Here is a 72,089-nt window from a genome sequence, read left to right on the forward strand (position 1 = left end):
AGAGATTTACAGATACCTCGATTGTTTTCAGGGATACCAAGGGATCTTGGGAATTGCCAGTATCTCGGGAGGAGGCAGAGAGGAATGTGGTGTGGTCCTGTAAACTCCAGAAGTTTCCAAACTCCCTGAGTCAGCAGTAACTCTTTCTGGACCAAGAAACAAAAGGGCCACTGAGAAACTGCTACATCAGAAGACCTCAAAAGCAGAAATGAGGCCATTCAGCTCATTGAGTCTGCTCCACCATTCAATCATTCTTACCTATCAAGGGTTACGGGGAGAATTGGGTTGAGAAACATATCAGCCATGATTGAATAGTGGAGCAGACTCAATGGGCTGAATGGCCTAATTTCTGGTAGTTAGTCATCCCTGGGTAGAAGGACGCAAAACAACAAGTTGTTTCCTGGGACCGATGAGCTAAGTGTTTAATAACCTCATGACAAAAGGACAATTAAGTTTGTCTGTGGAAGGAAGGCCCTGACGTAAAGGGGTTTTTTGCAGGAAAGGCTGTATCAAACAAACCACTAACCCTCGAGGATAAGAAGGTAAGCTACAGACCGGAGATCTCCAGAAGTGTGGGGAGATGGTGTTAGAATCTAAAGAAGCATCACACCACAGATTTGAAAGCGAGGAATCTCCACCAGAATGCAACTCCAGAAAGATGCAGCAGCAGTACTTGGAAGAAGAATGCTGCACTGAATCCCTGGATACTTCCAGAGACAAACTGTTGGTGGAAACTCAGTTAAATTCTGCCATCAATTGGGTGATAGCCAAGTTGTGAGTGAGGTTGAACTTGGTTACTTGAGTTTTATTTTTGGTTGCTGCATACAATCAAGTGTAAATCATTGTTTCAGCAGTTAATTGTGTGCAGTTTCTGAGTTAAGAACCAAATTAAGGCGATTCACCCACAACCACAGTGAGAGGCTGGGATTCATGTTGACTCCATTGCATTCAGCAGTACATCACGTCAATACTCTTATAAAGCGAAGGCTGACAGCACCACCTTTCTCAAACAGAGAGTGTTGCCATAATCTATAAAATTAGCATGGAAAGTGGTGTAACCTGCTCTAGTGAGAAGAATAAATCCCCAACACTTTAAAATCAACAATCAGCAATTTATTTATCCAACTCTCATGGTGAACAAATGAACAAAACTATTAACAAACTGGATACAGGCCAGGAGCAGATGGGTGGCACTAGTTTAGTTAGGGATCATGGACTGGTTGGTCTGAAGTGTCTGTTTCCAGGCAGCATGACTCCATCGCACGGAATGAATGGGGATCCATCCCAAAGATGATAAAGGTTTCAAGCACCACCTTAGGCAAATGTGTGGACACCCCTCCAGATAACTGAGGGCAGTGGGACACTGAGGGTCAGTAGATCAGTCAGCCAGCCAGTTCTCTCCAGGAGACTTCTCTCTTAAGAAAGGAAGTGGTTTCCTGCCCCATCAGCCAGATTATCCAGTTTGGATTAGGTCCTATATTTCCAACAAAATAGGTAGACAGGGCAGTGTCTATAACAAATATGTTATTAAACTTGGAAGCGTGCTGAAGACATATACAAGGATGTTGCCAGGACTCAAGGGTCTGTGTAAAAGGGAGAGGTTGGACAAGCTAAGATATTTTTATTTAGAGCATTAGAGACTGACAGGGGCCCTTAGAGAAGTGAAGTGATCGTGAGAGGCATGGAGAGGGTGAATGCACTCAGACGTTTACCCCGGGGTTGGGGAAGTGAGAGCTAGAGGGCATCAGTTTAAGGTTAGAGGAAAAAGAATAAAAGGGAATGTGAGGGGCAACTTTTTTTTTTATGCAGACGGTGGTACACATATGGAATGAAATGCCAGCAGAAGTGGTTGAGGTGGGTACATTAACAATATTTATAAGGCATTTGGACAAATAAGTGGATAGGAAAGGTATGGAAGGAAATGGGCCAAGTGCAAGGAAATGGGCTTAGTGTTGATGGACAGTTTGGTTGGCATGGACCATGTTGGGCCGAAGGGCCTGTCTCCTGCTGTGGGACTCTATGATTCATGTCTCTTTGTCGGTCCGACAGTTTTGAGTTTCCAAATGAACATCTTACTAAATCAGGCCGAATAAACTCCAATCTCATTCATCAACTCTGATGCGGAGGTGCTGGTATTGAATTGGGGTGGACAAGGTCAGAAGTCACATGGCACCAGATGAAGTGATGAAGGAGCAGCACTCATAAAAGAGCAATGCTCTTAAAGTTTGTGATTTCAAATAAACTTATTGCACTGTAACATGGTGTTGTGTGACTTCCGACTTCTTCAACTCTGGGTTTGTCTCAAACTTGACGGGATACTTTGTCCAACTCGGCATGTTTTATCAGTATCGCTTGGAGGAATTCTCTTTTTTAAAGATTAGATTCCCAACAGTATGGAAACAGGTCCTTTAGCCCAACAAGTCCACACTGGCCCTCCGCAGAGTAACCCAGCCAGACCCTTTCCCCTATTCCTATTCCTCTACATTTACCCCTGACTAATGCACCACACCTACACATCCCAGAACACTATGGGACAATTTAGATGGGCCAATCCATCCTAACCTGTACACCTTTAGACCAGGGGAAGGAAACCGGAGCACTCAGAAGTAACCCATAGAGATGTGGGGGGGACATCGTGAAAGATACACACAGACTGTCATCCCGAGGGTGGAATTGAACCCAGGTCAGCATCGTGAGGCAGTGGTACTAACCACTGAGTCACCATACCACCCCTGAGCCACGTAGGTGGGCTTGGGGGGGTGGGGGCGGGGAGGGGATGGTGAGTCCAGCACAAAACAAAAAAAGCCCACTGCACCCACTGTCAGAATGGGCAAGAGGTTCAGCCTTGGGGGTGACCCACTGCAGCGTCACTGGTGGAATCTGATTGTTGGGTGCACTGGTGCCCCCGCTGGTGCCTCCGCAAGTTGCAGGACAATGTGAACCTCTGCCCGCAGTCGGGGCAGGCAAACGGTCTCTCCCCGGTGTGGACCCATTGATGGGCCAGCAGTTTGGAGGAGCGGGTGAACCCCTTTCCACACTCGGGGCAGCTGAATGGCCTTTCCCTGGTGTGGACCCGCCGGTGGGACAACAGGTCAGAGGAATTGCTGAAGGCCTTACCACACTCAGAGCAGGCGAAAGGCCTCTCCCCCGTGTGGATTCTCCGGTGTCTCAGTAGGTCGGAGGAATTGCTGAAGGCCTTCCCGCACTCTGGGCAGCTGAAGGGCCTCTCCCCCGTGTGGACCCGCTGATGGGCCAGCAGGTTGGAGGATTTACTGAAGGCCTTCCCGCACTCTGGGCAGCTGAAGGGCCTCTCCCCCGTGTGGACCTGCTGATGGGCCAGCAGGTTGGAGGAATTGCTGAAGGCCTTCCTGCACTCTGGGCAGCTGAAGGGCCTCTCCCCTGTGTGGACCCGCCGGTGCCTCAGCAGGTTGGAGGAGTCGCTGAAGGCCTTCCCGCACTCTGGGCAGCTGAATGGCCTCTCCCCCGTGTGGACTCGCCGGTGCTTCAGCAGGTCGGAGGAATTGCCAAAGGCTTTCCCGCACTCGTGGCAACTGAAAAGCCTCTCTCCTGCATGGATTCGCTGGTGGGTCTGGAGGTTGTCCACACAAGTGAACCCTTTCCCGCACACGGAGCAGTAAAACGTCCTCTCACCAGTCTGTATATGCTGGTGGGCCAGCAGGACACAGGAGCAAGTAAAGCCCTTCACCCGCTTGGGGCAGGAGAACGGCCTCTTCCCAGTGTGATTGCACTGATGAGCCGCCAGGACAGATGGGACATGGAAGCCCTTCCCGCAGTTGCCACACTTCCATGGTTTCTCAACGGGGAGTGTTGCCTCAGGTTTCTCCATGGCCGAAGCTTCAGCTGCACACACACACACACACACGTGTACAACCCCGCCGTGAATTCTTCTTTCCAGGCAGTAGAGTTATTTCAGGCTCCACACTCAGTGCGCTGCAACAGTAGCGTCTTTCAACCAGTCCCCCCGTACTCAAACAGGAAGCAAAAAGAAAGCTTTGCTCCTTCTCACAGAATCATAGTTGAAAATTGTTGCGGTCCTGGTGGATTGAGTGACTGTCAGACATTGACGTGAAAGTGAGGAATGGAGACGCTGGAGAGTCAGATTCAAAAAATGCGTTGCTGGAAAAGCGCAGCATGGCAAGCAGCATCAGATAAGCAGGAAAATCAACATTTTGGACTTGAGCCCTTTATCTGTTGACTTTGAAACTTCTGTCTTCAGATAGTCTGTAAGAAAAGATTACAAAAATCATCACTGCCAGTCCGGTTAAGAATGAGACATCAAGGCATTGACACTGACACCAGAGAGAAACTGTACATATAGATGTGGCAAATGTTAGTGGCAAGCCAGAGTGATAAAGATATGTTGCACAGAAACAGACCCTTTGGTCTAATTCATCCGTGCCAACTAGATAACCTAACCTAATCTCGGCTGATTTGCCAGCATCTGGCCCATATCATCTAAACCCTTCCTAATCGTATACCCATCCAGATGCCTTTTCATGTCATAATTGTGCCAGCACCCACCACTTCTTCTGACAGCTCTTTCCTTAAACACGCCACTTTCTGCATGAAAGACTTATCCCTTAGGTTCCTTTGTTAAGTTCTTTTGCTTGAGCTTCTTACACTGCAATACGCCAACTTCTGTGAACAACCAAACTTTTTCAGTACAGTACAAGCTGTGGAGAAACTCTTAACACTCTTCGCAATGCTGGTACACAACAGTACCAAAAAAACAAACCCCTTAAACAAAGTAAAACTGAAACAGAGGCTTACAGTTGAAGTTAGAAGGGCAGAAGGAGACAGTATTAGCAGCCTTTCTCCACACAGCCCACTGCTTAACTCACCCAAACAAGACTTCAGCTTTCAGGACTGACCACTCCCCTTTCATTGTACAGGTCACTTCTAAAACATAAAAGCTTTGGCCTCAAGTCTCATCTGTTCACACATTACCAAAAATGCCTCCCAATACCGTTTTTCATCTCTGTACTAAACCAGTTGCTTCGGAGCTTGGGTCTTTTTACCACCCCTCTGAAAAAAAACCAAGGACACAGCATCCTTGAGAAGAAGGACCAGCTTTTAGAAAAAAGGACCAGCTTTGTGACAGAGGGATATAGGCCAAACACTGGCAGATGGGATTAGATTAGTTTCAGAACATAGCATGGAGTAGTTGGACTGAAGGGACTGTTTCTGTGCTGTTTGACTCGGTAACTGTTCTGCAATGGTGTGAAAACCATTTTCTTGCCTTCCCCCATAAACGTCCACTTCTTTGTTGTTCCAAAATCAGATGAACTCAGCCTTGAATATATTCAATGATCCCATAACTGCAGGAAGACATCCCCACTTCTGAACTCAATTCCTCTTGCTAATATAACACCTGCTTTGCTCATTGCTTGCTGCATCTATCTGACAACTGGCATTAACTGGTATGGAAGGACGCTGAGGCCCCTTTATACACATTCCTGATGAAGGGCTCGTGCCTGTAACGCTGACTCTCCTGCTCCTCGGATGCTGCCTCATCTGCTGTGCTTTTCGAGCACCACACTTTTTGACTCTGATCTCCAACATTTGCAGTCCTCACTTTCTCCACATCCCAATATATCACCATTTAAACAATGCATCTCCTTTCTGCCCCCCCCCCCCGGGAATGCTATCACTTCACATCGTGGTACTGCATTTTCCATGAGCTTGCCAACTGAGACACAGACCTGGCCCAACTTTTCCAGAATCTGTCCCCTCCATAAATTGAGATTGAGAGAGAGACACACACAATAAAGGTGTCTCTGATTAGTAGGAGGACCACGCTCCTTCCGGTCCTCCAGGGCTTCCTATTGGCCCAACAAAAGAAGATCACACGCAGTTTCCGCGGACAGCCAGGAGCACGCACAGGTTTTGCTGACACCGGCGAACATGCGCAGTGTGTGTTGTCACCGAGGAGCATGCGCAAGATGCTCTGTGACGTTGCTGGTGTTACCGACAGGTTTTGTGCCCAAATGACACTCGGAGACAAGAAAGGCTGGAGCGACATTTTATATTTATCCTGCGGCTCCACATTTTATTCCTTTTGCATTTTATTTGACGACTCATCTTTTCCTCAGGGTAGGGGATTCCCAAACTGGAGGGCATAGGTTGAAGGTGAGAGGGGAAAGATTTAAAAGGGACCGAAGGAGTAGAAAAAAAGTGTGAAAGTTAATTCCCCACAAGTGCCCTCTCCAAACCTGCACATCTTTGGATTGTGGGGAGAAACCGGAGCACCAAAGGAATCCCACGCAGACATGGGGAGAAGGTGCAAACTCCACTCAGACAGTTGCCCGAGACTGGGATCAAACCCGGGTGCCTAGCGCTATAAGGCAGCAGTGCTAACTACTGAGCCTGTTCAGAAAAAGCAGCAATTGATTTATATTAGGGTGGGAGGGGAAAGGATAAAAAGGGACCTAAAGGGCAACTATTTTACGCAGCGGGTGGTGCGTGGATTGAATGAGCTCCCAGAGGAAGTGGTGGAGGCTGGTACAATTACAATATTCAAAAGGCATCTGGATGGGTATATGAACAGGAAGGTTTGGAGGGATATGGGCCAAGAGCTGGCAAATGGGCCAAGGTTAATTTAGGATATCCGACTGGCACGGAACAAACAGTTTGTTTCCATGTTCCACTACTCTATTTCTATATAGTCAGAACTGTTATGACACGGACTGCACCCCCCACTAATTTAAACCCAAAAAAGATTTACCCCATGTGATAATGTGAAAATTCAAGAGGTAAGGAACTGTTTCTAAAAGTCACTATTTAAAGTTTTATTTAATGATCTAGGACACTAACTTGCAAGTGTTTAAATCTGCTGGGATTTTTCGTACCGCCAAATCTATTCAAATCTGTCTAAACTAGTTCAAATCTCGGACGAAAGCCCCCAAATTTTACAACACTGGGTGCAACCTCCCCCACCTAATTTAAACCAGCAACAGAGAGAAGGTTGAACCCATGCAGTAATCTGTGAAAATTCAAGAACCAAGAAACTATTCCCAAAGGTCAGTATTTAAAGTTAAAATTAACAACTTTATTTATTAACGTCTAATGGAGAATAATTAATTAACAACAATTTACAACTCCTTTCTCTAACCTATCTTCTACCTTCCCCTGTATGATACCAGTCCAATAAAAACCCCTGATTAAGATTTACCGAAAGATTCAAACTTCAAGACCAGCCAGCTGTTAAATCTTCTCTTTGTACCTTCCTCTGTAGATTTGCTCTCCAGGTCGGTGTCGATGTTTTTTCTCTGTGCAGACTCCTTCTCTGGACAGGTCCCTCTCAGAGTTCTCACTAGCAGCCTTTTGGTCTTTTGACAGTTCTCCTGTAACTGTTCAACGTTTTTTTTTTGATTTTGGACTCCAAAGCATCAAATCGTTTCATTGGTGTTAATATTAGATTAGATTAAATTCCCTACAGTGCGGAACCAGGCCCTTCGGCCCAACCAGTCCACACCGAGCCTCCGAAGAGTAACTCACCCAGACCCATTTCCCTCTGACGAATGCACCTAACACTACGGGCAATATAGCATAGCCACTTCACCTGACCTGCACATCTTTGGACTGTGGGAGGAAACTGGAGCACCCAGAGCAAACCCACGCAGACACGGGGAGAATGTGCAAACTCCACACAGTCACCCAAGGCTGGAATCGGCCCTGGTGGTGTGAGGCAGCAGTGCTAACAATATTATCAAAATACTAAATTCAAATTTGATTGGAATTCAGTATTTTGGGGCAAGATTTAAATCGATTGGCCAAAATTGAGTATGTTTTTGTCTCCAGGCAACCCAGCTACTGAGCTGTTTGACCAAATGTTAAATTGTTACCTTGTTCACAACGTTTGGTGCTATGTCAGGTGGTTCTGCTCGCTTTTCAATTCTCTTGAAGGTAGAATACACGTCTACACCTTCTAACAGAAGCAATTTTTCAAGACGAGGAATCGGCCATTCACCCCTAACAGGAGAAAGTGAGTACTGCAGATGCTGGAGATTAGAGTCAAGAATGTGGTGCTGGAAAAGCACAGCAGGTCAGGCAACATCCGAGGAGCAGGAAAATTGACATTTTAGGCAAAAGCCTCATTCACCCCGAACAGCCTATCCTCAACTGCACATAGTTCAAATCAAGTTTGAGAAAGATGGCTGCAGCTTTGTCTTAATATAAAATTGAACATGCGTTCAAACTTTAATGCTATTTCTGAATATATTATTTTAGCTATTCTCTTTGAAAGATCAGCCATTTCTCGTGCACCCCCATCTCCCAGGCAGTGTCATCACCAACCATTTTCTCTCTCTCTTCTGAGAAGAGCTTGATACAGCGATCAAAGAGAGCTCGAGGCATGAGAAAGTTTAGTGGGAGTTGGAAGAGATACAGAATGGACAGGGTGACAGAGTGTGGGGCCATTGAGAGACTGGGGGGAACAGAGGGTGGTGGGGGCGGAAAGGAAAGACTTGGGGGTCAAAGGGTGGAGGAATAGAATGAGGGGGAGAGAGAGAAAATGGGGGCAGAGAGTTGCGGGATGAGAGAGAATGGTTGGGGGCAGTGGGTGGGGAGAGAGACAGCACAATTCCCACCTTCCCCAGGACTGGGGCAGTGTCCCATCAACTGGAACCTACTCCTCCCACAGCAGTCATTTCTCAATCCACATATGGCTAAAGCAGGCCATTTCACCTATCAAATTCACACCGACCTTCCACACAGCATCCCACCCAGACTCATCCACTTACCCTACAGCCCTGCAGTTCCCCATGGCTAACCCACTCTAACCTGCACATTCCTGGACACTTTAGCACAGCCGATCCATCCGAAACTGCAGATCCTTGGACTGTGGGAGGAAACCGGAGCACCCAGAGGTAACCCGCGCAGACAGAAGAGGGAGAACATACCAAAGTTCACACAGACAGTCATGAGAAGGTAGAATCAAATCGCTTCTAACAATTCTCCCACACCTGCAAAACCCTGAGCACTATGGGTAATTTAGCAGGGCCAACCCACCCTAACCTGGGCAAAGATAAAAATCACATGACGCCAGTCCAACAGGTTTATTTGGAAGCACGAGCTTTCGGAGCACTGCTCCTTCATTCGGTGGTTGTGGAGTATAAGATCATAAGACACTGAGTTTACAGCAAAACATTACAAAGTCATGCCACTGAAATGATACATTGAAGAAACCTGGATTGTAAAGTCTTTCATCTTTTAGAATGAGTTGCTGGTGTCATTAATATGTAAATCCAGAACTTCTTCTAAGGCTCAAGATAACTTAAGGTTTTATAAGAAAAGATGACAACTCAGCTCAGACAATGCATTAAAGGTGTGAGGCCAGAGTCTGTCTGTATCCCAGTTTTTGAGTCAGACTGGTTCTATTTCCAAAGTGGAATTTATAAAATATTCCATGTATTGTCTGCCTGCAGATTGTGCATTTTTTGAGCAAAATAGATGGTATCTGCAAATACAAATTCACCCCATAGACCTCGGTGTGTGTGTGTGCGCACACACATGAGAGAGAGAAAAAGTCTAGTTCCATACTGTATATCTCTATGTCTATTGCATAACAGATGCTTTATTTCTGTTGATGTAAATATTGTTATAAATCATAGCAGGGTACTAATACTTAGATGTAAGGGAGAGAGAATTCTTCAATCAGGGCACTATAAGAATCCTGGCAGACCCCTATTTCTAGTTTACTTGCCAATGAACAGACACAAGCACCTATTTAATTCTAACTTTTCACTTATTTTGTTCTATTTTCTGGTATGATACTCTGTGTCTGGATGGTTCACAGGCTGGGAGATTGTAGATTGGACTTTGATTGACTGAATGATTTATTGTTCCAGAAGGTGTCAAAGGAGGTTAAAGCTTCAGCAGAAATGAAGCAGAGCTGAGAACAGACAACAACTGTGGGAACAGGGAGATCAATAGAGGACAAAGAAACCAGGACCTGAAATCCGAGCTGACACTAGACTACCCTGTGATCAGTGCTTTGATTAGCAGTGTCAACCCTCTACCTTTACCTCGCTTCCCATTCGACTTGAATGCCACATCTCCCCTCAATATTTAGGATCCAATCCTTGTCATCCTGAAGCCATGTCTCTGTAAGGAATCCCAGATCAAAACCTGGAGTGCAGGTTCATAGTTCCTTAAAGGTAGAGTCCCAGGTAGATATGATAGTGAAGGCAGCATTTGGTTTGCTTTCCTTTATCGGTTACAGTAAAGGAGTTGGGAGGTAGGTGATGTTGCAGCTCTACAGGACATTGGTGAGGCCACATTTGGAATATTGTGTGCAACTCTGGTCTCCTGCCCATCAGAAGGACGGTGTGAAACTTGAAAGGGCTCAGAAAAGATTTACCAGCATGTTGCCAGGTTTGAAAAAAATTAGCTCTCGGGAGAGGCTGAATAGGCTGGGGCTGTTTTCACTGGAGCATCGGAGGCTGAGGGATGACCTTAGAGGTTTATAAAATCATGAGAGGCAAGGATAGGGTAAATAAACAAAGTCTTCTCCCTGGGGTGGGGGAGTGCAGAACTTAAGGTTTTGGGTGAACGGGGAAAGACATAAAAGAGCTCTAAGGGGAGCCTTTTCACACAGAGTAGTGCATATATGAAATGACCAGCCAGAGGAAGTGGCGGAGACTGGTATAATTACAGAATTTAAAAGGCATTTGGATTGGTCTATAATAGAAGGGGTTCGAGGGATTATGGCCCCAGGGCTGGCAAGCAGACGAGATTAGGATAACTGATAGGCATGGACAAATTGGACCGAAGGGTCTGTTTCTGTGCTGTACATCTCTATGACTCCAATATAAAAGGTTCAGAGGGATATAAGTTAAACACAGGCAGGTGGGTCCAGTTTAGTTTGAGAACATAGTCAGCATGGACTAGTTGGACTGAAGGGTCTGTTTCTGTAACTGATCTGTACTGGTCTTGCCTCCCCCATAACCATCACATCTTTGTTGTTCAAAAATCAGATGAACTCAGCCTTGGATATATTCAATTACGCCCAAACTGCAGGAAGGGGTCCCCACTTCTGAACTCAATTCCTCTTGCTAATATACCACTTGCCTTGCTCACTACTTGCTGCACCTGTCTGACAACTTGCATTGACTGGATTAGAAGGACGCAGAGGCCCCTTTGTTCATCCACACATCATTTCTGATGAAAGGCTCGAGCCTGAAATGTCAATTCTCCTGTATTTGCCATTGAAAAAAGACCTGGACTAACTTTCCCAGAGTCTGTCCCCTCCCTGGATTCACTTCGTTTCCCTTCAGTTCCTGCAAGTCAACAGCTCAACCCCGGAATGGAAAAGGGGTGAGAAAAGAGTGTGCTGTACTCACAGATGTTGGAAAGAGGAAGGAAGTTGCAGTCTGGAGTGAAGCTCAATCTTCGTTCATAGAGAGAGGAGCAGCAGCAACAACTTCAAAAGTTCATTGTCTTACTTCCGCATCCAGACGATGGGTTTGCTGTGATTGGCAGGAGGACCAGTCTCCATCCGGCCCTCCAGAACTTCTCATTGGTCCATCAAAACAAGGTCACGGAGTGTTTCCGCTTGTTGTGTGAGCATGCGTAATATCTTGCTGACACTGTGGAACATGCGTAGTGCGTTGCTGACACCGAGTAGCATGCGCAGTATGGAGATGTTGGTATTACTGCAGATTTTCAAAGTTAAAAATCACACAATGCTAGGTTATAGCCCAACAGGTTTATTTAGAAGCACTAGTTTTCGAAGCGCTGCTCCTTCATCGTTGGTTGTGGAGCAGAATCATAACACAGACTTTATAGCAACAGGATTGCAGTGTCATGGGATGTAACATTAATCAACTTTAGCTTACCTCTACCATTTTTTAGAATGACCATGTTAGTTTTGATTCCTTCACATGTAAATCCCAGAACTTTTCAAAACTTACGTTCTCAAGATAGCTTTTAACAATAGGTGTCATCTGAATCAGATCATGCATTGAAGGTGTTAAGTTAAAGTCTGTCTGTGTCCCAATGTTAGGTCAGACGGATTCTATTTCTATCGTGGTATTACAGAATCTTACGTGTATGGGTTTTTGAACAAAATAAAATGCGATTCTGCAAGTACAAATTCAACCCACAAACTTTTATGTGTGTGTGTGTGTGTGTGTGCAGGAGAAACCGAGTGATCATGTGTGTGTGTGAGAGAGTGTAATGGGGTATAAGTCTGTGACAGGGTGTGTATGTGTGTGTGAGTGAGAGAGAGAGAGTGTAATGGGGTATAAGTCTGTGAGAGGGTGTGTGTGAAAGAGAGAGAGCATTTGAGAGAGCGTATGTGTATGAGAGAGAGTCTGTGTGAGTGTTGGTTTGGAGGAGCATGTATTTGTGTGAATGCATGCTTGTGTGTGTGTGTGTGTGAGAGAGAGAGAGAATGCAGAGTACAGTGGGGTCACCTGTAGTGTGACATGAACCCAAGGTCCTGGTTGAGGCCATTTCCATGGGTACCGAACTTGGCTATCAGCCCCTGCTTGGCCAATTTGCATTTTTGCCTGTCCTGAAGTCTACCTTGGAGGATGGTCACCCGAAGGTCCAAGGCTGAATGTCCCAGACCGCTGTAGTGTTCCCCGACTGGGAGGGAACACTCCTGGCTGCTGATTGTTGTGCAGTGTCCATTCATCTGTTGCTGTAGCCTCTGCTCGGTCTCACCAATATACCAAGACTCAGAGCATCGTTGCCTGCAGCGTATGAGATAAACAATGTTGGCTGAGTCACATGAGTACCTGCTGCACTCATGGTGGGTGGTGTCCTCACGTGTAATGGTCATAATCGTGTCAACATTCTGATACGTTTTTCATCATCTGCCGTGACAGAGTTGTATCATGTTGTCCTGAAGGCCAGGCAGTTTTCTGAGAACAATTATCTGTTTAAAGTTTGGCGGTTGTTTGAAGGCGAGAAGTGGAGGCGTGGGGAAGGTCTTGGCGAGGTGCTCATCCTCATCAATAATGTGTTGCAGGCTGTGAAGAACATGGCGTAGTGTTTCGGCTCCTGAGAAGTACTGGACAACAAAGGGTACCATTTTGGTTGCAGCTCGTGTCTGTCTCCTAAAGGAAGTCATTACAGTTTCTTGCTGTGACACATTGGAACTGGCAGTTGATGAGTTGAACATTGTACCCCGTTCTTATGAGAGCATGCTTGTGTACTTCCAAGTGTCTGCCATGTTCCTCCTCACCTGAACAGATCCGATGTATGCAAAGGGCTTGTCCAGAGGGGATGGCTGTTTTAATATGTTTCATGAGAGAAGTGTAGCACTGTCAGGTTATCCGTGGGTTTGCGGTCCAGGGAAGTGCTGATATACGCATCCTTGATAGAGCTGCATGTGTTCAAAAATGAGACAGATACTAAAGAGTATTGTTGTTTCAGTGACTCCTCACCATGGGTCCAGAGGAAGAAATGTCATCAATATATCTGGTGTATAGTGTTGGTTGGAGGTCCTGTGCAGAAAAGAAGCCTTGTTCGAACCTGTGCATGAAAATGTCGGCATACTGGGGTGGAAGTTTGGTCCCCATGGCTGTTCCATGTGTCTGGATGAAGAACTGGTTGCCAAAGGTGAAAATGTTGTGGTTGAGAATGAAGCGGATGAGTTGTAGGACAGTGCTCAGAGATTGGCAGTTGTTGGTATTGAGGACTGAGGCTGTTACCGTGATGCCATCATCGTGAGGAATGCTGGTGTAGAGTACTGACATGTCCACGGATTCAACTAATCCGTGGATGCTGAACTTCTGGAAGGATTGGATCAGAAGTCTTGATGAATGCTGTCAGTTCACGGTTGTGCTCTTTGGTCAGATCAGCTGGTAGTTGCCTGTTGTGTTCCTGGTCAGTTGTTTGTACACTTCCTTGCAGAAGTCCATTCTATTCCGAATTACTCAAAAACTGCATAAATCCATGCAAGATTCTGTAGCTCCCACTTTAGAAGTAGAATCAGTCTGACCTAACATTGGGACACAGACAGACTTTAATGTCTCACCTTCAATGCATTATCTGAGCTGAGGTGACACCTATTGTTAAAAGCTATCTTGAGAATGTAAGTTTAAAAAAGTTCTGGGATTTACAAATGAAGAAATCGAAACTAACATGGTCATCCTAAAAGATGCAAGCTCACCTGCACACTTTAGCACAGCTGATCCACCCTAAAGTGCAGATCTTTGGACTGTGGGAGGAAGCCAGAACACCCAGAGGTAACCAACACAGACACAAGGGGGAGAACATGCCAAGCTTCACACAGACAGTCACCCAAGGATGGAATCAAACCCAGGCTCCTGGCGTTATTAAGCAGCATTGCGAACCACTGAGCCACCATCCCACCCAGTGCTTTGAGGTTCTGCTTTGTCTTTGCAGCTTTAAACTTCTCATGCGCCCTCAGCAGAGGCTGTGTCCTGCTGACATCGTTGGACCACACCCATTGCACCTCCCTTTCCCACTTCTCCAGCCCTGAACGCATCGGTTCCTGAATCCTGGCACCAGATTCCGATACCATCTGTGCTCCTGCTGCCAACTGCAGAGAACGGAGGCAATCCCCGTCACTATTCTGTCCCTTACCTCCCCCTCACCAACGTTGTTCTTACTCCCACCACACCACAGTTAGCTCCTCCCCCCTGCAGCCCTCTCTCAGATCCCCTTTACCTGCCTGACCGGGCTCACACCCTCCTGACCCTGTCCACTGACCCCATCAGAAGGCTCTCTACAGAGGGAAAGACCATCTCCCGGAATAAAAAAAACATCTGATTAACTTTCCGCCTTGCCCTCCCAGCATGTCAGCAACCTGGCTTCCAGTTCCACCTCTCTGATCCGAAGGCCCTCCAAGTTATGTTTGCCCTAGATCACATCATCCAGAGCCTTCCACCTTTTGCAAATTAAAAGACAAGTCTCACCCTGCCCTCTCCAGTGTCTATTGTGTAACTGCTTAATCATTTCTTGTGGCCTAGCAGAGACTGATAGCCAAGTTTGGAACCCATGAAGATGGCCTCCACTAGGATCTTGGTTTCATGTTACATTACAGGTGACCCCACTACACTGTACACATTCTGTCTCTCTGTCTCTCACACACAGCCATACATTCTCACATACTAAGGCAGGCACTCTCTCAGATATACGCGCTCTCTCAGATGCACACACATGTACCCACCCACACTCTCACCCACACACACATCCTCCTGCACACTCTCACTTTACCAAGCATGCACACACGCAAACACACACTCTCTCAGCCAGACTCACGTGTATGCACACACTCACTCACTCTCATGCATTCACACATAGATAAGACCATGGGATGAATTTGCATTTGCAGAATTATGTTTGTAGATTCATTCTATTTTGCTCAAAAAGTGCACAATCTGCAGACAGTCAATCCATGTAATATTTTATAAATTCCTACTTTGGAAACAGAACCAGTATGACTCAAGACAGACTCGAACTTCACATCTTTCATGCATTGTCTGAGCTGAGATGGCACCTCTTTGTAAAACCTGAAGTTATCTCGAGACTGTGACTTAAAAGAAGTTTTGGGATTTACATACTAATGAACTGAAACCTGCAACCCATTCTAAAGATGAAACACTTAAAAGCAGTCGAGGTTTGTTCAATATATCATTTTGCTACAAATTCTGTGTCTTATGATCCTGCTGCATGAAGGAGCAACACTCCGAAAGCGAGTGCTTCCAAATAAACCTGTTGGACTATAACTGGATTTTAACTTTGTTTCCAGTGAAAACAGCCCACCCCTCCCACTGCTGCCAGTAAACTTTACAAAGCTGAGGAAACAATGAACCGTCAGTCCTGAAAAATGTACAAATCTAATAATACAAGCTACACATTGACTGGTCCTTCTGATATAAGACATTGGAAACCTCGCGCCGGAGATTGAAAGAAATTAGCAGCTTTAAAAGAAAAACCTGCTGGATCTCATAGCCTTCAATGTCTGAGTCCGATAGTAAGTTCAGGTAACTTTTGTTGGGACCCAACTTTGTTGCAGCTTCAGATCGTCCCAGCAAAAAGGTGCACAAAAAGTAGATTTTTTTTAAACACACACATACACACATACACACACTTCCCTGCATCCCACTTTCTTCACTATTGGTCAGCTGAGTTGTCCCTTTGTAATTCGATCCTTGGTGCAGCCTCAGCCTGGAGGAAGTATTGCTTCACTCAGCAATCGCAACCCATAGCCTGTATGCAAGTAAGATTCCCCCCGCGCATTTGCAGAGGGGCTGTCAAGAGTCAACCACACTGCTGTGGTCTGGAGTCACATATAGGCCAGACCAGGGAAAGGATGCAGTTGGGACGACTGAGTGAATCCTTTCCCACAACGGCAGGTTCCTTCCCTAAAGCATGAGTGAATCAGATTGGGGTGTTTGTTCCCCGAAAATGGTTTCATAATGAGATTCTGAACTCCAGATTTCTGACTGAACTCCAAATCTGCCATCTGCTATGGTGAGATTCAAACCCGGGAGTCCCCAGAACTGGGCTATTAATGCAGTCGATAATGGCACTCGGCCGAAGCTCCTTCAATCCCCCTGGGATGGAGGTGAACTCACTGATGTCTCTGCAGGTGGGAGGAGCAGGTGAAGCCCTTCCCGCACAGAGAGCAAGTGAACGGCCTCTTTGATCCTCCAAGCTGAGTAAATAGTGTGAAGTACTATACTTTTCACAGTCACCGCAATGAATCTCCCTCATTCGGGTGTATCAGTATTCTTCCTGCCACACCAGTGTCCAAGCAGACAGAAGCAAACATTTCTTCTCGACTGGAATGGCTGCTGATATTCAAGTCCCAATGAATCAAGTGGCTCTGTCAGAAGCTGATGTATCTTTTGGTTTCAGATTTCTTTCCCCATGTCTTCCTGCAAAAGAAACCATGAAATAAGTCACGGTCAGTACAGTCAAATGAACATAACATCGGTGACAATTCCTTAGATTGCCAGATACCTGCTGATCATATATTATTCATGACACAGAAACCTGAAAACCCTCATTCAGTCAGATAGCATTAAGTATATAAAGAGGAAAACTTCATTTAGGTGACAATGACCTGGAACAACCTTCCTACAAAGGTGCTGGAAATGGAGCTGAATGAAGGATATGAAAATGAAATGTCAAGGCTGCTTCAGGAAAGAAAGCCAGTAAAGTTGCCGAAAGACTTCCTGCTGACCTGTTAAAATAAAAATGAATACAAGAAATACAGGATGTAATTCCATTACTATATTAGAAGGTGAAAAATCATAGCCATGCAGCTTGTACAACAGCGAATATCAGATATACACCATATGAAGCAATCATAAAATCCCTGCAGTGCAGAAAGAGGCCATTTAGCCCATCGAGCCTACTCCGCCATTCTTTAAGATCATGGCTGATCTATCCATCATCTCAGCTCCACTTACCTGCATTATCCTGACTACCCTAAATTCACCTACCATCCAAAATCCCATCGAACTGTGTCTTGAATATGCCTGCTTCTATTGCTTCCTTGGGCAAAGAATTCCATAGATTCACCACTCTCCAGGAAACGTAGTCCCTCCTCCTCTGCCTTAAACCTAGCCATATAATCTTGTTACCTAGTCTAACCCACAAGCAGAAACGACGAGATAGGGTGGGTCTGGGTGGCATGCTGTTCGACGGGTCAGTGTGGACTTGATGGGTTGAATGGCCTCCTTCCACACTGTAGGGCTTATATGATTTACTGCAGTTGTGTTTGCCCAGAACCACGACTCCCAGACCTCCCAACTTCTGCAAATTGAAAGACAAGTCCCACCCTGCCCTCTCATATGTGTGTTATCTAATTGCTTCATCGCTTCCAGTGAATACAGCCCACACCTCCCATTACTGCCGATAACCTTTACAATGCTGATGCAACAATGCAATACCTGCAATACTGAAAACCGTAAGGCTTCTGATGATACCAGTTACTGATTCACCGCTCCTTCTGATGCACAGCATTGGAAGTACATTGTTGGGGGCTGAAAGAAATGAGCAGTTTAAAACAAAAACCCACCGAAACCCTTCTCTAGGCTTCCCACTCAGGACACTTTACTTAAAACACTTCAACCCCACATTGCAACAAATTCCCACGTTCCATCAAAATCCTGGAAGTCCTCACTTACTCAGTTGCTGTCTCTCAAATGAAAGATTTCATTGTAGCTTCTGCTCCCAGTAAGGACAAAATATCTTTGAAAGCTGCTCTGAAATTCCAGTCTTCACAACAATACTTCTGCTTTCCTTCAGTCCAAATTGTCTGTGCTGACCAGATATCCCAAATTAACATAGTCCCATTTGTCAGCACTTAGCCTATATCCCTCTCAATTCACCCTGTTACCAGATGCCATTTAAAATGCTGTAATTATACCAGCCTCCACCACTTCCTCTGGCAGCTCATTCCATGCTTGCATCACTCTCTGTGTGAGAAAGTTGTCCATAAGGTTCCTTTTAAATCTTTCCCCTCTCACCTCCAATCTATGCCCTCTAGTTTTGGACTCCCCTACTATGTGGAAATGTTTTTGGATATTCACCCTATCCATGCTCCATATGAACTTCTATAAAGTCATCCCTCAGCCTCCAATGCTCCAGGGAAAACAGCCCCGGCCTATTCAGCCTCTCCCTTTAGCTCAAACCCTCCAACTCTGGCAATAGCCTTGTAAATCTTTGCCAAACCCTTTCAAACTTTCACAACACTTTTCCTGTAGCAGGATAACCAGAACTAAACACAGTATTCCAAAAGTAGCCTAATCAATGTCCAGTACAGGGGCAACATGACCTCCCAACATCTGTACTGAAATGCACTGACCTATAAAGGAAAGCATACCAAACACCTCCTTCACTGTCCTGTCTACCTGCGACTCCACTTTCAAGAAACTATGAACCGGCACTCCAAGGTATCTTTGGTCAACAACACTCCCCATTAACTTTGCAGATCCTGCCCTGATCTGCCTTTCCAAAATCAAAATTTCAAAATGGGGTTGAGAAACGTATCAGTTGTGATTGAATGGTGGAGTAGATCTGATGGGCTGAATGGCCTAATTTCTGCACCTATGTCAAATGGTCTCTTGCTGTCCTGGACACAGAGTGAGAGAATTGGGAGCAGGAATAGGTCATTTGGTCTTTCCAGTCGGCACCAGCATTGAACAGTTCATAACTGGATATAAGTATACCGGCATCTCGGTGAACAGGGTGGGATTTTTTTCACTGCAGCATCGGAGGTTGAGAGATGACCTTAGAGAGGATTATAAAATCTTCAGGGGTATCGATGAGGTGAACAGCAGGTATTCTTTCCCTGGGATGGGTGTTTCAAGGTTAGGGAGCAAACTTTGAAGATGAGAGGAGAAATATTTTAAAAAGACATGAGGGGCACCTTTTTATTTTAAGACAGAGAATGGTTCTCATGTGGTATCAATGTCCAGAGGAGGTGGTGGATGCAGGTACAGTTACAGTTTTTAAAAGACATTTGGATAAGTACATAGAGTCATAGAGATGTACAGCATGGAATCAGACCCTTCGTTCCAACGCATCCATGCCGACCAGATATCCCAACCCAATCTAATCCCACCTGCCAGCACCCGGCCCATATCCCTCCAAACCCTTCCTATTCATATACCCATCCAAATGCCTGTTAAATGTTGCAATTGAAAGAGGAAAGGTTCAGAGAGTCTGGACCAAATACTGGCAGGTGGGACTAGTTTAGTTTCAGAACACAGTCAGCATGGACTAGTTGGATTTAATGGTCTGTTTCTGTGCTGTATGACTGTAACTGTTCTATACTGGTCTTAAAACCATTTTCTTACCCGCCCCCCCCCCCCCCCTCCCCACAATACCCATCACTTCTTTGTTCTTCAAAGTCAAATGAACTCAGCTTTGAATACATTCAATGACTGACCTAACTGCAGGAAGACATCCCCACTTCTGACCTCAACTTCTCTTGCTAATATACCACTTGGCTTGCTGCTCCTGTCTGACAACTGGCAGTGACTGGTGTAGAAGGACGCTGAGGCCCTTTTGTACATTCACACATCATTCCTGATGAAGGGTTCGTGCCTAAAACATTAACTCTCCTCCTCCGTTGCTGCCTAACCTGCTATGCTTTTCCAGCGCCACACTTTTCAACTCTGATCTCCATCATCTCACTTTCACCACATCTCAACAGATCACCATTTAAACAATGCGCCTCCTCTCTGCGCTTTTTTTAACATCAAAGGCTATACATTGTGTCACTGCATTTGCCATGTGTTTGTAAATTGAGACAGACCTGGATCAACTTTTCCGGAGTCTGACCCCTCCCTCGATTCACTCTTTCCTTTCAGTTGCTGCAAGTTAACAATTGAACCCCAGAATGAAACAAAAAATGGAAAAAGTGGTGAGAAACAGACTGTTGTACTCACAAAAGTTAGACAGAGGAAGGAAGTTAAAGTCTGGGGTGAAGTTCACAGAGAAAGGAGCAGCAGCAGCTTCAGAGCTCACGGTCCAACAATGGCCGGCTCTGGTTGGCAGGAGGACCAGTCTCCTTCCGGTCCTCCAAGGTTCTCCATTGGTCCATGGAAAGGAGCTAACGCGAAGTTTCTGCGGACACCAAGGAATATGCGCAGTGCTTTGCTGACACTGGCGGTCGTGCGCAGTGCTTGCTGACACCGCGGAGCATGCTCAGTGTGCAGGAATTTGTTACAAATTTTAAAGTTAAAAATCACAATACACCTGGTTATAGTCCAACAGACTTATTTAGAAGCACTAGCTTTCACAGCGCTGCTCCTCCATCAGGTGGTTGTGGAGTATAAGATCGTAAGACACAGAATTTATGATCGTATACTCCACAGCCGCCTGATGAAGGAGCAGCGCTCCGAAAGCTAGTGCTTCCAAACAAGCCGATTGGACTGTAACCTGGTGTTGTGTGATTTTTAACTTCGTACACCCCAGTCCAACACGGGCACCTCCACATCATGACAAATTTTAAGTGTCCAAATGCGAAGACGAGAGAAAAATGCCGAAGCAAATTTTGTCGAAATGTTTTCCCCTGTGCCTAGACATGTTATTCCTTTTGCATTTTGTCTGGCTGCTCAACGTTTCTGTCGTTTCCCCAGGGTAGAGGTATTGCAAAACTACAGGGTATAGGTTTAGGGTGAGGGGAAAAGATTTTAAACTATTTAAAAGACTCGGAATATAACATTCACCCCTTACAGGGCGAAAGTGAGGACTGCAGATGCTGGAAATTAGGGTCGAGAGTGTGTGCTGGAAAAGCACAGCAGGTCAGGCAGCATCTGAGGAGCAGGAGAATCGACGTTTTGGGCAAAACCCTTCATCAGAAAATAGCCATGGGGAACTGCAGGGCTGTAGCGTAATCGAGTGGGTCTGGGTGGGATGCTGTTGGGAAGGTCAGTGTGAATGGTCTGCAGGAATGATATGCCTTAGCCATGCTAAGATTGAGAAATGGTTACCCCAAATCTGCTGTGGGACGAGTGGGTTCCAGTTCGTGGGACACTGACACCAGTCCTGGGGAAGGTAGGATTTGTGCTGTCTTTCGCTTCCCATTCTGCCCCTAGTCCATTTTCCCCCCACCCACTGCCCCGCCCTTTCTCCCTTCTTCACACTGCACCCCGATTCTATCCCCAACCCTCTGAACCCCAGTCATTCTCTACTCCCCAACCTCTGTCCCCTCTCCATTTCTCTCCCTTCTTCACCACCACCAGTGCCCCCGCCCGTCCTTTCTCGTGCCTCAGCCCTCTTTGATCTGGTGGCCGAGCAGAGGCTGATAGCCAAGTTTAGAACACATGATAATGACCTCAGCCGAGACCCTGGGTTCACATCACACTACAGGAGACCCAGCTACACAATACACTCTCACACACACAAGCACACTCTCTTACATACTCACACGCTCGTGCAGACCCTCTCTGATAGACATGCTCTCTCTCAGACACACAGTAATACAACCCCACACTCAACCCGACGCATACACCATCTCACATACTAATACTCCATCACACACACACACACACACACACACACTGTACCCAGCATGCACACGCACACACACGCTCTCTCTCATGCATGCACTCACATATAGAAGTCTTTGGGGTGAATCTGCGTTTGCAGAATTATATACTTGGAAATAGAACCAGTCTCACTCAAGATTAGGATACAGATAGACCCTACCCTCACAGCTTTCATGCATTGTCTGACCTGAGGTGTCACCTCCTTTTATAGAACCTTAAGTTACCTGGAGAATGTGATTTTTAAAAAGTTCTGGGATTTACAGATTAATGAACCGAAATCTACAACCCGTTTTAAAAGATGAAAGACTCAACAGCAATCTAGGTTTCTTCAATATATCATTTATGTTGCATGACACTATAATCTTTTATTCTATATTCTGTGTCTTATGATCCTCCTCCACAGCAACTACAGGTCCAAGGAGAACTGTCCCAACTTTCCAATCTACCTTCAGAACTGACACTCCTCAGGCACGGCACCATTCACGTCAACCTGTTCCTACCCTGAGACCAACGAGCCACATTCCGTGGGCGTAGCCAGCTCCAGAAGCAGCTGAGACTTGCTCAGTACGAAATACATTGTACATTGCTCCCAGAATTTCAAGCCGCAACGAGTTTCAAGAACATCTGCTTCTCAGTCTGTCTCCTGCTCCCAGAACACTGCTGTTTGTCCTGTCCCCAGGGACCGGGCTCTCTGCACGAGCGGATAATTGAACCATTTTGTTTCTGCTTGCAAGCTGTGCTGGTGGAAGGCAGAGCCCATTCGCTCTTCTGCTCTCTCTCACTATCACTTGGGGTAGGAGCCGTCATTGACACGAATGCATCAAATGGCAACTTTGAACTTGTTCCAAAGGTCTGTTATCGGAGAAATGGCAAGGTGATGTGCTATCGGGACAGACAGAAATGGACACCGGAGACTCTTCCCTCAGGTAAATTGATATGAGTGCCTTCTTGTGCAGCCTGTTTGGTGTTCAGAATTTGCCTTGACACAGCAATCCTGCAGAAAGTCTTTTGTTTCACGGGCGTCTGATTCTTTACCGCAGGAAATGGACAAAGAAAAGCAAGTCATGTGTTTCAACTTCACCAGTTCATTACCATCTGAGGGAAGAGGTTTCACACTTGAGATCAGAACACACCGACAGAACAGGACGAGACAACTCAGAGCTCCACAAGGGTGCCAGCGCAACTGTGTAAATCTGACCCTAACCACTCTCTGCACGAAAACGTTCTTCATAATGTTATTTTTACTTCCTCTCCTCGAGACACTGCCTAATTGTTAGCGATCATTTCAGGCGTGGTACCATTTTCACTATATTATTTTCTCTGTCTAAACCCCTCATGTCTTGGAAAATGTCAACTGGGCCAGATTTCAAACTTCTGTCTCCAAGGAGAGCTGTCCCAACTTTCCAATCTGCCTTCATTATTGACATTCCTCATACACGGCACAATTCACGACAACCTGTTCAGCGCTGTCTCCAATCACCTGCTCTTCTGCTGTCTCCCTCTCTCTGAATCATTTCGTTGAGAGGTGTCAGTTTCACTAAAAAGGCCCTGACCTTGCGGTTGCCTGACACTTTAACACATCACCCTGTTCCCTGGCCAACATCTCTGTCTCAGGCTTGGAGCAATGTTCTAGCTCCAGATGAAAGAACAACACCTCATTTTCCACTTGCCGAATCGTTGTGGATCCTTTCAGGTGTGGGAGCATTTTCACAACATTATTTCCTGTTTCTAGATCCTTCATGACTTGGAAAATTTCGCTTCTCCGAGGAGAGCTGTCCCAATTTTCCAATCTACCTTGATTGCTGACATTCCTCAAACACCGCACCACTCACGTCAACCTGTTGAACACTATCTCCAACCATTTCACTTCCCTGTCTTCTGCCTCATTCGTACTCCAGACAGCCCAACCTCGTTTCACGAAGGCGTTTTTTGAGAAAATTAATCAGGCAGTTTTGCACAAGTCAAGTTAAAAAACGCGGGCTCGTCCGGGATTTGAACCCGGGACCTCTCGCAACTCGGCACAGGAAAGGACCCTAAGCGAGAATCATACGCCTAGACCAACGAGCCAGAGCGCTACTGACGACCCACGCCGCTTGCGTGACCTGAGACTTGCTCAGTATAAAATACATTTGAGATTGCTCTGAGAATTGCAAGCGGCAAAGAGTTTCCCGAACAGCTGCTTCTCATTCAGTCTCCCTGCTGCTGTTTGCCCCGTCCCCAGGAACCGGGCTCTCTCCACTGGCAGATAATTCAACCATTTTGCTTCGAAACTTTTCTCTGACACCCGAGTGGCCAGTGACAAGCATTGCCCTCCTCAACATAGGATACAGAGAACAGGAGAAGACCACGCAAACCTCCACGAGTGTATCAACGCGACTGTGCACATTGGGCCAGTATATCACTGGGAAATATTTATGTCCAAGCTGTTTTCGGCACCAGATGAGAAGGCGAGGTGCAGAACAGAGCGCTGTTATACCAGAAAGCTGCTAAAGACGACATTGAATGAATAGGAGAGAATGCGTTCTCAGCTGGGTTATGGTCCCAACACGCACCCGTTGTGCCAGGGGTTCCACCTCGGTTCCACTCTTCCTTCACTCGCAACACCCCACACCCACCTCCCATAGTGCCAAGGCACTTTCCCCTGCAACCGCCGAATGTGTAACACCTGCCCATTTACCTGCTCCCTCCTGAATATCCAAGGGCTCAAACCTACCTGCCAGGTGAAGCAGCACTTTTGCCACAACCTAGTCCGCTGCATTCGCTGCTCACAGTGTCGTTTCCCCAATGTAGCATGAAGCATAAACTGGGTGACTGCTTCGCAGAACATCCCGGTTCTGCCCGCAGGAAAAAGGCCCTGGCCTTGCGGTTGCCTGCCACTTTAACACATCACCCTGTTCCCTGGCCAACATCTCTGTCTCAGGCTTGCAGCAGTGTTCTCGCTCCAGATGAAAGAACAACACCTCATTTTCCACTTGGAGACCTGACAGCCCTCCGGTCTTCAATATCGAGTTCCATAACTTTAGGGCCTGAACTCCCCCATGTCCTTGACCCCTACCACACAAACGACTCCTTGTTATCACCTCGTCTGCTATGACACACTACGTATTGTTAGCCGCTAACAGTCTCCATTAACAGTTATTCGCCCTCTCACGCGGATCGTTATTCACTCCCACGTCCTTCCTATTGTTCTCTCTCTGAGCTGGCGGCAAACACAGCAATGTCCATCGGAGACTCTGAGCCAGCTGAAACTTGCTCAGTATGAAGTACATACCACGTTGCTGCAAGAATTGCAAGCAGCAAAGCGTTTCCAGAACATCTGCTTGTCATTCTGTCCCCGGGGCGCTGATATTTGTCTCATCCCCAGGAACTGGACTACCTCCACTGGTGGATAATTAAACCATTTTATTTCTACTTGGACGTTGTTCTGGGGGGTGGGACGGGGTGTAGGGTGGGGGCGGGTAGAGTCCATTCGATCTTCTGCTCTCTCTCTCTGTCTCTCTCTGAAACCCTTGGGGTGAGAGGTGTCAGTTACATTAATGCGGGGAACATGAACAACTTTGATTGTGAACTTTGTCCAAGGGTCTGTTATCGGAGAGATAGAAAGATGCTGTGCTGGCAGGACAGAAAGAAATGGACACCGAGAACTCTTCGCCCAGGTAAATTCACATTGTTGTGCAGCCTTCTTGGTGTTCAGAAATCGTCTTCACCCAGCAATCTTACGGAAAGTCTATTGCAAAGTGGGCATCGCTTTCTTTGCTGCGACCGCGCAGCAGTTAACATCTGAGCCCCAAGTGTCCCAGATGAAGAGAATCCGAGTGAAACCTTCACTCACTGAGAGTCATCCCCACGGCCCTGAGCTGAGGGACTGCAGGCAGTCCAACACGGAAGGGACGGTTAAAAATGAAGCAGTTTTGCTCCCTCAGTCTCTCTGTCCCAGAGACAGGCAGTGGGACGGCATAAACACGTAGCATCATTCTCGCGCAGACAGAAGCCGTTCAGCCCATCGAGTCCACGGCGACTGTCTGTCACTTGTCTCTCTCTCTGAGGTTATTCACAATCGGTGGTATCCGTCCTAATAGTAGGGGACTATGTCTGAGTCGTGATGCGGTTTCTGACATGCTTGTCATTCTCGTCTGGACCAGGGTGGCGAATTACTGCAAGGAATGGACGAAACCGCAAGGCATGTGTTTCAACTTTACCAGCTGATTGGCATCGCAGAGAACTGGGTTTGCGATTCAGTTCAGAGGAAACAGACGAAGGACAGAAAACCATTGAGACCTCTAAAATCATGCCACTTGAATTGAGTGGATTTGGCGAGTGCATCGATATGCTAAATGCCATTAAGTAGATGCAAAGGCGGCTTGTAGAAGAGAGCAGCACGAGGCGACATTGAACAATAGCAGAGGATGGTTTCGATCCATCGACCTCTGGGTTATGGGCCCAGCACGCTCCCGCTGCGCCACTTTGCTGCCGCACGCGGCTTGCCTTCCACAGAACACTTCAGGTTTTCGTCTGGCACGCGGCAGGCACGTTCGAGCCTGATGTCAAAGACCTCCACTGCTGTCGTGTAATATACTGTTTCGCAGACGTATGGAGGCTGTGTAAATATAAACTTATTTATCTCTCTCTCTCTCTGAAACCCTTGGGGTGAGAGGTGTTAGTTACATTAATGGGGCGAACATGAACAACTTTGATTGTGAACTTTCTCCAAGGGTCTGTTCTCATTCGCTAGGACCAACAAGGCAGAGAGCAGGCATTCGCCTCCCGTCCCAATCCTCTTGAGCCACCTGAGACTTGCTCAGTATAATTGACACGAATCCGAAAATAAACGAAGTTAAGGCAATCGGAGTTCTTTTAAAACCCGAAAAGTAACGAAGTTTAACGACGCGAACCCGAAAATATACGAAGGCAATCGGAGTTTCTTTAAACCGAAAAGTCACCAAGTTTGAATGTCGCGACCCCAAAATAAACGAAGCTTAAGCAATTGGAATTTTTTTTTAAACCGAAAAGTAACGAAGTTTAATTGAAGCTGACCGAAAGGTGGAATATGTTGTTGAAATTGATGAAGTGTTCAACCTCCTCGTGCGAGGACGAGGTGGCACTGATACAGTCGTCAATGTAGCGGATGAAAAGGTGGGGAATGGTCCCGGTGTAGCTGCGGAAGACTGACTTTTCTGTGTACCCGACGAAGAGACAGGCATAGCTGGTGCCCACGCCTGTGCCCGTGGCTACCCCTTTGGTCTGGCGAAAGTGGGAGGACTCAATGGCGAAATTATTGAGGGTGAGAACCAGTTCAGCCAAATGAATGAGTATGTCACTGGAGGGGTACCTGTCGGGACCCCAGGAGAGGAAGCAATTTGAAGGCCTTGCAGCCGCAGTGCCAGCCAGTGATGTCCATGTATTTTAAACTGCCTGTCTCGCATTGGTCAACCGCCCTCGCATCATAAAGACCATTGTGAGCTGTGCCTGGAGATTGACCAATTGGAATTCCTGGAGTACCGGAAGGCTGTTAGGTCTTCCTGTCAATCAGAACCCCCTATTGTCTGATTGCAGAAGTTGGACCATGAGTTCCTGAAGGTGCTGCTGCTGCGACTCTCTCTCTGAATGAAGATTGAGCTTCACCCTGGACTGCTACTCCCTTCCTCTGTATGATATCTGTGAGTACCACACACTTCTTTCTCACGCTCCTTTTCCATTTATTTTCTCATTCTGAGGTTAACTTGTTGACTTTGCAGGAGATGTAAGTGGGGTAGAGTTTATAGAATGAGAGGGCTTGTTCCAGCTGCTCATGGTATTGGTGAGACCACTGCTCAAATATTCTGTGCATTTCTGGGTCATTTCCTTCAGGAGGGATGTACTTGTATTGGAAGCAGTTCAGAGAAGGTTCACTCAACTCTTCCTGGCATGAAGAGGATTGTCTTATGGGGAGAGGTTTAGCAGACTGGGTAAGCAGTCACCTTGAAACCAGTTACTCAGTTTGGGGAATCAAAGTCTCACCCCTCACACTGGAGAGAGACTGTGTACCCATTCTGTTGGTAATTTCAAACCCAGAGCGACACAAGGAAAGCTCTCCCCATGGGGAAACTTTGGAAATGTGGGGATTGTGGGAAAGGGTTCTCTTCCCCATCAGTGCTAGAGACTCATCGAAGCATTCACCCAGGGGAGAGGCCATTCTCCTGCTCTGTGTGTGGGAAGGGATTCAGTTGGCTGTGCAACCAGCTGATGCACTGGCATGTTCACACCAGAAAGAAGCCATTCACTTGCTCCAAGTGCAGGAATACATTCATCAATTCTCCTGGCCTGCTGAAACATCCTTGGGTCCACACTGGGGAGAGGCCGTTCACCTACTGTCACTGCAGGAAGGGGTTCATGAGTTCATGTGCCATCACTGGGATCGAAGGAGCAATGGCAGAGTGGTATTATCAATGGGATTACCGACTCAACTCTGAGAACTCCCAGGATTGAACACCACCGCGGCAGATGGGAGATTGGAATTTGGTCAGAAATCTGGAGATCAGAATCTAATGATGAAACCATTTTCACCGGGAAAACATCCTCATCTGATTCACTCATGATTTTTTTAGGGAAGGAAACTGCTGTTGTGGGAAAGGATTCACTCAGTCGTCCCAGATGCATCCTTTACCCGGTCTGGCCTACACATGACTGCAAACTCTCAGTAATGTGGTCGAGTTTAAATCCCCTGTCCCCACTCCTGCCCCCAGAAAATGAGTGGGGAGAAACTTACTTGGATACAGTATATGGGTTTAAATTGCTGAGTGAGGCATTACTTCCGCCGGATTAAGACTGTACCAAGGATCCAGTTACAAAGGAACACCTCAGTGCTTACCAATAGTAAAGCAACTGGGGTGGTAGGGGAGGTCAGGGGTGTGTGTGTGTGTGCTTTGAAATTCAGCTGTTGAAGAAAAGGAAAGCTACTTTTTGTAATTTTTTTGCTGGGGAGATCATGAAGCTGTAACAAAGTTGGGTCGCAATAAAGGTTACCTAAATTAGGACTCAGACATTGAAAGATATAAAATCCAACAGGTTTCTGTTTTAAAGCTGCTCACTCAGCTTCCAGCACTAAGTTACCAAAGTCGTGTATCAGAAGGAGCAGTGAATCAGTAGCAAGTATCGTTAGAAACTGTTAAGATTTTCATCTCTGCAGGTACTGCATCGTTTCATCAGCATTCTAATGTTTACTGGCAGCAGCCGGAAGTGTTGTGGCTGTGTTCATGAGAAACAACGTTAAAAATCACATAACACCAGGATATAGTCCAACAGGTTTATTTGGAAGCACTAGCTTTCAGAGCGCTGCTGTGGAGCAGGGTCGTAAGATACAGAATTTATAGCAAAAGATTAGTGTCATGCAACTGAAATGATATATTGAACAAACCAAGATTGCTGTTAAGTCTTTCACATTTTATAATGGGTTGCAGGTTTCGGTTCATTAATATGCAAATCCCAGAACTTCTTTTAAGTCACATCCTCGAGATAATTTAAGGTAGATAGGATAGTGAAGAAGGCGTTTGGTATACTTACCTTTATTGGTCAGAGTATTGAGTACAGGAGTTAGGAGGTCATGTTGCAGCTGTTCAGGACATTGGTTAGCCCACTGTTGGAATATTGCGTGCAATTCTGGTATCCTTCCTATCGGAAAGATGTGAAACTTGAAAGGGTTCAGAAAAGATTTACAAGTATGTTCTCACGCCTCCAACACACCCCATCCACCTGGACACCCCGTGCTGGCCTCCTACCTGCCCTCAACCTCTTCATAGCCAACCGCCGCTGCGATATTAACCGCCACCTGAACTCCCCGAGCCCTCTCACCCACTCCAACCTCTCACCCTCAGAACGTGCAGCCCTCCACTCCCTCCGTTGCAACCTCAACCTCACTATCAAACCAGCAGACAAGGGAGGCGCGGTAGTAGTTTGGCGCACCAACCTTTATACCGCTGAGGCCAAACGCCAGCTCGCAGATACCTCCTCCTACTGCCCCCTTGACCATGACCCCACCCCCCACCACCAAACCATCATCTCCCAGACCATCCATAACCTCATCACCTCGGGGGATCTCCCATCCACCGCCTCCAACTTCAGAGTCCCACAACCCCGCACCGCCCGCTTCTACCTCCTGCCCAAAATCCACAAACCTGACTGCCCCGACCGACCCATTGTGTCTGCCTGCTCCTGCCCCTCCGAACTCATCTCCGCACACCTCGACACGGTCCTGTCCCCCTTAGTCCAAGAACTCCCCACCTACGTTCGGGACACCACCCATGCCCTCCACCTCCTCCATGATTTTCGCTTCCCCGGTCCCCAATGCCTTATCTTCACCATGGACAACCAGTCCCTGTCCACCTCCATCCCCCGTCACGAAGGACTCAAAGCCCTCCGCTTCTTCCTTTCCCGCTGTACCAACCAGTACCCTTCCACTGACACCCTCCTTCGACTGACTGAACTGTTCCTCACCCTGAACAACTTCTCTTTCCAATCCTTCCACTTCCTCCAAACGAAAGGAGTAGCCATGGGCACCCGCATGGGCCCCAGCTATGCCTGCCTCTTCTTAGGTTATGTGGAACAGTCCATCTTCTGCAACTACACTGGCCCCACCCCCCACCCTTTTCCTCCGCTACATCGATGACTGTATCGGCACTGCCTCGTGCTCCCACGAGGAGGTTGAACAGTTCATCCACTTCACTGACACCTTCCACCCCGACCTCAAATTCATCTGGACAGTCTCAGATTCCTCCCTCCCCTTCCTCGACCTTTCTATTTCTATCTCAGGTGACCGAATCAACACGGACATCTACTACAAACCGACCGACTCCCACAGCTACCTGGACTACACCTCCTCCCACCCTGCCCCCTGTAAAAACGCCATCCCATTCTCCCAATTCCTTCGTCTCCGCCGCATCTGCTCCCAGGAGGACCAGTTCCAAAAACGTACAACCCAGATGGCCTCCTTCTTCAAGGACCGCAATTCTTCCCCCCCGACGTAGTCGACGATGCCCTCCACCGCATCTCTTCTACTTCCCGCTCCTCCGCCCTTGATCCCCGCCCCTCCACCCGCCACCAGGACAGAACCCCACTGGTCCTCACCTACCACCCCACCAATCTCCATGTACAGCGCATCATCCACCATCATTTCCGCCACCTCCAAACAGACCCCACCACCAAGGATATATTTCCCTCCCCTCCCCTATCAGCATTCCGTAAAGACCACTCCCTCCGTGACTCCCTCGTCAGATCCACACCCCCCACCAACCCAACCTCCACTCCCGGCACCTTCCCCTGCAACCGCCGGAGGTGCAAGACTTGCGCCCACACCTCCCACCTCACCTCCCTCCAAGGCCCCAAAGGAAACTTCCATATCCGCCACAGATTCACCTGCACCTGCACACACATCATCTATTGCATCCTCTGCACCCGATGTGGCCTCCTCTATATTGGGGAGACAGGCCGCCTACTTGCGGAGCGTTTCAGAGAACACCTCTGGGACACCCGGACCAACCAACCCAACCACCCTGTGGCTCAACACTTCAACTCCCCCTCCCACTCCACCAAGGATATGCAGGTCTTTGGACTCCTCCATCGCCAGACCACAACAACACGACGGTTGGAGGAAGAGCGCCTCATCTTCCGTCTAGGAACCCTCCAACCACAAGGGATGAACTCGGATTTCACCAGTTTCCTCATTTCCCCTCCCCCCACCTTGTCTCAGTCAAATCCATCGAACTCAGCACCGCCTTCCTAACCTGCAATCTTCTTCCTGACCTCTCCGCCTACACCCCAGTCTGACCTATCACCCTCACCTTGACCTCTTTCCACCTATCGCATTTCCGACACCCCTCCCGCAAGTCCCTCCTCTCTACCTTTTATCTTAGCCTGCTGGACAAACTTTCCTCATTCCTGAAGAAGGGCCTATGCCCGAAACGTCGATTCTCCTGTTCCCTGGATGCTGCCTGACCTGCTGCGCTTTTCCAGCAACACATTTTCAGCTCTGATCTCCACCATCTGCAGACCTCACTTTCTCCTTTACAAGGATGTTGCCAGGTTGGAGGATTTGAGCTATAGGGAGAGGCTGAACAGGATGGGCTGTTTTCCCTGGAGCGTTGGAGGCTGAGGGGTGACCTTCTCGAAGTTTACAAAATTATGAGGGGCATGGATAGGATAAATAGACAAAGTCTTTTCCCTGGGATTGGGGAGTCCAGAACTAGAGGGAATTCATTTTGGGTGAGAGGGGAAAGATATAAAAGAGACATAAGCGGCAACTTTTTCATGCAGAGGGTGGTACGTGTATGGAATGAGCTGCCAGAGGATGTGGTGGAGGCTGGTACAATTGTAACATTTAAGAGGCATTTGGATGGGTATGTAAATAGGAAGGGTTTGGAGGGATATGTGCTGGGTGTTGGCAGGTGGGATTAGATTGGGTTGGGATGTCTGGTCGGCATACACGGATTGGACCGTAGGGTCTGTTTCCATGCTGTACATCTCTAAGATTCTATGACTCTATTTTATAAAAAGAGGCAACAGCTCAGACAATGTATGGAAGGTGTGAGGTTTGAGTCTGTCAGTATCCCATCTTGAGTCAGACTCGTTCTATTTCCAAAGTAGAATTTCATAAAATATTACATGCATTGACTGCCTGCAGATTGTGCACTTTTTGAGCAAAATAGAATGTATCTGCAAATATAATTCCGCAAATTCACCCTATTGACTTACGTGTATGTGTGTGTGTATAAGTGTGTGTGTGTGAGAGAGAGAGAGACAGAGAGACAGACTGTATAGTGTAGTGGAGTCACTGACATCAACCCAAGGTCCATTTGAAGCCATCCTCATGGATTCCAAACTTGGGTATCAATAGCCAAGTTGAACTTGGCCTCTGCTCGGCCACCAGAAATGATTAAGCAGTTACACAACACACTTTGGAGCATGTAAGGTGGGACTTGTCTTTTGATTTGCAGAAGGTGGGATGCTCTGGATGCTGTGATCCAGGGCAAACACATGTTGGTGGGCATTCGGCTCAGAGAGATGGAGCTGGAAGCCAGGCTGCAGACCTTTGGGGATAAAGATAACCGTACATTTTATTCCAGGAGTTGGTCATTTCTCTCCGGACACACCCTTCTGATTGAGTCAGTGGACAGGGTCAGGAGGTGTGAGCGTGGATCAGGCAGGTAAAGGGGATCTGAGAGAGGGCTGCAAGGGGGTGGAGGAGCGAACTGGCTGGGTGCTGGGAGTAAGATCAACATTGGGGAGGTGGTGGTAGGGGACAGAATAGTGACAGGGATTGTCTCCGGTCTCCGCAGTTGGTTGCAAGAGGCCAGATGACATCGGTGTCTATCTGATGCCAGGATTTGGGAACCAATGTGCTCAGGGCTGAAGATGTGGGAAAGGGAGGTTACAGCAGGCATGGTCCACAAATGTCAGGAGAGAGCCTCTGCTGAGGGTGCGTGAAAAGTTAGAAGCTAACTCTGGACAGCACAGTGGCTCAGTGGTTAGTACCACTGCCTCACAGTGCCAGGGGTCCATGTTTGATTCCATCCTTGGGCAACTGTCTGTGTGGACTTTGGTGCGTCCTCCTCCTTGTGTCTCTGTGGGTTACCTGCGAGTGATCTGGTTTCCTCCCACAGTCCAAAGATCTGCAGTTTAAGGTGGATTGGCCATGCTGAAGTGTGCAGATTAGAGTGGGTTAGCCATGAGGAACTGCAGTGCTGTAGGGTCAGCAGGTCGGTCTGGGTGGGATGCTGTTTGGAAGGTCGGTGTGAATTCGATGGGCCGAATGGCCTGTCAGAATTATATGATTCTACTGCCTTCGCCACGTATATATTGAGAAATGATTGACCCATGTCTGCTGTGGGAGGAGTGGGTTCCAGTTCATGAGATATCAACACCGGTCCAAGGGATTTGGGCAGTTTCTCTCCACCACCCTCTGCTCCCCTGTCCAATCTCTACCCACCCACTGTCCCCCTTCCATTCTCTCTCAACCCTCATCCCTCTGCCCTGCATTCTCTTCTTCCCCACCTCTGCCCACCAGTCTTTCTCTTTCCCTCACCATCGGTCCCCACAATCTTCTCCATTCCTATCACCCTCTGTTTCCCCCCAGTGTTCTCATCCTCCCACCCTCTGTCCCCCTGTCAATTATCTCTCTCACCCCCTGACACTCTGCCCCTCTGTCCATTCTCTCTCCTTCTCTTCCACCCACTCCCTGTCCTTGTGGATGCCTCAAACCATCTTTGATCGCTGTATCAAACCCTTCTAGGAAGAGAGAAAGAGAATGGATGTTGATGACTCTACCTGGTAGACACGGCTTCAAGAGAAATGACTGATCTTTAAAATTGAGATTAGGTAAAATGATATATTCAGAAACATCATGAAAGCATGTTCAACTTTATAGAAAAGCTGCAGACATCTTTCTGAAACTTGCATTCAAATATGTCCAGTTAGCCCACAGTTGAGGACAGGCTATAAGTTGAGGATGGCCTATTCCTAGTCTTGTGAAATTGATTCTGACTATGCAGAAATAGAACCGTAGAGTTGTAAAGTATGGAAACAAACCCTTTGGTCCATGCTGACCAGGTATCCTAAATTAATCTTGGTCCATATGTACCCACCCAAATGCCTTTCAAATTTTGTAATTGTACCAGCCTCTACCACTTCTTCTGGCAGCTAAGTCAATACATCCACCACCCTTTGCGTGAAAGATTTGCCCCTTAGGTCCTTTTTATATCTTTTCCCTCTCACCCAAAATGAATGCCCTCTAGTTCTGGACTCTCCCACCCCAGCGAAAAGACCTTGTGTATTTAACCTATCAATGCCCCTCATGATTTTATAAGGTTTTATAAACCCTCAGCATCCAATGCTGTATGTAAAACAGCCCCAGCGTATTCAGTGTCTCCCTGCAGCTGAACCCCTCCACCCTTGCAACATATTTATAAATCGTTTTAGAACCCTTCTAAGTTTCACAACATCATTGCTACTCATGATTAATAGGCTGTGAACAATCTATCTTGTTCAGGGCATAAGAGGGGGCATTTGTTGAGGTGAATTAACTTTCAAACTTTTTTTCTGACCCTGAGGTCCCTTTTAAATGTTTTCCCTCTCAACCGAAATCTCTGCCCTCTCGCTTGGGATTCCCCTACCCTGGGGAAAAGACATTCAAAAGTCGAGGAGTCACACAAAATGCAAACGCAATAAAATGTCGAGCTACAGGTTAAAAAAAAATGTGGCTTCAGCTTTTTTTAAAACTCCTGTTGACATTTGACATTCAGGTACAAAATCTTGTCAGCCACACCGGCATCTCCACCGACCACACTGCGCATGTCCAGCGGTGTCAACAAGAATTGCGCATGCTCCTCGCTGTCCGCAATTACGGACCGCGACCTTCTTTTGATGGGCCAATGGGGAGCTCTGGATGACCGGAAGGAGCCTGGTTCCTTTGTCAATCAGAGGCTTGCTATTGTCTGAATACGGAAGTTTGACCATGAGCTTCTGAAGCTGCTGCTGCTGTTGTTCCTCTCTGAATGAAGATTGAGCTTCACCCCAGACTTCAACTTCTTTCCTTTGTTCAACATCTGTGAGTACGGCACTTTCTTTTCTCACCCTCTTCCATTTTTTTTCATTCTGGGGTTCAATTTTCTAAAAAGATTGGAATCAATCTAAACATCAGGTCATAGACAGAGAACACAGGGGGCTAACACCTTCAACATATTGTCGAGCTATCACCATTGTTAACAGCTAACCTGAGAATACAACTTTAAAAAAAGGGTTTTGTGATTTACACATGAAAGAAGTGAAACTATCACTGTATTCTAACAGATGTACAGACAGGCCTCAGCGTCCTTCTATACCAGCAAGCAATGAGCAAGGCAAGTGGTACATTAGCAAGAGGAATTGAGTTCAGAGGTGGAGATGTCTTCCTGCAGTTTGGGGGCGGGGGGGGTCACTGAATATATTCAATGCTGCGTTCATTTGAGTTTTCGACAACAAGGAAGTGGATGGTTATGGGGGGAGGCAAGAAAATGGGTTTAAGACCAGTATAGAACAGTTAGACAGTCAGACAGTGCAGAAACAGACTGTTCTGTCCAACTAGTCCATGCTGACTAGTCTGGGCTGAGTTCTCAAACTAAACTAGTTGCACCTGCCAGTGTTTGGCCAATATCCCTCTGAACCATTCCTATTCATGTGCTGATCCAAATGCCTTTTAACCCTTTTAACTGGACCGACATCCACCACTTGAACTGACTTGAATTTATTTATTGTCACATGTACTGAGGCACAGTGAAAAGCGTTGTTTTGCGATCAAAAAGGTAGATCACAGTAAGTAGCATAGATAGTAAATAATAGGTAAACAGCGGCAAAAACAGAAACATAGGTTCAGGCAAATGCTGAGAGTTTGAGAATCTATTCAGTGTTCTAACAATAGTAGGGTAGAAACTGTTACAAAACTGGCTGGTGCGTGTGTTCAGACTTCTGTACCTTCTCCCTGATGGTAGAGGTTGTAGACAAACATTGCCAGAGTGGGATGGATCTTTAAGAATGCTGGCGGCATTCCCTTGACAGCAGGCCTGGTAGATGGATTCAATAGCTGGGAGGTTGGCGTTTGTGATTGTCTGGGCTGAGTTCACCACTCTCTGTAACCGTCTCCAATCTTGAATGGTACAGTTGCCATACCAGGTAGTGATAAATCCAAGACAGCTTGTTGTGGATGACCACTCCCAGGAGCTTGACACTCTTCTCTCGTTCCACTTCTGTGCTGTTAATGTGTATGGGTGCATGAGTAACATCCCGCCAAAAGTCAATAACGAGTTTCTTGGTTTTGCTAGCATTGGATCTAGTTTGTTTTCAGTGCATCATTTTTCCAGGTTTTCCACCTCCCATCTGCAGTCTGTTTTGTTGCCATCTGAGATTTGACTGACTGTGATGGTGCCAGTGAACTTGTAAATGGCATTAGTCTGGTATTTGGTGACGCAGTCGTGGGTACACATTGAGTACAGTAGGGAGCTGAGTATGCACCCCTGGAGGGCTCCAGTGTTGAGTGTTAGTGAGGATCAAATATTGTCCCCGGTCTTCACTGATTGTGGCCTGTGGGTCAGGAAACTGAGGATCCAGTTGCAGAGAGTGGGGCTTAGTCCAAGATCACTAAGTTTAGTAATCAGTCTCGAGGGGATAATAGTGTTGAAGGCTGTACTGTAGTCAATAAGTAGGATTCTTACGTATCTTTTCTTGGTGTCAAGATGTTCTAGGGAGGAGGGAAGGGCAAATGATATGGTATCTGATGTGGATCCCAATTTGCCGATTGATTAATGCCATGACCAGCCTTTCAAAGCAATTCATGACCATCAAAGTTAGGGCAACTGGGCGGTAGTCATTGAGACGTGCTGCATGAGTCTTCTGAGGCACAGGGATGATGTTGGCCCTCTTGAAACAGGCAGGGACAATGGCCTGCTGCAGGGAGAGGTTGAAGGTGTACGAGAAGACCTCTGCCAGTTGGTCTGCATATGCTCTGAGTGCACGGCCTGGTCCTACGTCTGGTCCCATCGCTTTCCTTGGATTCACACGAAGGAAAACTGATCTGACCTCTGGGCTTTCTCTGGACATTCATTCCACACACAAACTACTCTCTTAAAAAAGGGTGCTTCTGATGTCTTTTTAAAATCTTTCACCTCTCGCCTTAAAACTGTGCTCCCTAATCTTGAAGCTCACATCTGAGGGAAAGGACATCTCTATCCTTCGTGATTTTATAATCCTCTGTAAAGTCACCACTCAACATCCTATGGCTCAAGTGAAAAAAAATCCCAGTTTATCCACCTAATTGTAGGTAGATTCATATCCAGCCATGATATGTTGAATGCTGGTGCAGGCTTGAAAGACCAAATGGCCTACTCCTGCTCTCAAGTTTCTCTCACTGTGTCCAGGACAGCAAGAGATCATAAGACATAGGAGCAGAAATTAGGCCAATCGGCCCACTGGATCTGCTCCACCATTCAATCATGGCTGATAAGTTTCTCGACACCATTCTCCAGCTTTCTCCCCTTGATACTCAAGAATTTATCTGTTTCAGTCTTAAATATACTCAGTGACTTGGCTACCACAGCTTTCTGTGGCAGTGAATTTCATAGATTCGCCACTGTCTGGCTGAAGAAGTTTCTCCTTATCTCCGTTCGAAAAGATCTTCCATTTACTCGAAGGCTGTGCCCTCGAGTCCCCATCTCTCCTACCAGTGGAAACATCTCCCCCAACATGCACTCTGTCCAAGCCATTCAGCATTCTTATGTTTCAGTTAAATCCCCCCTGAGTGTAGGCCTGTTAATCAGCATGAACCAGACTTTTCAGGATGAGGCAGAGCAGGCATTAGGTTCAGTAAAATGAGAATAAAAGGAGAGTGGGTGGGATGGAGATTTTCAGCTTTTAGGGAATAAGAGAGGAAAGAGAGTTTGCTATAAATTATAATCGATTGGATGGGATAATGGACTGAGGATTGGCAGATGGAGTTTAATTTAGACGAACGTGAGGTGATGCATTTTAGGAAAGCAATCCAGGACTTAACCAGTTAATGGGGAATGTTGCTAGTGAGGGTGAGAATAGGTGGACAGAGCAGATGAATGCGTGGCTGAGGAACTGGTGCATGGGAGAAAGGATCCAAAAATGTGAATATTGGAATCTCTTCTGGGGTAGAAAAGACCTGTACAAGAAGGATGGATCGCACCTGAATTGGGAGGGGATTAATATATTGCTGGGAGATTTGCGAGAGCTGCTCAGGAGGATTTAAACTAGTAAGGTAGTGGTGGGTGGGGGGCAGGTGTTGCTGGGACCCAGAGAGATAGTGAGGAAAGAGATCAATCTGTGACTGGTCCAGTTGGGAAAGGGATTGAGTCAATCAATCAAAGCCGGAAGTAACAAAGCGGAGAACAAGGTAGGACTGGTAAATTAAACTGCATTTATTTCAATTGCAAGAGGCCAAACAGGGAAGGCAGATGATGTTTAGGAACTTGGGACTGAGATATCATGGCAGTTACAGAAACATGGCTCAAGGATGGACAGCACTGGCAGCTTAATGTTCGAGAACACACATGCTATTGGAAGGATAGAAAGGGGGGGGCAGGAGAGGAGGGAGAGTGGCTTTTTTGACAACTGATATATTACTGTGCTAAGGGAGGATATTCCTGGGAATACATGAAGGAAGTTTGTGAGAAGATTTGTAGCTTGGGTGCTCGTTGTTGTGGTTCTGTTCGCCGAGCTGGGAATTTGTGTTGCAGATTTTTCGTCCCCTGTCTAAATGACATCCCCAGTGCTTGGGAGCCTCCTGTGAAGCGCTTCTGTGATCTTTTCTCCGGCATTTATAGTGGTTTGAATCTGCCGTTTCCGGTTGTCAGTTCCAGCTGTCCGTTGCAGTGGTCGGTATATTGGGTCCGGGTCGATGTGCTTATTGATTGAATCTGTGGATGAGTGCCATGCCTCTAGGAATTCCCTGGCTGTTCTGTTTGGCATGTCCTGGGACAACACTACTATTATAGGACAAGCCAAACAGAGAACAGCCAGGGAATTCCTAGAGGCATGGCACTCATCCACAGATTCAATCAATAAGCACATCAACCTGGACCCAATATACCGACCACTGCAACGGACAGCTGGAACTGACAACCGGAAGTGGCAGATTCAAACCACAATAAATGCCGGAGGAAAGATCACAGAAGCGCTTCACAGGAGACTCCCAAGCACTGAGGATGTCACCTAGACTGGGGACGAAACGTCTGCAACACAAATTCCCAGCTTGGCGAACAGAACCACAACATCCATGCAGGAAGCTTATTTAGGTGGAACTGAGAAATAAGAAAAGGATGATCACCTTATTGGGATTTTATTTATTGACTCCCTAATAGTCAGAGGGAAATTGAGAAAAAATTTGTAAGGAGATTTCAGTTATCTGTAATAATAATAGGGTGGTTATGGTCAGGGATTTTAACTTTCCAAACATAGACTGGGACTGCCATAGTGTTAAGCGTTTAGATGAAGAGGAATTTAAATATGTACAAGAAAAATTTCTGATTCAGTAAGTGGATGTTCTGACTAGTGAAGGTGCAAAACGTGACCTACTCTTGGGAAATAAGGCAGGGCAGGTGACTGAGCTGTCAGTGGAGGAGCACTTTGGGGCCAGTGACCATAATTCTATGAGCTATAAAAGAATGATGACCCATTTGGGCGGCACGGTGGCACAGTGGTTAGCACTGCTGCCTCACAGTGCCTAAGACCCGGGTTCAATTCTGCCTCAGGCGACTGACTGTGGAGTTTGCACATTCTCCCCGTGTCTGCATGGGTTTCCTCCGGGTGTTCCGGTTTCCTCCCACAGTCCAAAGATGAGATTAGATTACATTACATTACAGTGTGGAAACACCGACCCGCCGAAGCGAAACCCACCCATACCCCTACATTTACCCCTTACCTAAGACTACGGGCAATTTAGCATGGCCAATTCACCTGACCCTGCACATCTTTGGACTGTGGGAGGAAACCGGAGCACCCGGAGGAAACCCACACAGATGTGCAGGTCAGGTGAATTGGCCATGCTAAATTGCCCGTAGTGTTTGGTAAGGAGTAAATGTAGGGGTATGGGTGGGTTGCGCTTCGGCGGGTCGGTGTGGACATGTTGGGCCGAAGGGCCTGTTTCCACACTGTAATGTAATGTAATCTAATCTAATTTAGATCTGGTCTATACTTTGAGGATGGCTAACTTGGTATTAGGCAAGATCTTTCAAAGGCTAACTGGGAGCAGATGTTCACAGGTAAAGGGATGGCTGGAAAATGGGAAGTCTTCAAAAATAAGAAACTGAGAGTCCAGAGACAGTATATTCCTGTTAGGGTGAAAGGGGAAAAACTAGGTAAAAACAAGGACTGCAGATGCTGGAAACCAGATTCTTGATTAGATGAAGGGCTTTTGCCCAAAACGTCGATTTTCCTGCTCCTTGGAAGCTGCCTGAACTGCTGTTTTTCCAGCACCACTCTAATCTAGAACCTAGGATGAAAGGGAAGGCTGGTAGGTGTAGTGAATGCTGAATGACTAGAGAAATTGAGCTTTTCGTTCAGAAAAAGAAGGAAGCATATGACAAGTATAGACAGGAGAGATCGAGTGAATCCTGACAGTACAAAGGCAGTTGGAGTCTACTTAAAAGTAAACTCAAGAGGGGAAAAAGAGAACATGAGATAGCTTCGACAAGTAGAGTTAAGGAGAATCCAAAGGGTTTTTATAAATACATTAAGGAGAAAATGGTAACTAGGGAGAGAACAGGGCCCCTCAAAGATCAGCAAGACAGCCTATGTGTGGAGCTGCAGGAGTTGGGGGAGATAATAAACAAGTATTTTGCATCAGTGTTTACTGTAGGGAAGGACATGGAAGAAATAGAATGTGTGGAAACAGATGATGATATCTTGAAAAATGTAAAAATGTCCATACTACAAAGGAGGTGGTGGTGGATGTCTTGAATTGCATACAATTGGATAAATCCCCAGAACCTGATCAGTTGTACCCCAGAACTCTGTGGGAAGCTAGAGAAGTGATTGTTGGGTCCCTTGCTGAGGTATTTGTACCATGGATAGTCACAAGTGAGGTGATGAAAGACTGGAGGTTGTCTAACGTGGTACCAATATTTAAGAAAGATTGCACGGAAAAGCCAGGGAACTATCAACCAGTGAGCCTGACATTGCCGGAGGGCAAGTGGTTGGAGGTAATCCTGAGGGACAGGATTTATATGTATTTGGAAAGTCAAGGACTGATTAGGGATAGTCAGCATGGCTTTGTGCGTGAGAAATCATGCCTCACGAACTTGATTGAGTTTTTTGAAGAAGTAACAAGGGATTGATGAGGGCAGAGCAGTAGACATGATCTCCATGGACTTCAGAAAGGCATTCAATAAGGTTCCTCATGAGAGACTGGTTAGCAAGGTTAGATCTCGAGAAATACAGGGAGAACTAGCCATTTGGATACAGATCTGGCTTGAAGGTAGAAGACAGAGGGTGGTGGTGAAGGGTTGATTTTCAGACTGGAGGCCTGTGACCAGTGTTGTGCCACAAGGATTGGTGCTGGTCCCATTACTTTTCATCATTCATATGAATGATTTGGATGTGAGCATAAGAGGTATAGTTAGTAATTTTGCAGATGACACCAAAATTGGAGGTGTAGTGGACAGCAAATAAGGTTACCTCAGATGACAACGGGATCTTGATCGGATGGGCCAATGGGCTAAGGAATGGCAGATGGAGTTTAATTTAGATAAATGTGAGGTACTACATTTGGAAAAGCAAATCGGGTAAGGTCCGAGGGAGTGTTGCTGAACAAAGAGACCTTGGAGTGAGGTTCATAGCTTCTTGACAGTAGAGTCGCAGGTAGATAGAACAGTGAGGAAGGCATTTGGTATGCCTTCCTTTATCGGTCAGAGCATTGGGTCGTAAAGTTGAGAGGTCACGTTGCAGCTGTATAGGACACTGGTCAGGCCACTTTCGGAATATTGTGTGCAATTCTGGTCTCCTTCCTAACAGGAGGATGCTGTGAAACTTGAAAGGGTTCAGAAAAGATTTCCAAGAATGTTGCCAGGTTTGGAGGATTTTAGTTATCTGGAGAGGTAGAAGAGACTCGGGCTGTTTTCCTGGAGCGTCAGAAGCTTTTGGGTGGGGGGTGACCTTCCACACGTTTATTCTATCCATAATCCTCATGATTTTATAAACAGACAAGGTCTTTTCCCTGGGTTGTGGAGTCCAGAACTAGGTTTAGAGTGAGAGGGGAAAGATTTTAAAAGGGACCTCAGGGACAAGTGTTTCATGCAGAGGGTGGTGCATGTATGGAATGAGTGTCAGAGTAAGTGATGGAGGATGGTACAATTACGGCATTTAAAAGGCATCTGGATGGGTATATGAATAGGAAGGGTTTAGAGCGATAGTGGCCAAGTCCTGGCAAATGGGACGAGATCAGGTTAGGATAACTGGTTGGCATGGACGAGTTGGACTAAAGGGTCTGTTTCCGTGCTGTACACCTCTACGACTTTACTTCAGGACTCTGAAATTGTTCATGAAAACCACTTCAGTAATCTGCCCAGTTTTAAGACTACAATATACAGGAGCAGAATGAGGCCATTTGGCCCATTGAGTCTGCTCCACCAGTCGATCATGGCCGATATGTTTCTCAACCCCATTCTGTTGCCTTCTCCGCGTAACCCTTGATCCCCTTACTTATCAAAGACCTGTCTAAATGCCCTCAATGACTTGGCATCCACAACCCTCTGCAGCAATGAGATCCACAGATTCACCACCCTCTGACTGCAGAAATTCCTCCTCATCTCAGTTCTGAAGGCATTCCTTCACCCTGAGCCTGTGTCCTCTGGTCCTCGTTTCTCCTACTGGTGGAAACATCTTCCCCACATCCACTGTATCCAGTCAGAGTCACGCAGCATGGAAACAGATCCTTCGGTCCAACCAGTCCATGTCGACCATAATCCCAAACTAAACTAGTCCCACCTACATGTGCTTGGCCCAATATCCCTCTGAACATTTCTTATTCATGTACTATTCCAAATGTCATTTAAATGTTGTGACTGTAAGCGCATCTACCACTTCCTCTGGAAATTCATTCCACACGTGAAGCACTCTGTTTAAAAATGTTGCCCCTTATTTTGTTTTTAAATCTTTTTGTTCTCACCTTAAAAATATGTCCGCTAGTCTTGAAATCCCTCATTCCAGGGAAATGACTCCTGACATTCACCTTCTCTCTATCCAGCAAGATTTTATAAATCTCAAAGAAGACCTGAAATGTTAGCTTGCTCTCTCTATGTGGACGCTGCCTGACCAGCTGTGATCTCCAGCATTTGTTGTTTTCAGGAAGGATTCCAGCATCTGTAGCAATGCGCTCCTAAATGTTGGCTACCTCATTCCAGACCCTTCGAGACTCGACCTTACTCAACAATCCACTGTGCGGTACAGTCAATAAAGTTCCACATTGCATCTCTTTCAGCACACACGGGCAGCACGTGGCTCAGTGGTTAGCACTGCTGCCTCACAGCCCCAGGGACAAGGATTTGACTCCAGCTTCAGGTGACTGTGCAAACTCCACATAGACATTGTCCTCCCCGTGGCTGTGTGGGTTTCATCTCGATGCTCCGGTTTCCTCCCACAGTCCAAAGATTTGCAGTTTAGGGTGAATTGTCCATTCTAAATTGCCCCATAGTGTTCAGGGATGTGTGGGTTAGGTATATTAGTCGCAGGTAAATGGAGAGTTGTTGGGCCAAATGGCCTCATTCCGCACTGTCGGGATTCGATGTGGCAACCCCCCAGCTGTTTGCATATCCTGTAAGGGAAGTGGGGACGGGCCAAAAGTTCAGTGAGTGTGAAGCGAAAATTAAATGTAGTGCTTTGCTTGAGCTCAAGCTGAGTGACTTGGTGGCGGGACTGGAAAAGGTACGGTGTCTGTGGTTAGTGATGCTGCCTCACGGCACCAGAGAGCCAGATACAATTCCAGCCTCAGGGCCGTTGTCTGTGTGGATATTGCACATTCTCCGACTGGTGTTTGCGGCGGATTTCTTCCAGTGCACCTGTTTCTTCCCACTATCCAAAGATGTGCAGGTTTGGGTGAATTAGCCATGTTAAATTGTCCATAGTGTCCAGGATGTGTAGGTTAGATGCATTAATCAGGTGCAAATGTAGAGCAATCAGAGTAGGGTAATGGTGCTTTCAATTTCATGGAATTACAAAAGAAAAGAATGTTCCGCATAAAGTAGAATTGCTTGTTCTGAATTTCTACCCTGACTGACAGTGATGACTTTCATAATCTTTTTTTCCAGTGCATTTGAAGATTTGAAGACTGAAATTTCAAATTCAGGAGTTGAAGGGCTTATGCCCGAAACAGCAACTCTCCTGCTCCTTGGATGCTGCCTGACCTGCTGTGTATTTCCAGCACCACACATTTTGACTGACTCTCCAGTGTCTGCAGTCCTCATTTTCATGTCAATGACAGACAGTCAATCACTCCATTGGGACTGCAACGATTTTCGACTATGATTCTGTGAGAAGGAGCAAAATTCTTTGGTTTCTGATTCAGTACGCTTTCAGCATCAGTGGAGCTGGATGAGAGACGCTACTGTGGCAGCGCATTGAATGTGCAGCCTGTAACAATTATACAGCCTGGAAAGACGAATTCACGGCAGGGAGGGGTTGTACATGCGTTGGTGTGCAGCTGAAGCTTTGGCCATGGAGAAACCAGAGGAATATCGCCCGATGGAGAAACCGTGGAAGTGTGGTGACTGCGGGAAAGGCTTCAGTGTCCCATCTGCCCTGGAAATTCATCAGCGCAGTCACACCAGGGAGAGGCCGTTCTCCTGCCCAGAGTGTGGGAAGGGATTTATCCGCTCTTGCCACCTGCTGGACTACCGCCGAGTCCACACTGGGGAGAGACCATTCATCTGCCCCGAGGGCGGGAACAGCTTCACCCACTCGTCCCACTTGCTGGCGCACCAATGTGTCCACACCAGGGAGAGGCCCTTCCCTTGCTCTGATTGTGGGTAGGCCTTCAGCAAATCCTCTGACCTGCTGAAGCACCAACGGGTCCACACGGGGGAGAGGCCATTCAGTTGCCCCGAGTGCAGGAAGGCCTTTAGTGATTCCTCTGCCCTGCTGAGGCACCAGTGGGTCCACACAGGCAAGAAGCCGTTCCCCTGCCCTGAATGTGGGAAGGGCTTCAGCAGTTCCTCCTCCCTGCTGACACACCAGCAGGTCCATACTGGAGAGAGGCCGTTTGCCTGCCCTGAATGTGGGAAGGACTTTACCCAGCCCGCCGAACTGCTGACCCACCGGCAGGTCCACACCGGGGAGAAGCCATTCTCCTGCTCAGTGTGCGGGAAGGGCTTTGCGGTCTCCTCCAACCTCGTGGCCCACCGGCGGGTCCACACGGGGGAGAGGCCCTTCAGCTGTCGCGAGTGCGGGAAGGCTTTCAGCAATTCCTCCCACCTGCTGAGGCACCAGCGGGTCCACACTGGGGAGAAGCCGTTTTCCTGCCCAGAATGCGAGAAACGCTTTAACCGATCCTCCCACCTCCTGACCCACTGGCGGGTGCACACAGGAGTGTGGCCATTCTCCTGCCCTGAGTGCAGGAAGGGCGTCAGCAATTCTTCTGCTCTGCTGACCCACCGGCGGGTCCATGGAGGGGAGAGGCCATTCAGCTGCCCTGAGTGCGAACAGGGCTTTAGCGATTCCTCAAACCTGCTGATCCACCGGCCAGTCCACACAAGGGAGAGGCCATTCAGCTGCCCTGAGTGTGGCAAGAGATTCACATTTTCCAGCAACTTGCGAAGAAACCAGCGGGGGCACCAGTGCCCCCAACAATCAGATACCGCCAGTGACGCTACTGTGGACTAAACCTTCTGCCCCATTATGACAATGGGTGCAGTGGGAAAGTTGGTGGGCTTTTAAAAAAATTTCTGGACTGCACACTGCCTCACACCCCCAAGTTGAACTCTCTAAAGTGGTTCGGGGCGACATGGTGGCTCAATGGTTAGCACAGCTGCCTCAGAGCCATGGACCCCGGTTTGATTCTACTGTTTGAATTCTCCCGTGTCTGCATGGGTTTCCTTCGGGTGTTCCGGTTTTGCTCCCACAATACAAAGATGTACAAGTTAGGGTGAGTTAGCCGAGCTAAATTGTCCATAGTGTTCAGGGTGTTCAAGTGTGGTGCAGTAGTCAGGGATAAATGTAGACTGGTCAAAAGTGTGGTTGCTGGAAAAACATAGCAGGTCAGGCAGCATCTGAGGCGCAGGAGAATCTATGATTTGGGCATAATTCCTTCATCAGGAATGATGCCTGAAAAATTGATTCTCCTGCTCTTCGGATACTGCCTGATCTGCTGTGTTTTTCCAGCACCACACTCTTGACTCTGATCTCCAGCATCTGCAGTTCTCACTTTCTCCAAGTAAATGTAAAGTTTTAGGGTTAAGAGAATAGCTCTGGGTGGGTAACTGTACGGAGGGTTGGTGTTGCCTTGTTGGGCCAAAGGGCCTGTTTACATTCTGTAGGGATTCTGTGATTCCATAAACTTTGCTTCCAGTGAGTGACACTACTCGGAGTCTGGGACTGCACGTTCCCACTGAAACAATCCGCAGAAACCTAAGACCACAAGACCACTGGAGCAGACATGAGGCCATTCAGCCCATTGAGTCTGCTCCACCATTTGTTAGAAACAAAAAATAATTGCGGTTGCTGGAATCCAAAGTAGGCAAGCAGGAGGCTGGGAGAACGCAGCAAGCCAGGTAGCATTAGGAGGTGAAGTTAGCATTTCAGGTATTAACCCTCCTTCAGGACTGAAGAAGGGTTCTTCCCAAAACATTGACTTCTGTATCAGAAACAATTTACCAGGATGTTGCCGGGGGTTGGAGGGTTTGAGCTGCAGGGAGAGGCTATTTGGCTGGGTGAGAGATTTAAAAGGGACGTAAGGGGCAATGTTTTCATGCAGAGGGTAGTGCATGTATGAAATGGGTTTCCAGAGAAAATGGAGGCTGGTACAATTATACCACTTAGAAGGCATCTGGTTTCAGACATAAACAGGAATGGTTCAGAAAGATAATGGGACCAAATTAATTTAGGATGTCTTGTCAGCATCGATGAGTTGGACCGAAGGGTCTGTTCCCGTGCTGTACATCTCTGTCTACCTGCCCTGATGTAAGTTTTAAAATTGAGTCCAAGTAACATTGAATAGTTCAGTCTTGTTGAACTCACCTCTTGAAAGGTTTCAAATGAATCCCTCCAAGTGATACGGTTTAAAAATGCCAAGTTGGACAAAATATCCCATTAAGTTCGATACAAACCCACAGCTGAAGACATCAGAAGTCATACAACACCAGCTTACAGACCAACAGGTTTATTTGAAATTACAAGCTTTAGGAGCATTGCTCCTTCTTCAATGCTGCTGCTTCATCACTTCACCGACAAAGGAGCAGTGCTCTGAAATCTTGAGTTCAAATAAACCTGTTGGACTCTAACCTAGTGCCCTGTGACTTCTGCCCTTGTCCAGCCCAATCCAACACCAGCACTTCCAAATCAGAGTTGACTAATGAGATCAGATTTTATTCAGTGTGATTCAGTGAGATGCTCATCTGAAAACTCAAACTGTTGGAGCGACAAAGAAACACGAGTCAGTCCTACAGCAGGGAGACAGGCCCATCGGCCCAAACTGGTCCATGCTGACCAAAACGTCCATCAACAGTAACCCCATTTCCCAGCACTTGGCCACTATCCTCTCCATGTGTTTGACCAAATGCCTTTTAAATGTTGTTAATGTACCTACCTCAACCATTTCCATTGGCAGCTCATTCCATACACAAACCACACTCAAATTTTTTGCCCCACATATTTTTTCAAACTCTCCCCTCTCACCGTACAAATGTGTTCCCAGTCTTGAAATTCCCCCATCCTAGGTAAGAGGCAACAATTCTTAACCCTATCTATAACCCTCACGGTTTTATAAACTTCGCCTCTCATCCTCCTCTGCTCCAGGGGGAAAACATCCCAGCCTTAATTCCAATTTACTAATAATGGCACAGTGATAATTTCAGCTGTGTGTGTGTGTCAAGGATCTCTCATTTCTAAGCCAATTCAGTGCCCCTTAAGTTTACCTGATTCTATGGTTTCTGTGCAAAGTCAGTCCTCATTGGAAAACAGCCAATAGTGTCTTAAATCCCTTAGGCTGCTTCTGACCAGGTTTGTATGCTCTGTTTGGAGATGTAGGAGTAAAACTTCACAATAAAAGATTAATACAGCCTTTATTCATGACTCATTATTAAACAAACTTTCTCCATTTACAGCAGTAATTGAGAGGCTTCTTTGAATTAGTCGACATGTTTGTAACAAGTTGTGAAACATGAAAGGGTTCTGAAAAGACTTACAAAGATACTGCCAGGGTTGGAGGGTTTGAGCTGTTGCAAGAGGCGGAAATAGACTGGGGCTATTTTCCCTGGAGGGTCAGAGGCTGAGAGGCGACCTTACAGTCTGTTTCACTGTAGAAGTGTTTGAGAAAAAAAAATCACAAACCTTTTTCCGATTGTTGCCTTTGCCAACATCTGTTGCCCATTAGTGAAGTCCCTTAGCCCAGTCGAATCGGACCCTCTGCCTTTTACAACCCCTCTTGGGGAAAAAAAATCAAGATGGCAGTCTTCTTAAAGGAGTAACATCATCACAACAGAGAGCACACAAACAGAAAAATTTCTATCACAAGGTTGTACAGTTAACAGGCGAAGATAATGACTTTTCAATTTAGCCAATCAATTTAAGTCAGGTCCTTTGGCTACCAATACCTATTAAATTTAAATCTGATGGTTTTGACAACAGAGGACCAATCCTATTGTAAAAACTCAATATGGCATCAAGGGTATAAAAGAAGGGGACAGTTGGACAGAGCCCCAGTGCTAACTCCCCCATTGCTAGAGCTAAGAGTCCTCAGCACTAGAGAGAGACATCAGCCCTTACAGTCATCTGTGAATGAGAGAGCATCATTTCCAAAAAAACCAGAAGAGCAGGAATTGGAGGAGACATTCCTGACAAAAGATTCAACAGAAGGATGCTTAGAATAACCACTGGAAAACATGTAACCTGGCTGTAATCTGAGAGACTAAATTCTATTTCTTGTTGTTTTAGTGGGTCTTGTATTTATTGGAACAGCATATGACAAAAATCCTGTTTTATGCCAGAATTGTCAGTAGTTCGAAGGGATTTATTCGGTTTGTTAATAGTTTAGTTCAGTTGTTCACCATTCAAGTTGGATACGTAAATTGCTTTTTGTTGATTTTTAAGTGTCAGGGATTTATTTTTGTTTTTAAGACTAGAGCAGATGACACCACTTTTCACACTAATTTTATAGATTATAGGGCAACGCGCTCCTCTTTTGGTATTTCGGTTTAAGATCTCAGAGGGGAGGGCGTTCAGCATTCGCTTTATAACAGTATTGACGTGCCGTCTTGCTGAATGCAAAGGAGTCATTATTAATCCCAGCCTCTCACTCTGATTGCGGGTGGATCGCTTTAATTTGAATACTGACTCAGAAACTGCACAGACAACTAAATGTTGAACCATAATTTACACTTTATTGTAGGTAGGAACCAAAATATAAAACCCCTCAAGTAAGCAAGTTCACCCTCACCCCCCAAATCTTGGCTATCACCCAAGTGATGGCGGAATTTAATATTGTTCCCACCAGCAGTACCCATCTCTGGAAGTTTACAGGGGTTTGATGCAGTGTTGTTCTTCCAAGCACTGCAGCTGAAATTTTCTGGAGTTGAATTCTGGTGGAGTTCCGTCACTATGTTTCTTTAGATTCTAACACCATCTCCCCACACTTCTGGAGACCTCCGGTCTGTAGCTTACCTTCTTATCCTTGAGGGTTTTCCACCTGTTTGAAACAGCCTGTCCTACAATTAACCCCTTTACGCCAAGGTAAAAACAATGACTGCAGATGCTGGAAACCAGAGTCTAGATTAGAGTGGTGCTGGAAAAGCACAGCAGTTCAGACAGCATTCAAGGAGCAGGAAAAATCGACGTTTCGGGCAAAAAGCCCTTCATCAGGAATCTCATTATCTCATCTGTCCAAATAAACAGCTCATTGTTTTGCCTCCTTCTTCCCAGTGATGGTTAATGTATGTTAGTTGTTAACTCCCTTGTAGCAGTTTCTCATTGGCCCTTTCGTTTCTTGGTCCAGAAAGCGTTATTGCTGACTCATGAAGTTATCAAAGTTCTGGAGTTTACAGGACCACACCACATTCCTCTTGCTTCCTCCAGGAATAACGATTGCTCCTGAGATACTCGCAGTTCCTGATTTCCCTTGGTATCCCCAAATACAATCCACATGTCAGGAAATCACGAGTGCTGCCCTGACACTGTTGGAACAGAAGGATTATGGGAAGAAAATACAGAAATCCGAAGTGCAAAGAGACTTGGGAGTTCAAGTCCAGGATTTTCACAAAGTAAACTTGCAGATTGAGTCAGTAGTTAGGAAAGCAAATGCAATGATGGCGTTTATTTTGACAGGACTTGAATACAAAAGCAGGGATGTACTTCTGAGACTCTAGAAGGCACTGGTCAGGCCACATTTGAAGCATTGTGCGCAGTTTTGGACCTCCTATTAGCAAGGATGTATTGGCCCAGGAGAGTGTTCAGAGGAGGTTCACGAGAATGGTCCCAGGAATGAAACGTTTAACATATGAGGAACTTTTGAGGACTCTGGGACTATATGGAGTTTAGAAGGATGAGGGGAGGTTACAATTGAAACCTACAGGATATTGAACGGCCTGGACAGAGTGGATGTTGGGAAGATGTTTCCATTGTTAGGACAAACTAGGACCCGAGAGTACAGCCTTAGAGGAAAAGGAAGACCCTTTAGTTGGGAAATAAGGAGAAACTTCTTTCGCCAGAGAGTGGTGTATCTATGGAATTCACAGCCACAGAAGGCTGTGGAGGCCAGGTCATTGAGCAAAGAGATGAAGGGGGAGTAGAATGAAGGGGAAGCTGGATACAGCCACAAGGGAGAAAGAAATACAAGAACTGTACAATAAATGACAGAACTCTTCGGAGCATTGGCATGCAGAGGGATTTGGGCATATAGTTCCCTGAAAGTGGAAACAGAGGTGGATATGGTGGTCAAGAAGGCACACAGGACGCTTGCCTTTCCTGGGTGTAAGAGTTAGCAAGTTACGTTACAGCTATTTATTTCAACCACATTCGGAATATTGTACGCAGTTCTGGTCACCACGCTATCAGAAGGACGTGGATGCTCTGGGAGAGGATGCTTTAGTCAAGAGCTAATGTTGCGTAATAGGAGTAGGTGAATAAGTCTGTGTCGGTTACTCTTCAGAGGGTCAGTGTGCACATGTTGCGCCGAATGGTCTTTTCCACACTAGGGATTCTATGTTACTCAGAGGTTTTTTTATTCCCCAGGGTGAAAAGATCAACAACAAAAGGGCACATGTTCAAGGCAAGAGGAGGGCAGTCTACAGGAGAAGTGGAGGGGAAGGTTTTTCACACAGAGGGGTGATGGGTGGTGGAAGGAGGCACCTTAGCAACGTTTAAGGTGTATCTTGATAGACACAAACGCGAGATGAACTGAAGGATAGAAACCGCACATGGGCAATAAATAGCAGGTCCAAGTGAGGATTAAGAATTTGCACAGGCTTGAAGGGGGTACCTAAACCAAATAAGAAGGGCTTGTGACTGTGTTGTATTGTACTGATACAGATTTTCCCCACTATCCAAAAGTGGAGCGTTCCTATGAAACCTTTCGTAAGGCAAAATAGCGTAAAGCGAAGAAGCAATGAACATTAATTCATTTATATCGTATATACTCAAAAAGTAGTCAAAAATTTGACTATTACTTGAGGTTAAATTTAGGGGGTCGACTGTTACTCGGATACTACTTGAGGGGCTGAAATTCATGCCTGGCAAGATTCATACCGTATCATAAGCAGAAGCTCAACTGATGAATAAAGCAAAAAAATAAACAATTATGGTAATTCTGAAAACTGAGTGGAACATGCAGACAACGGACTGGAAGACAGGAACAGCCAAACGACCGACAGACTGCAAAGCTGGAGTGGAATATGACGGCCATCACACTGTCTCACAAACATTGGTCTGTTGTCTATGAAGAACTAGGGTCCACTTTTACATGATCAGACTACTTTTCACAGCACTTGCAAGAAAAAGAAATCAAACACGTCCAATGCGCCATGCAATGAGAACAGGAAATATACTAAAGGATTTTTTTTTTAAAAAAAGAGATTTCCAGCATTCATACACAATTATATACATGCACATGTCCATTTAAATACTGGGTAGGTTGATTCTTTGGAAAATGACAATCGCAAAGAAATGAAGCTCTTCAACAAAATGCTGGATTTCATACAAAGATTAATTAGTATGCCCACTCTCCTCCCTCCACAGCCAAATCATCACTGGGCAAGACAAAACTCCAGGATCTAAATAACATACCTACATACACACACACACACACACAATCCTACCCATTTTACGTGCAATTATCTCAAATCACAATTATAAAACATGACTGTGGGATGTGGGAAAAATAGTGTTACTTCTGCAATTCCATTTACTTATACAAAGTAAATGAACTCACACCAGTGTGTAATTGTTTTAGCCAAGAGCTGAGTCAACAAGAATGGAAACTATGTGGAGGAAATACATAAATTGTTTTTGTATTAGCTAAAATTGTATGCCAGAATGAAACGTGACTGCAAAACAATGGTTAATATTACAGGCGAATAGATAAGATGCTGTGAGGGGAGAAAGTTAAGCTAGATACGCCAGTACAAACAGTAGGTATAAACATCTGTTTCCCACTTTTACAGAAACACAGGAACAAACCCCAATTAAAAGGGTCATAAGGATCAGGAGAAGGTACAGATGGAGGGAGTAGATAATGGTGAAGAAAGAATATGCCTAACAATGACCTACAGCGGGATGAAGTCAAACGGCCTTGTGAGGCCATAAATAAGCATTTTGTCACAGACAAGGCTGGATAAGGCAAGAAATAAACAGGAGTAATGGGGTCAGTCTTAGGGAAGTGGAAGATGTAAACAGGGGAGGAGCAATGTAAAACAAAAGAAATCAAATTATATAAATGTTGTGTATTAATTGAATTTGGGGTGTGTATGTTCCTTGCCTTATAGACACTGGACATCACACCCTCTTGCAAGAGTAAAATAAAGGACACTACTGATTCAGATTTTGCCTCGGACTGCAATTATTGAAGTGTGTGAGCTTTGTTTCTCACAATTGGGGGCTGTCCGGGATATTCTTTATTGCCGGGGATAGTGGCTGGCCTTGGACACTGGGAAGATGCGTCCCGTTCCCAATTGAGGAGCGGTCTCGTCCTGGTTTGGTCCGTTCCCTTGGGCAACTGGTACGGATCTCACAAGAGAAACATCTGAATCAGACAGTGATAGGAGCTCGATAGAAAATACGGCGTAATGGGGCCAGGCAACTCTGTGCACAGACCAAGGTAAGAAACCTGACTTTTAAGTATTGCCTTGGTGGCCAGGAAAAGAGGTATTTACTCGCTAAGGGACTGGCGAGGGCCCCGCGAAATGGGGGGGGTAGGCAGAGTATCTGTCACGGAGTAAAGGAAGAAGAAAAAGTCCCTGGTAACATTCCTCCTGAAAGTCCGTTGGGGAGGATGTTGCGGGAATGGACAAGCAATATTTGTTCAAGGGCAAAAGATAAAAAGAAAATGATTAAATATTGTTGTTTAGTATGGACCAAAGACCCAATCCTTCGTCCGGCTGTCTTCTGGCCAAAGTATGGTTCGGACGAGGATTGGGTCTGTCAGTATTTAGATTTGTATGTGAATAAAAAAACAACCTTTTAGTCAAGAGGAGGCGGACTATGCGTTCTGTTGGAAGGGCAGTTTGGGAATGAGGGTAGTAAAGACAAAGGATTCCCCCTCTGCCCCACCTAGTCCCTGGGATCCTCTTGGCTGTTTGCCCCCGCCCCCCCCCCCCCCGTACCATAAAATCAGGTTAGGTGAACATGGGGGAGGAGGAGAGACAGGCAGACAGGGACAGGGAACAGATGACTCACAAGAGGAGGATGAAGGGGCGGTGGACGGGGATGTTGTTGTTCCTGACCCTCAATCCTCAGCAAAAGAACGGAAATCTACAGTAGATGTAGAGGAGGCCTCCGGAGGATCTAAATCAAAGCTTAAGGGGGAAAACAAAAAAAAAAAGGGAAGAACGTAACGACTTATCCCCTTCGGGAGGTACCAATAGGGGACAAAGAGATTGGGTTTGTAAGTGCCCCCCTCACCAGTGGGGAGGTCAGAACATTTAAAAAGGAAATGAAGGTCCTGGTTGAGGATCCGGTGGGGTTGTCTGAACAAATTGATCAATTTTTGGGGCCCAGTCTTTATACCTGGGCTGAGTTAATGTCTACTTTGAATATACTATTTATTGGGGAAGAAAGGGGACTTATACGAGGAGCAGCCATTAAAATATGGGACAGGGAACACCCGATTCGAGATGGGGATGCTGGACAGGGAGAGGTGAAGTTTCCCCTCAGAGACCCCCAGTGGGAAAACCAAAACCCGGAGAATAGAGAAGAAATGAGGGAATTGAAAGATCTGATTCTAAAAGGAATAAGAGAGGCAGTTCTGAAGTCACAGAATTTGACTAAAGTCTTTGAAGTTAGACAGGAGAAAGATGAGACTCCCTCAGCTTTCTTGCAAAGATTAAGAGACTCAATGTGGAAATTTCTGGAATGAACCCTGAGGACCCAGTGGCACAGGGTCTTTTGAAAGTACATTTTGTGATAAAGGCATGGCCAGACATACAGAGAAAGATACAGAAGATAGAAGGGTGGAGTGAAAAACCATTAGATGAATTGTTAAGAGAGGCACAGAAAGTGTTTGTAAAGAGAGAGGATGAGAGACAAAAACAGAAGGTGAAAATGGTGGTAGCTACGGTTGATGAGGTAGTTAAGAAAAAAATGGAACCAATAGTGAGCAACCGGAGCGGCGGGTGGCAGCATGTAGGACAGCGAGGAAGAGGGAGAGGACAAGGGGGAGCATTTGATAGAGGGTTCGAGCGACAGGGGCAGAGATGGAGGGCTCCACAGGCATGATGCTATTATTGCGGAAAGATAGGGCATTTTAAGCAGGACTGCCCTGATCTACAAAGAGAAGAAAGGGCAATTCCGCTTATGAATTTTGATGAAGAATAGGGGTGTCAGGGGTTCCTGCCCTCCGAGGCCCACCAGGAACCCTTGATAAACTTGAAGGTGGGACCCTGTCGGGAAGAGGCAGTCTTCCTAGTAGATACGGGGGCAGCACGTTCATCGCTGAATTTTAAACCAAAGAAAGTAGAAATGTCAACACGGTCAATTACTGTTTCGGGGGTAAAAGGGGAAGGATTTACTGTTCCAGTATTTGAACCTATGATGATAGAAGGTCATAAGGATAGGGTCACAGGGGAACTGCTGTATATCCCTGATAGAGGAAGTAACTTATTAGGGAGAGACTTAATTATCCTCTTAGGACTGGAGATTGGAATTCAGGAAAAAGAATTAGTTGTACAAATGTCAATGTTGATAGAGGATGTGGAGAGAGAGATAGACCCTATTTTATGGGCTAGAGAAGGGAATCGTGGAAAACTACAGATCCCTCCCCTTCTAATAAATTTAAAAAGGAAAAGGGACGTTGTCTGTGAGCGACAATATCCCATTTCCATAGAAGGTAAACGAGGACTGCAGCCAGTAATTGAAGGACTGATTAGAGATTAAGTAAGATCCCCCATGACCACAAATGGTTTAGTGTTATAGATTTAAAGGATGCCTTTTGGGCTTGTCCCTTGGCTGAGGAAAGTAGGAATTTGTTCGCCTTTGAATGGGAAGAACCCAATACAGGACGGAAACAGCAATACTGGTGGACTGTGCTTCCCCCAGGGGTTTACGGAATCCCCGAATTTATTTGGACAGATGTTAGAACAAATATTGGAGAAATCTAGCAGCCCCAAGGGGACTACCCTGTTGCAGTATGTAGACGACCTCTTAGTAACAGGAAAAAGAAGAGAAAGAGCAGTAGAAGCCACTAACAAATTATTGAATTTCCTGGGCCAGCAAGGACTGCGAGTATCTAAAAACAAACTACAATATGTGGAGCAAGAAGTGAAATACTTGGGACATTTAGTTAGTAAGGGAAAGCGAAAGATAATCCCGGAACGGATAGAGGGAATAGTGGAGATGCCACTGCCCAGCACTAAATGGGAGTTACGCAAATTTTTGGGTCTAACGGGATATTGCAGATTGTGGATTGATTCCTATGCTCAGAAGACTAAGAAATCATATCTCAAACTATTAGAGGGGGAACCAAAATGTCTAAGTTGGGATGATGAGGAAAAAGAACTAGTTGAGGAACTCAAAAGAGATCTGATCCATGCCCCCGTGTTAGCCTTACCTTCCCTAGATAAACCTTTCCACCTCTTTGTTACTGTAGATAAGGGAGCGGCTTTGGGAGTATTAACCCAGAGGTGGGGAGGAATGAGACAGCTAGTAGCCAGTAGCATCCCCAGTATCCCAGGGATGGCCTGAGTGTGTGCAGGCTGAGGCTGCCACTGCACTGTTGGTGGAGGAAAGCAGAAATCTTACATTTGGGGGAGCCCTAATAGTAAGCACCCCACACCAAGTGAGAATGATCCTAAACCAAAAAGCTAGGCGATGGTTGACAGACTCGCGGATTCTGAAATATGAGGCAATATTAATAGAAAAGGATGATCTAGTGTTGGTCACGGACAATTGTTTAAATCCAGCTGCCTTTCTTTGGAAAGGGGAAGGAGATTCTCCTCAGAATCCAGAGCACGACTGCCTTGACATTATAGAATACCAAACTAAGGTCCGCATGGACTTGAGAGATGTTTTACTTCATGCAGGGGCTAGACTTTTCCCTTCAATCACCCAGATCATCCTGGGTGACTGAAGGGAAAAGACATAATGGGTATGCAGTCATAGATGGGACAAAAGGTAGTGTGGTGGAGGTAGGAAGGTTGCCAAATGGGTGGTCAGCTCAGATCTGCGAACTCTATGCATTGGAAAGAGCCCTTAAGGCATTAGAAAATAAAGAGGGAACAGTTTACACTGACTCTAAATATGCATTTGGTGTTGGGCACACTTTCGGAAAGATATGGCAGGAAAGAGGACTGATCAATAGCCGGGGGAAGGAATTAGTACATGAAGAATTGATTAAACGGGTCTTGGAATCCCTATTACTCCCCCGAGAAATAGCAGTGGTGCACGTAAATGGTCATCAGAAAGGAAATGAACCAGAAGTTAGGGGAAATAGATTAGCCGATGAAGTGGCTAGGGAAGCCGCCCTGAACCCACAAGAAGTGGTGATTCATTCCCTAATACCTACTCTCCCAGGTCCTAGGGAAGCTCCTATATTTACTGAAAGCGAAGAAAAAGAATTGAGAGATTTAGGGGCTGTAAAAACAGCAGATGGGCATTGGAGGTTACCTGATGGAAGGGAAATGTTAAACAAAATGATGATGCGAGAGATTATGGCCGTCCTACACCAAGGCAGTCATTGGGGAGTACAAGCAATGTGTGATTTAGTTCTTAGGGAATATGGATGTTAAGGAATATATACAATTGCTAAACAAATATGTGAGGGATGTATAATATGCAGAAAGGTAAATAAGAAAGTCTTGAGAAAACAGACCCCGGGAGGAAGAGACCCAGGATTGAGACCCTTCCAGAGTATACAAGTAGATTATACTGAACTACCCAGAGCAGGAAGACTAAAGTTGGTCATAGGAGATCATTTATCCGGTTGGGTTGAGGCATACCCCTTAACTACTGCCACTGCGAGTGGGGTGTCTAAAACAATATTAGAGCACATAATTCCCCGATATGGGCTAGTGAACCGTATAGATTCCGACCAAGGAACTCATTTTACCTCTGAAGTGTTACAGGGGGTAATGAAAGGGTTGGGAATTTCCTGGGAGTTCCATACTCCATGGCACCCGCCATCATCGGGAAGGGTTGAGAGAATGAACCAAACACTCAAACGACAGCTCTCTAAATTGATAATAGAAATCAGACTCCCTTGGACCAAATGTTTACCTATAGCTCTCTTGCGAGTACGAATAGCCCCAAGGAAAGATTTGGGACTATCCCCCTATGAAATCTTATTTGGATTACCTTACCTGGGAACAAATAAGAGAATTGCCAATTCCCGAAACTAAAGATTTGTTTTTTAAAAAGTATATACTGGGCTTGTCCTCCTCTTTGTCTTTCCTCGGGTAACAGGGTTTATTGGCACAGACTCCACCCCTTGAATTCACCGTTCATTCCATCCGACCGAGCGATTGGATCTTAGTAAAATCATGGATAGAGACTAAATTGCAGCCGGACTGGGAAGGGCCATACCAGGCTCTTTTGACTACCGAAACGGCAATAAGGACGGCGGAGAAAGGCTGGACTCATTACACTCGGATCAAAGGGCCAGTGGACCCTCCAGTTGAGGAAGAAGTCTGGACAGCCGAATCAACGCAAGACCCGCTGAAACTCAGACTAAAGAGACTTTGAGTAACTGACTATACAGTGGCGACGCGAGCGCGGGATTAATTCTGCAAGATTGTATATTAAGCCTTTTTGTGCTTCAGCATGATTAGAATACTGGGAATGCTTAGAGTTATGATGCTAGCCCTCTTAGTATTGGAATTTGGTCAAATATCGTTTTCATATGTATTATTAGCGGTTCCTGAGTCTGATAATCCAGAAGTAAGAGATGCTGATGCATGCAGCTTAGTAAATTGTGGGGATGTAGATAATCAGAGACAGTACTGCAGCTCTGAGATACATCTTAAGTCCTGTGGGGATGGCCTCGGGGATGGTACTTGGTATAATGGTCTCGTCACAGTACACCGGGCCCCGTTCCGACCAGCTCGCGATTGTCCCGATAAAAAGTGTAACCCAATATACCTGACAATAAAGAAAACCACATGGCACGAAGCAATTCTGGGGCGGGGGGTGGGGGCGGCACCTATGAGATACAATTAAATGAAACATTTGGGATAGAAATGAAAGCAAATGGGAAGGATTTCTTGGGCTGTTGTTTTGGAATTAGCGTAGGACAGGGAAAACGGGTAGAACTACTGGGTAATAAGATACAATCTTTCACCCCTCCCGATGATCCTAAAGTAGTATAAATTATAGAGGTACAGGACTTGAAACAGACTATCAAAATAGAACTGGAAATGTGTTGCTTGAAAAGCGCAGCAGGTCAGGCAGCATCCAGGGAACAGGAGAATCGACGTTTCGGGCATATGCCCTTCTTCAGGAATGGGGAAAGTTTGTCCAGCAGGCTAAGATAAAAGGTAGGGAGGAGGGACTTGGGGGAAATGTGATAGGTGGGAAGAGGTCAAGGTGAGGGTGATAGGTCAGACTGGGGTGGGGGCGGAGAGGTCGGGAAGAAGATCTCAAGTTAGGAAGGCGGTGCTCAATTTGATGGATTTGACTGAGACAGGGTGGGGGGAGGTGAAATGAGGAAACTGGTGAAATCCGAGTTCATCCATTGTGGTTGGAGGGTTCCTAGCCGGAAGATGAGGCGTTCTTCCTCCAACCGTCGTTTTGTTGTGGTCTGACGATGGAGGAGTCCAAAGACCTGCATATCCTTGGTGGAGTGGGAGGGGCTAGGAACCCTCCAACCCTCCAACCACAAGGGATGAACTCGGATTTCACCAGTTTCCTCATTTCCCCTTCCCCCACCCTGTCTCAGTCAAATCCATCAAATTCAGCACCGCCTTCCTAACCTGAGATCTTCTTCCCGACCTCTCCGCCCCCACCCCAGTCTGACCTATCACCCTCACCTTGACCTCTTTCCACCTATCACATTTCCGACGCCCCTCCCCCAAGTCCCTCCTCCCTACCTTTTATCTTAGCCTGCTGGACAAACTTTCCCCATTCCTGAAGAAGGGCTTATGCCCGAAATGTCGATTCTCCTGTTCCCTGGATGCTGCCTGACCTGCTGCGCTTTTCCAGCAACACATTTCCAGCTCTGATCTCCAGCATCTGCAGACCTCACTTTCTCCTATCAAAATAGAAACTGGGTATGGGAATGCAAATGCCTGGGTTGAATGGGTAAAGTATACTGTAAGAGTCTGAACAAGAGCAATTGCTATGCATGTGCCTCCGGTAGGCCAGTGGCCCAGGTGGTTCCCTTTCCGCTCAGGTGGAAGCGAGACAGGAAGGACATGAAATGTATGATAGCCCTGTATCAGGATGAGACTGCATGGAATGATAGGAATTATACCTCCCTCTCTCTGATGTTCCCTCACTTGGAGAAGAAAGTCCCCCCCACATTTTCCGCCGTAGTTGGAAATCACACGTCGTGTGTGCGTAGATGAGGTACAAGTCAGTCGAGAGATTTGGGGGAGCGGAAATTATGTACAGAGATTAAGAATGTTACCGAAACGGAGAAGGGAGGGAACTACTCAGCACTAAAGGTTCCCCGAGCGGATCTGTGGTGTTACTGTGGAGGCAAAATATTGAGACCCACGTTACCTCCGGATTGGAGAGGGATATGTGCAATTGTATAATTGGCAATTCCATTTACCCTGGCATTTGAGAAGGAAAAGATAGTAGGGAATAAGAGAAGGGGGAAGAGATTACTGTTCGACACTTCTTTCGATGACAGGATTTATCTCGATTCGGTAGGAGTCCCTAGGGAAGTACCTGATGAATTCAAGGCTCGTAACCAGATTGCAGCAGGCTTTGAGTCACTCTCTTTTGGTGGGTAACAATTAATAAAAATGTAGATTGGATAAATTACATTTTCTATAATCAACAGCGATTTATAAATTATACAAGAAATGCGGTTAAAGGAATATCAGAACAGCTTGATGCGACAAGTAGGATGGCATGGGAAAACAGAATGGCCTTTGATATGATTTTAGCAGAAAAAGGATGTGTGTGTGTGTGATGTTAGGAGGAATCTGTTGTACTTTTATTCCCAATAACACTGTACCTGATGGTTCAATTACTCAGGCCTTAAGGGGATTGACTACCTTAGCAGAGGAACTGGCTGAGAATTCAGGAGGAGACACATCTCTCACGGGATGGCTTGAATCATGGTTTGGAAAATGGAAGGGGGTGGTGGTTTCTATTCTTACTTCCTTGATAGTAGTAGTCGGGGTACTGGTGGCCATTGGCTGTCGTATCATACCCTGTATACAAGGGCTCACCCAAAGACTGATTGAAACAGCCTTGATGAAACAGATGCCCCTAAAAGGGAATCAGGCAGAGGAACTTTATCGACTAAATAATGAGGGGATGAGTGAGACCAAGATGGATGAAATCTCCGGAATGATGCTTGCGAATTTCGGGGGCGATGCTTAAAAGAAAAATTGCAGAAGATAACAAATGGTAATTAAAGAAAAAGGGGAAACTGTGGGATGTGCGAAAAATAGTGTTACTTCTGCAATTCCATTTACTTATACAAAGTAAATGAACTCACACCAGTGTGTAATTGTTTTGGCCAAGAGCTGAGTCAACAAGAATGGAAACTATGTGGAGGAAATACATAATTGTTTTTGCATTAGCTAAAATTGTATGCCAGAATGAAACGTGACTGCAAAACAATGGTAGATATTACAGGCGAATAGATAAGATGCTGTGAGGGGAGAAAGTTAAGCTGGATACGCCTGTAAAAACAGTAGGTATAAACATCTGTTTCCCACTTTTCCAGAAAGACAGGAACAAACCCCAATTAAAAGGGTCATAAGGATCAGGGGAAGGTACAGATGGAGGGAGTAGATAATGCTGTAGAAAGAACATGCCTAACAATGACCTACAGCGGGATGAAGTCAAAGGGCCTTGTGAGGCCATAAATAAGCATTTTGTCACAGACAAGGCCGGATAAGGCAAGAGATAAACAGGAGTAATGGGGTCAGTCTTAGGGAAGTGGAAGATGTAAACAGGGGAGGAGCAATGTAAAACAAAAGAAATCAAATTATATAAATGTTGTGTATTAATTGAATTTGGGGTGTGTATGTTCCTTGCCTTATAGAAATTATGTTTGTTTTAGGAATGGGAGTGATTGTGGCTCCAGGCTAATTGCGATCCGCCTTATCCCCCGGTTCCCCCTCAGCCCAGCCCGGTACCTGGTAGAGTGAAGCCGCGGGTAGCTCCAGGCTCACGGTCCAGCACAGCACCGAGTGCAGCCTCTCCTCCAGCTTGTGTTCCGCCGGACTTTACCCCCCGCCGCCGCTCCTCCACCTCCCGCCGCCGAAGAAGCCGCGGGCGCCGGCTCTCTCTCCTCCACCGCCGACATTTTTAATTTGTTTTCTCGTTCACCCGGTAACCGTCACCTCCCCCTTCCCGGGCCCCGGGAATTATACACAGGTTTAGGGTGAGAGGGGAAAAATTTAAAAAAACCCAAGGATTAAAAAAAGTGTGAAAGTTAATTCGCCTCAAGAAAAACCCCCTCTTACGATCTGAACAAAATAGATTGTTCACAGCCTATCACTCAATAAACAAGAAGGATGTTGTGAAACTTAAAAGAGTTCAGCAATTGTTTATAAGAATGTTGCTAAGGTTGGAGGGTTTGAGCTTCAGGGAGAGGCTGAATTGGCTGGGGCTATTTTCCCTGGAGCATTGGAGGCTGAGGGGTGACCTTATGGAGGTTTATAAGATCTTGACAGGTATGGATATGAGAAAAAGATAAGGTGTTCCCTGGGGTGGGGGAGTGCAGTACAAGAGGGCATTAGTTTTTGGGTGAAAGGGGAAAGATTTAAAACGGCCCCATGGGCAATTGTTTCACAGATAGGTTGGTGCGTGAACTGAATGAACTGCCAGGAAAAATGGTGGAGGCTGGTACAAATACAACATTTAAAAGGCATCTGGATAGGTACATGAATAGGAAGTTTTAGAGGGAAATGGACAAAGGGCTGGCAAATGGGATGAGATTAATTTAGGCTATCTGGTCGGCACAGACCGAAGGATTGTTTTTTGTGCTCTACAACTCAATGCTCTATTTCCACAGAGCCAGAACCAATTTCAAAAGGCTACGAATAGGCCATCCGCCCCTTACACACCGTCCTCAACTGTGGCCTAACTGAGCATATTTCAATTCTTAGTGCTATGTAATGAGCCAGACTTTATCAAATCTTAAAGCAAATGAACATTTAAGAGGCAGCGATTATAATATGGTAGAGATCAGTGTGCAGTTTGAAAGAAAGAAGGCAAAATTAGATGTAATGGTGTTACAATTAAATAAAGGGCAATAAGAGAGGAACTGTCAAAAATTGACTGGAAGCAGAGCCTAGTGGGGAAGACAGTAGAGTAACACTGGCAGGAATTTCTGGGTGTAATTGAGGACACAGTACAGAGGTTCATCCCCCCAAAAAAGAAAGATTATCGGAGGGGGGGGGGGGGGGGGGTGGGGGGAGAAGGAGGAGAAGACTGCCATGGCTGACAAAGGAAGTCAGGAAATGTATCAATGAGAAAGAGAGCCTATAAAGTGGCCAAGACCACTGGGAAATCAGAAGCTTGGGAAGACTACAAAAACAAACAGAAGATAACAAAGAGAGAAATAAGGAAGGAGAGGATCAAATATGAAGCTAAGCGGACCAGTAATGTTAGAAATGATAGTAAAAGTTTTTTGCAATACATAAGAAACAAACGAGAGGCAAAAGTAGAAATTGGGCTGCTCCAAATTGATTCAGGAAGGTTAGTGATGGGAGATAAGAAAATATCTGAAGAACTTAATAAATACTTTGTGTCAGTTTTCACAGTGGAAGACATGAGTAATGTCCTAACAATTAAGGAGAGTTAAGGGGCAGAATGGAGTATGGTAGCCATTACAAAAAATAAATTGCTAGAAAAGCTAATAGGTCTAAAGATTGAGAACTCTCCTGGCCCTGATGGCTACAGCCTAGCGTTCTGAGGGAGGTAGTTGAAGAATTAGCAGAGATGTTGGTTGTAATCTTTCAAAAATCACTGGAGTCAGGGAAAGTCCCAGATGATTGGAAAATCACTGTTGGAAGTCCTTTGTTCAAGAAAGGATCAAGACAAAAGCTGGAAAATTATATGCCGATTAGCCTAACCTTAATTGGAGATAAAATTCTAAAATCTATCGTTAAGGATGAGATTTCTAAGTTCTTGGAAGTGCATGGTTGGATTAAAATAAGTCAGCATGGATTTAGTAAGGGTAAGAGTTAACAAGTAGGTTAGACTTGGGAAACCCAGAGGATGTCATCTACCTAGATTTCCAAAAGGTCTTTGATAAGGTGCCTCATAGGAGGCTGCTGAGTAAAGTGAGGGTCCATGGTATTCGAGTTGAGCTACTGGCATGGATTGAGGATAGGCTGCCTGAGAGAAGGCAGAGAGTTGGGGTAAAAGGTTCTTTTTCGGAATGGCAGCTGGTGACAAGTGGTGTCCCGCAGGGCTCAGTGTTGGGGCTGCAGCTGTTCACTTTATATATTAATGATCTGGATCAAGGGACTGGGGGCATTCCCACGAAGTTCGCTGATGATACAAAGTTAGGCAGACAGGCAGGTAGTTCTGAGGAGGTGGGGAGGCTGCAGAAATATTTGGACAGTTTAGGAATGTGGTCCAGGAATTGGCTGATGAAATTCAATTTAAGCAAATGTGAGGTCTTGCACTTTGGAAAAAAGAATACAGGCATGGACTATTTTCTAAACAGTGAGAAAATTCATAAAGCCAAAGTACAAAAGGGATCTGGGACTGGTAGTCCAGGATTCTCTAAAGGTTGACTTGCAGGTTGAATCCGTGCTTAAGAAAGCAAATATAATGTTGTTATTTATCTCAAGAGAGTTGGAATGTGAAAGCAGTGATGTGCTACTGAGACTTTATAAAGCTCTGGTTCGGCTCCATTTAGAATATTCTGTCCAATTTTGGGCCCCACACGTCAGTAAGGATATAGTGGCACTGGAGCGTGTCCAGCGGAGATTCACGCGATGATCGCTGGTATCATAGGCCTAACAGACGATGAACAGCTGAGGATCCTGGAATTATATTCATTAGAATTTAGAAGGTTGAGGGGAGATCTAATAGAAACTTATAAGATATCTGCATCCACGCTTTTTAAGCCATGCACTAAGTGTTTTGCATTAGGCAGGGAGACTAGGACCCTTGGGCACAGCCTGATAATTAGAGGGGGTCAATTTAGAATGGAAATGAGGAGACATTACTTCAGCCAGAGAGTGGTGGGCCTGTGCATTTCATTGCCATGGAGCGCAGTGGAGACTGGGACATTAAATGTCTTCAAGGCAGAGATTGATAAATTCTTGGTATCGCAAGGAATTAAGAGCTATGGGTGGAGTATGGGTAAGTGGAGTTGAAATGCCCGTCAGCCATGATTAAATGGCAGAGTGGACTTATGACCTTACTTCCACTCCTATGTCTTATGGTCCGAAGGAAGAGCTCTTTGCGATTCACTTTACCTCCACTTCTAATGATTTTATAAATCTTAGTAAGGTCACCACTCAATCCCCTACACTCCAATGAAGACAGTCCCAACCTTTCCTTATAACTTAATCCCTCCAGTCCTGGCAACATCCTGGTAAATCTTTATGGAACCCTCTCTAATAGTATTCTTCCTATTACAGAGCCACCAAAACTGTACTCAGTACCCAGAAAGTGGCCTCACCAACATCCTGTACAAGCTCAACATGATGTCCCAACTTCTACACTCAATGGGGTGGACAGTGAAGGCAATGGTGCGAAATGCCTTCTTTACCACCTGTCTACCAGTGATGCAACTTTCAAAGAACTACATACCTGAACCCCCTAACTACCCCCCGCTCCCCCCACCCCCCACCCTGCCGAAGTGTCTCCGTTCTACAATACGACCCAGGGACCTACCATTAACTGTACATAGCAATGCTGAAAATTCCTGCATTCTTCACCTGAAGCCCACTGAAGACGTTACCCAGTAGGTAACGAAACATCTGGAAATGAACCTTGCAGCTCAGCAAGCAAATCTACATCCAAAACCTCAACCTGAGCTACAAATCTTCTCAAAACTCACTATGTCCAGCCCTTCCTTGTTTAGCAAAATGCAACCTCTCACTTTTATTCATACCTCTCTCATAGACACACACACACACATACACCCAACAACACACTCACAGGCTTAAACTCCATCACACTCAGACTTCACTCTTACGCACGCACTCACACACAAACTCTCTCACACACGCACACAAAACTCTATGGGGTGAATTTGTATTGGCAGAATTATATTTGCAGATACTTTCAATTTCGCTCAAAAAGCACACAATCTGCAGGCAGTCAATCCATGCAATATTTTATAAATTCCTACTTTGGAAATAGAACCAGTCTGATTCAAGATCTTTAATGCATTGTCTGAGCTGAGATGTCACTTTTTTTTTGAAAAACATTAAGTCATCTCAAGAACGTGACTTTAAAGAAGTTCTGGGATTTACATATTAATGAATCAAAACCTGCAACCCATTCTAAAAGATGAAACACATAACAACAATCTAGGTTTGTTCAATATATGACATTGTGATCTTTTGTATTATTCCCCGGCCAACAGCTACCCGATGAAGGAGCAGCACTCTGAAAGCTAGTGCTTCCGAATAAACCTGTTGGATTATAACCTGGTGTTGTATGATTTTTAACTTTATCTACCCCAGTCCAACACCGGCACCTCCACACCGTTTCCAGTGAACGCAGCCCACATCTCCCGCTGCTGCCAATAAACTTTACAATGCTGATGAAACGGTGCAGTACCTGCACTTCTGAAAAACTTCTAACGATACTAGCTACTCATTCACTGCTCCATCTGATACATGACATTGGAAACTTAGTGCAGGAGGCTAAAATGAAATGAGCAGCTTTAAAACAAAAACCTCTTGGAGCTCAAAGCCTTCAATGAGAGTCTGAGCCCGGCGATATGTTCAGGTAACCTTTATTGTGTCCCAATGTTGTTACAGCTTCAGATCCCTCCCAGCATAAAGGTGTAGAAAAAGTAGCTGCTTTTTAAGGAGCTCAAGGACAAAGCGTGCACCCCCACCCCATACCACCTCACCTTCTTTACTATGGTCACCACCGAGTTGTCAGTATGTAATTGGATCCTTGGTACAGCCTTAACTGTAGGAAGTATTGCCTCACTCAGCAATTTCAACCCATACCCTGTAAACAAGTAAGTCTTTCCCCACTCAATGACCGGTGGCAGTGGTGGGCAATGAAGAGTCAACCATGCTGTTGTGGGTCTGGAGTTACGTGTAGGCCAGACCGGGTAAAGGATGCAGCTGGGACAACTGAGTGAATCCTTCCCCACAACAGCAGTGTCCTTCCCTAAAAAGGGATGTGATTGAATCAGATGGGTGATGTCCCCCAAACAATCATTTCTTCATCAGGTTCTGAACTCCAGATTTCTGAGCGAAATCCAATTCCACCATCTGCCACTGCGGGATTCAAACCTGGCAGTCCACGGAACTGGGTTGATAGTCCAGTCAATCAGGCAGTTGGCTATCCCTCCTTTAATCCCCCTGCGATGGCACATGAACTCGCTGGTGCCTCCGCAGATGGGAAGCGCGGGTAAAGCCCTTCTCACCCTGAGAGCAGGTGAACTGCCTCTCCCCAGTGTGCACCTGCCGGTGGGCCAGCAGGATGGAGGAATTGCTGAAGGCCTTCCCACACTCAGTGCAGAAGAACGGCCTCTCTCCGGTGTGCCCCTGCCTGTGGGCCAGCAGGGTGGAGGCCTGGGTAAAACCCTTCCCACACTCGGGGCAGCTGAAGGGCTTCTCCCCTGTGTGGACCCGCTGGTGCCTCACCAGGTCAGAGGAATTGCTGAAGGCCTTCCCGCATTCGGGGCAGCTGAAGGGCCTCTCCCTGGTGTGGACCCGGTGGTGCCTCACCAGGTCAGAGGAATTGCTGAAGCCCTTTCCGCACTCGGGGCAGGTGAATGGCCTCTCCCCAGTAAGACTGCGCTGATGAGTCTCCAGGATAGAAGGGACACTGAAGCCTTTTCCGCAGTCGCCACACTTCCACGGTTTCTACACGGGGCAGGATCCATTAGGTTTCTCCATGGCCAAAGCTTCAGCTGCAGACAAACGCATGTACAGCCCCTCCCTGTCGTGAATTCCTCTTTCCAGGCCGTATAACTGCTTCAGGTTCCACAATCATTGCGCTGCAACAGTAGGGTCTCTCATCCAGTCCCATTGATGATGAAGACGTGCTCCAACAGGAACCAAAAGGCTTTGCTCCTTCTCACAGAATCACAGTCAAAAATTGTTGCAGTCCTGATGGATTGAGTGACTGTTCGACATTGACGTCGAAGTGAGGACAGCAGAAGCTGGAGAGTCAGAGTTGAACAGTGCGGCGCTGGAAAAGTACAACAGGTCCGGCAGCATCCGAGGAGCAGGAAAGTTAATGTTTCGGGCATCAGCCCTTCATCTGTTGATTTTGAAACTTCCATCTTCAGATCATCAAATGCTTTGTAAAAAGAGATTACAAAAGTCATGACTGTCAGTGCAAGGTAGAAATTCAGAACAAGCAATTCTACTTTCTGCAGAACATTCTTTTCTTTTGTTATTCCACACTGAAAATTGAAAGCACCATCCCACTCTCTCTTCCCCTCTGTTCTCACACCGCTCTAACTAATTCTCCTCAAGGTGTTGATTCAGTATCTTACAGGGGCAGAACAGCAAAAACTTCAAGGCTGACATCTTTCTGAATTTTGGATAACTCCACTGCTGAGAGTGAGCAGGTCTGATTTTGGGAAGCTCAAAAAATAGTGTCAGTTCAGGGTGAACCTGCAATGCAACTTCTTGAGGAACAACCAGACATGAAGTGGTTAACATCCCTGGAAAGGAGAGAGCAAAATGAGACATCAAAAGCATTAATACCGACACCAGAAAGAAGCTGAACATACAGATGTGGCAAGCCAGAGTCAGAGATATACAACATGGAAACAGTCCAACTCGTCGATACCAACCAGATATTCTAAATTAATCTAGACGCATTTGCCAGCATTTGGCCCACATCCCTCTAAACCCTTCCATTTTATATTTCCATCCAGATGCCTTTCAAATGTCATAATTGTACAAGCATCCACCATTTCCTCTGGCAGCTCATTCCTTACACGCACCACTCTCTTAATGACAGAGTGAATTTACCACAGTGAATCCATCTTACCCACAGTGCCCAAGGGTGTGTAGGTTAAGTTAGCACAGCCAATCCACTCTAACCTGCGCATTCCTCGACGATATGGGGAACAGAACATTGCCAATCCACCTGAACCCGTCCAAAACAGAACACTATGGGTCATTTAACATGGCGAATCCACCCCAACATGGACAAAGTTACATATAACACAATACCAGGTTATAGTCCAACAAGTTATTTCGAAGCACCGGCTTTCGGAGTGCTGCATCTTATTCAGTTGGTTGTGGAGTACAAGATCATAAGACACAGAATTTATGGAAAAACATTACAGTGTCCTGCCACTGAAATGATATACTGAACAAACCTGGATTGTTAAGTCTTTCATCTTTTAGAATGGGTTGCAGGTATCAATAATATGCAAGTCCCAGAACTTCCTGTCAGGCTCCTTCTCGAGATAACTTCAGGTTTTATAAGAAAAGGTGACATCTCAGCTCAGATAATGCATGAAAGGAGTGAGGTCAGAGTCTGTCTGTATCCCAATCTTGAGTCAGTCCGCTTCGATTTGCAAAGTGGAATTTACAAAATATTACATGTATTGGCTGCCTGCATTGACTGCCAGCACATTGTGCACTTAGAGTTATACAGTCATAGATGGACAGCATGGAAACAGACCCTTCAGTCCAACTCATCCATGACGACCAGATATCCCAACCCAATCAAGTCCCACCTGCCAGCAACTTGCCCATATCCCTCCAAACTCCTTCCTATTCACATGCCCATCCAGACTAGCCTCCACCACTTCCTCTGGCGGCTCATTCCATACACATACCACCCCCTGAGTGAAGAAGTTGCCTCTTTAGGTCCCTTTCAGCCGAAACCAATGCCCTCTAGTTCTGGACTCCCCCACCCCAGGGGAAAGACTTTGTCCATTTATCCTATCCAAGCCCCTCATGATTTTATAAATCTCTGTAAGATCACCCCTTAGCCTCTGACGCTCCAGGGAAAACAGCCCTAGCCGATTCAACCTCTCCCTATAGCTCAAATCTTCCAATCCTAGTAACATCCTTGTAAATATTTTCTGAACCCTTTCAGGTTTCACAACATCTTTCCGATAGGAAGGAGACCAGAATTGCACGTAATATTCCAACATTGGCCTAACCAATGTCCTGTGCAGCCACAACATGACCTCCCAATTCCTGTACTCAATACTCTGACCATTCAAGGAAAGCAGACCAAATGCCTTCTTCACTATCCAATTACTATCCTTTTCTTCACTACCTGCGAGTCCACTTTCAAGTAGCTATGAAACTGCACTCCAAGACCTCTTTGTTCAGCAACACTCTCTAGGACCTTACCATTAAATGTATAAGTACTGCTAAGATTTGCTTTCCCAAAATGCAGCACCTCACATTTATTTGAATTAAACTCCATCTGCCACTTCCCAGCCCATTGGCCCATCTGATCAAGATCTCGTTGTAATCTGAGGTAACCTTCTTCGCTGTCCACTACACCTCCAATTTTAGTGTCAATAGCAAACTTATAGCTATACCTCTTATGCTCACATCCAAATCATTTATATAAATGATGAAAAGTAGTGGACTCAGCACAGATCCTTGTGGCACTCCACTGGTCACAGGCCTCCTGTCAGAAAAACAACCCTCCACCACCACCTTCTATCTTTGAGCCAGTTCTGTATCCAAATGGCACGTTCTCCCTGTATTCCATGAGATCTAACCTTGCTCACCAGTCTCCCATGGGGAACCTTGTTGAACACCTTACTGAAGTCCATATAGATCACATGTATTCTCTGCCCTCATCAGTTCCCTTCGTTAGTTCTTCAAAAAAACTCATTCAAGTTTGTGAGACATGATTTCCCACGCGTAAAGCCATGTTGACTATCCCTAATCAGTCCTTGCCTTTCCAATACAGGTACATCTTGTCCCTCAGTTGGATTCTCTCCAACAACACCGACATCTGGCTATAGTTCTGTGGCTTGTCTTTACCACCTTTCTTTAACAGTGGCACAACGTTAATCAACCTCCAGTCTTCTGACACCTAACCTGTGACTATCAATGATACAAATATCTCAGCAAGAGGCCCAGCAATCACTTCTCTAGATTCCCACAGAGTTCTAGGGTACACTTTTTCAGGTCCTGGGGATTTATCCACCTTTATTCATTACAAGGCAGCCAGCACTTGCTCCTCTGTAATATGGACATTTTTCAAGATGTCACTATCTATTTCTCTACATTCTATATCTTCCATGTCCTTTTCCACAGTAAACTCTGATGGAAAATACCCGTTTAGTATCTCCCCCATCTCCAGCGGTTCCACACAAAGGCCACCTTGCTGATCTTTGAGGGGCCCTATTCTCTCCCTACTTATTCTTTTGTCCTTAATGTA

The 72,089-nt window shown here is 46.1% G+C and overlaps 1 protein-coding gene and 1 pseudogene across 1 annotated transcript; one reads left to right on the top strand and one right to left on the bottom strand.

The window, feature by feature from the left end:
* Positions 1 to 963: 963 nt before the first annotated feature.
* On the bottom strand, positions 964 to 12,083 carry LOC148143067 (uncharacterized). Its single transcript, XM_087974029.1, has 2 exons — positions 11,364 to 12,083; positions 964 to 4,242 (listed from the first exon to the last, which is right to left on the bottom strand). Exon 2 carries the CDS (start codon positions 3,845 to 3,847, stop codon positions 2,840 to 2,842), a length of 1,008 nt encoding a protein of 335 aa, XP_087830155.1. The 5' UTR covers positions 3,848 to 4,242; positions 11,364 to 12,083; the 3' UTR covers positions 964 to 2,839.
* A 33,153-nt stretch (positions 12,084 to 45,236) lies between these two features.
* Positions 45,237 to 46,477, top strand: LOC148143068 (uncharacterized; annotated as a pseudogene).
* Positions 46,478 to 72,089: the final 25,612 nt, after the last annotated feature.

The sequence above is a fragment of the Chiloscyllium plagiosum genome, unplaced genomic scaffold, assembly GCF_037043375.1.
Source record: "Chiloscyllium plagiosum isolate Xiang-an unplaced genomic scaffold, Cpla_swu_hap1 HiC_scaffold_27, whole genome shotgun sequence".
NCBI classification, from domain to species: domain Eukaryota; kingdom Metazoa; phylum Chordata; class Chondrichthyes; order Orectolobiformes; family Hemiscylliidae; genus Chiloscyllium; species Chiloscyllium plagiosum.

Bases quoted from the DNA above. Each gene is read 5' to 3' on its own strand.
- LOC148143067 (XM_087974029.1), bottom strand. From the start codon at position 3,847: ATGGAGAAACCTGAGGCAACACTCCCCGTTGAGAAACCATGGAAGTGT.